This window comes from Phaseolus vulgaris, chromosome 5, assembly GCF_051622355.1.
Source record: "Phaseolus vulgaris cultivar YP4 chromosome 5, ASM5162235v1, whole genome shotgun sequence".
NCBI classification, from domain to species: domain Eukaryota; kingdom Viridiplantae; phylum Streptophyta; class Magnoliopsida; order Fabales; family Fabaceae; genus Phaseolus; species Phaseolus vulgaris.
The window spans coordinates 21,705,956-21,778,044 of NC_143502.1; the positions used below are offsets into that span (position 1 = coordinate 21,705,956).

Genomic DNA, 72,089 nt, shown 5'->3' on the forward strand with positions numbered 1-72,089 from the left:
AGCAAATTCTTGAAGAGGAACCGCAACAAGGACAACAACAAAGATAGGTATGGAAACAAGAAATCGAATGACTTTAATTCAAATAACTATACCTGTTTTGGTTGTGGTGAGCAAGGTCACATAAAGGCAGATTGCCCAAACAAAAGCAAGGAGAAGAAGTCTAGCCACAAAGACAAGAAGGGGAAAACAAAGAGAGCCTACATAGCTTGGGATGAAAATGAGGTATCATCATCAAGTGAAGATGAGAAAGCAAACATCTGCTTGATTGCTGAAGAAGATGATGAATCATGTAGCTCAAGTGAGGTAAGTTCATGTGCATCTTTAAATGAACAAAATTAAAGTGAATTGCTTGAAGCTTTTCAAGAAACTCACGATGAAGCTAATCGATTGGTACTTTCAAACAACCGATTGAAAGAACTTAACAGCTGGCTGGAAAAGAGAGTGAAAGCACTTGAAGATGAGATTGAAAAATCCAAAAATGATTTCAAAATCTAGAAACACATTTCAAAAATTCTTCTTGCAAGTGTGACACTCTCATTTGCGAAAATTGTGAAAATCTTGAGAAAAAGGTGCATTATCTTGTTGATACTGTGGACAAGCTTTCAAAAGGAAAATCTAACTTTGAGAATGTCTTGGCATCTCAAAGCTGTGTTTTTGGAAAGGCTGGTTTAGGCTTTAATCCACAAAACAAACAAGATAAGTTTTCAAAGAATATTTTAAGAAAGTCAGTAAAACCACCAATTGTTAAGTCGAAACAACCGATTGTTACATGCTTTTATTGCATGAAGAAGGGCCATTCGGTTAGATTATACAAAATAAGAAATTTTTTTGTTCCTAGAGGCTACATGAAATGGATTCCTAAAAGATGTGAGGTTCCAAGTGAGAAAAAGAAATCAATTGGACCCACATTTGTGAAGGGACCAAATCTTGTTGCTTAAACTCATGCTTGTGCTTTCTATAAACCAGTATAAACATTTGTGTGCTTTCTATCTCCCTTAACTCTTTAAATTCAGTTTTAATATTTGCAAATTGGTATAAACAACCGATTGTTTTTCTGGTGCTGTTGTTTTTGCTTTGTGTTTTGGCAAACTGAATATCTTATCATTTGTTTCTTGAAGCAATTTCATCCTTGACTTCAATTTTTTTTCGAAATCCCTCTTTAAACCATTTACCCCCCCCCCCCCCCATCTAGTTTAAAGCCATCCATTCTAACACATTTAGCATCTCAATGTCCCAATGAAAGAACTATAATCTTAAGGGACAAAGTAACCAAGAAGAAGAAACTAGTGAGAGTGAAGAAAATGAGAAAAAAAAGAAAGAAATAGAAAAGCCAAGTGAGGGGTTGTTTGAAAAAGAAGAAGAGGAATCTAGAAAGAATGAGAAGTATCTTACAACACCTCCTACAAACATAGTAAAAAAAGAAGAATCCTTAAAGGGGGATTTCATAGGTAAATATGTAGTAGTTTACTTTGATGATATCTTAGTTTATAGCCAAAGCCTAGATTTCCACCTAAGTCGCCTTAGGGAGGTTCTTTTAGTGCTTAGGGACAATAACTTGTTTGCTAATATTGATAAGTGTACCTTTTGTGTTGATAGTGTAATATTTTTAGGCTTTATAGTTAATAAAAATGGCGTACATGTTGACCCCAAGAAAATCAAAATCATCCAAGAGTGGCCAACTGATGGAGATCAAGCTCAAGAGGAAATAGAAGTCGAAGATCAAGGACAAAAGGAGGTAGAGGCCGAAGTTGAAGAAGCTCAAAGAGACACTACTTTACCTGATGAAAATCAAATAAAGGAGGCTTTTATTAATGAAGGAAGAGGTCATTCACCTTCACATTTGAAGTTCTTCCTTCTAGTCTTCTCAAAATTAAAAGAAGACATAAAATAAAGAGAGAATCAAGCCTAACACCAAAGAAGTCTACAAGCTTTCAAGAATGGGCTTCAATTAAATATCTCTCTTTATAGTTTCTTTTAAATTGTAAATAATATAGAATAGTGTTTAGAAAGGTGCTTAGAGGGAAACATTAGACACCTCTTTTGTAAAAGCATCTTTAGGCTTTAGTTTAGAAAATTCTAGAAGCTTGGGGAGTGAGCTTAGTAAGGGGGGTGTGATCTTAGGAGCTTTTTGGGTAGCTTAGGGAATAAGCTATGTAAATGACCAGCCCTTGCTCCTATAAAAGGAGGGCTTAGGTCCTTCACAATTCAGATTGGAAAAATAGAGTAAAGTTACTATGCTCCATTTGTGAGTGATTGTGAGACTAGTTCTCCTTTTCCTTGTCTTATCTTGTGATGCATTGGGAGCATTCAAGTGGCGGCAAATCTGCACTTATCTTGGAACATTCATCATCCAAGTGGCGTGTCCATTCCCAATCCTTGCTTCAATCACATAAGTCATATTCCTTCATCTTGTTCTTCAATTTTATTCGATAGTTTCCATGCTTAAGTGTTTTCCATTCATTTCCACCGATTGAAATTGTGTTTTTTCTAGCTTTGTTTCAATTTTCTGTTACAGTAGCTGTATATTTCAATTCTATCCAGTTTCAATTGTTGTTCTTCCTTCCTTGTTGTTTGATTCCATTTGACAATATATGGACTTCCATATGAGCTTTGGTTTGGTGCTAAGTCTTGGTGAGTTCTTGAATTAGAACATTGATCCAATTCTAAGTAAAGTGCCATTTCATGACCAACTCAAGTTGCTCCTAAGAATGTCAAAGAATCATGTATTCTTGTTATTGCATTCACATCATTACCTCAAAGGCTTACAAGGAGCAAGTTTAAGGAATTAGGAAGTAGTGGTAAATTGTTCTCTCTTTTTATAGTGTCTCTTGTATAAAAAGTAGAATGTTTAATACATAGTCTTTAGGAAGGTGCTTAGAGGGAAACATTAGACACCTCTTTTGTAAAAGCATCTTTAGGCTTTAGCTTAGAAAATTCTAGAAGCTTAGGTGATAGCTTAGGAGGGGCGGTAGCTTAGGAGACTCTTGAGTAGCTTAGGATGCAAGCTTTGTAAAACTAATGACCGGCCCTTGCTCCTATAAAAGGAGGTCACATCATCTTGGGTCTTTCATAATTGAGAATTGATATTTGAAGTAACAAAACTCTCTCAAATTGGTGATTGAGTGTAGTGAGAACTTGCCTTCTCCTATTCCTAGTCTCATCTTGAGAGCCTTGGTTCCCTCAAGTGGCGGCAATTCACACTTATCTTGGAGGATTCACACTTCAAGTGGCGTGTTCATCAACCAAGAACTACAACCACATAAGTCATCTTTCTTCTTCATCTTCTCATTCCATTTCCGTGCCTATTTGAATTCCTAAACATGTTTTAGGTTCCTTTCTTGCTTTCTATTCGGTGTTCTTGTTTAGTTTCATGTTTCAATCGGTTCATTTTCTTCCTTCCTAGCTTTTTTTCGGTGCATTTCATTTGTGAAGCTTTTCAATCGGTTCCTTTCATTTCTTTAGCAATTTAATCGGTTCATTTGCTTTCCTTCATCTTTTAATCAGTTCAATTGACAAGAAATGGAACTTCCATGTGAGTTTGGTGTTTGGTGCAAGTTTTGGTGAGTTCTTGAAACATAGAACATTGATCCATTTCTATAAAAGTGCCCCTTCATTCTCCAACTCAAGTTGATTCCATAAAATGTTAAAGAATCATCTATATATTGCTATTGGAATCATATCACCAACTCTACAAAATGAAGGAGATGTTAGGAGTTTTCATGATCTAACAAGTTTTTATAGAAGATTTGATCCTAACTTCTCAAGTCTAGCTTCACCACTCAATGAGTTAGTGAAGAAAGACACTCCATTTTGTTGGATAAAGAAGCATGAGCAAGCCTTCCAAAGGTTGAAAGCTCAACTCACCAATGTACCCATTCAGCTTTATCAAACTTTGCAAAAACTTTTGAGCTAGAGTGTGATGCATCGCGAGTAGGAATAGGTGTTGTGTTGTTGCAAGGTGGGCACCCAATTGCATATTTTAGTGAAAACTTCATGGTGCAACCCTCAACTACCCCATCTATAACAAAGAGCTCTATGCACTTCTGAGGGCCCTGCATGAGTCCTTAAAATATTTTAAAGGTCAACACAAGTTAAACAAAAGACATGCAAAGTGGATGAGATTTCTTGAGCAATGTCCATATGTTATCAAATACAAGAAGGGTAATACAAATATTTTGGCAGATGCTCTATCAAGGAGACATGCCCTCTTTTCTAAACTTGGAGCCCAAATTCTTGGATTTGAAAACATACCTGAACTTTATAAAGAAGATCAAAATTTTGCACCCACTTTTGCTAAGTACCAACATAGAGCACATGGAGGGTTTTATGTTTATGAGGGGTACTTATTTAAAGAAGAAAAACTTTGCATAGCCCAAATAACACATAGAAAACTCCTTGTAAAAGAATCACATGAAGGAGGATTCATAAGTCATTTTGGAGTTGTTAAAACTCTTGAGCTTTTGAAAGAAAACAAAATTATGAACTCCTCCCTAAAGAAATCTTGTAAAAAGTTGTCAAAAACAATAGAAAAACAAAAAGAATGGCAACTTCATAAAACTGATTTTTATACTGCTGAAACTAACTCATCTGATTTGTTTGATGACTTAAATAAATGGACATTTGATCCTAGAGGATGGGCATAGTTGTCAAAGTAGGAATAAGGCTATTGTTTGAGATCAACCTTGTACATCTCAGGACAGATCCTTTCAAGAAGTTGGGGATGATGGAAACCGTCCAGTCTCACACAACCATATAATAAGGAGGATGAAGGTCTAAAGATTGTTTATTGATTTAATTGCAAATATGGGTCTAATTGGGCTTTTGTTTATTTTTGTAGACCCAATCAAGAGGAAAACTCTAGGGTGAAGGAATGTACAAATATATCCAAGAAGACCTCCAAGTCATCAAAACATAAACTAGAGCTTTGGCTAGAAGAACACAAGAAGACTAGGTTTCAGCTGACTAGTCAACATTATTTGTGGGCCAAACTTTAACTTAAATAAATTGTATAAATTTGTTTAGGATTTCATGGGCCATGTATTGGGCCTAGTAGCATAAAATAATTGGACCAAATATTTGGGCCAAGTAGTATAGGTTTTTGGGCTTGTATTTGGGCCAATAGTAAAATATGACTAGTTAGGGTTAAAAGTGACTAGTTAGGGTAACAATTGGGTTTCTTTGAGCCCAATGAATCCTAAAATGTCTAAGGTATATTGGAGAACGAAAATACATTGGCATGGAGCACATGGACGTCCACATGGCAACATAGGAGTGGAGAGGATTTAGCATGGAAGGTGTGAGCTAAATATGGAAAGCATGACTCCACATGGCACCTTCTCATTGGAGAGTTTTATTTTGAATTTTAAACTTTTGGCTCCAAAATGTTCAATCCTCTCTGCTATAAATTGAGGTGTTTGACTCTCATTTGGTAAGCTTAATCATAGAGTGAAATTGTTGCCAAATTCTTATGCCAATTTGTCACTCTTGTCTACTTCCTCTCTAGGATAAGCAAGCTTAGTCTTCAACCTTCACCTTCCAAGTGAGCCGCCGAACCACTCACCTTCCATACATTACATGCACCTTCAAGGAGTCCACACCTCTTAGAGGATCCTTGGACGCCTCTTTCATAAGCTTCCGCCAATCCACCAAAGAAATCACAACGGATGAAGTCACACTTCCACCACAAATTCCTATTGATGGAAACCGTCCAGCCTCGAAACTTTCGGCCAAGAAGATAGACGAAGATCAAGCTTTAATGAAGAGTTTGTAGAGTCTTTTTCTTCTTCTTAGCCTTGTAAAAATTGTATAGAGTAGTTAGGAAGTTTTGAGCTTTGTATGTTGGGGCAAAGTAGAGAAAGATGTAAATAGAAAACAAAGTAAAGTGTAAAATAGTAAATGAGAGGTGCAAATAGAAATGTAGGCAAGGAAGGCATGAGGCTCCACATGTCTTTTCCTAAATGGAGAAGATTTGAACCAATAAGGTGGTGACACTTGTCACACTCTCGTTTGAGAGTTTTTGAGAGACTTTCTCTTATAAATAGGAGTCTCTTATACATGTAATGTATTTTTTGAACTTTGAATTAGTACTGAAATGCTACCTAGTTTTGGTCATTCTACTTTCTTAAAGTCTCCTTCAAGACTTAACCTATACTCTTTCCTAGTAGGTTGACCTCTCACTCTCACAAATCCCTAACTCCATTTCAATACATGGAAACTCCTATTGAGTTTCTTTAATGCTTCCGCTCCTCAAAACTCCTTCATCATCCATCCAAAGAAGAAATTACAAAGATCGATATTAGAAGAAAAAACATTTTTCCATCATTTGGTATTCAAAGTTATGGTTGTAAGATCTTCTTCTATTTTTTTTCATAATTTCGCATTGTTTTCATATTTTGTTTTTCATGTCTGGCATGTTTCTATCGATTGATTTTGTGTGTTTTGTCTTACTGAAACCTTTTAGATATTCTTGTGTTCTTTTAAATTTTCTTAAATTTTTTTCAAATTTATTTGGTGAAATTTTCTTATATATGAGTCATTTTGATTTTATAATCATAAATGTTTTATCTAGAGTCGTTTTATCTAGAGTCATGTTGACTCCAAATTTTTCATATAAATTGATAGTAGATCATTAGCAATTTTCTTTACAGTTAGGTTTCATTTTCACCTTCTCCAAAATTCTCGAAAATTTCCCGAAAATTTTTCGTGGTTCAAAAAGCATTTCGCGGAATCTTGAAATTTGTGGTGGAACAGTGTTTGCAAAGGAGCGAAAAGCAATCTGACATGTTTTTCAGATTTTCGTGAGACTGTGCCACGTTCATTCTCTCTGCTTGAGTTATTGGGCGATTTTTGAATATCAGAAGCTTTCAAATCCTCTTCCGCTCCATCTAAATCGATTCAAGCCTCGGAGTTTATTCGAAGATGGTGATTCGAATACACGTTGAACCAATTCTTTCGGTGCCAGTGTGGATCGAACGAAATCGGTGTAAGGAGGTTTTGCGGTTTCCAGTGACCTAAATCAACGAGGAGTTTGCGTTTTTCGGCGACCTAAATCATTGAAACGGTGAGTTTCCGGTGCGTTTTCATCCGCGTTTTTCATCTTGTTCTTCATTGTCTGGAACGATTTTTAATTCCTGTGATTGGAGAACATTGAGTGATGATTGCGAAACGGAGGTGTTGTGGTTCCTGGCGACTTAGATCAGAATTTTGAAGTGACATTACTGGTTTACGAAAATTGCGATTTCCGACGAACAGAATCGGTGAAGATGACCGTAACAATTGTCGCGAATCAGTGTTTGTTTCACTGCTAAAGTTGGCGCACGAACCGAATCGTTGTTTGCGGTGGAGAAATTGCTTTCATCCGCTGCAGTAATTCGCATAGGGTTTGGATAATTCCTATCTCTGATAAATCCGCTGCAGTATCTCTGATAATTTGCACAAAAGGTGTTTGATAAAATTACAAAACTAGAAGTTGGATTCAATTGGTTCTAGCTTGACTGTATTGTTGGTGCATACTTTTGATTTGTAATTTGTGCATCTAAACTTGAATGTTGATTCTCTGCATCATTGATTCAATCTTGAAACAGTGCCTCTGAATTTTAAGTCATTTTTTTTCTTTGGTGCTGCTGTTTGAATCAAATTACTGCTAGGTGCAATTTTCTAACTAGCGCAGCGTGAATTTTGAACAGTGGCAATTGGAGTTGTTCTAGAATTGGTGATTTGGAATTGGTGCAGATTTTTATTTTTCACCACACCATCTGTTTGATAATTTGACTTCACTTCTAGAATTGATGCAGTTTGGCTGTTTCGGTGCAGAATTTTCTGGTTCAACAGTTTTAGACAGCTGCTAGAATGTGTTTGATCATTTTAACAAATTAAGAATTTTGCTATAGAAGAATTGGTGCAGCTATTGTGCATTTAAAGCTAGTGCTGATTTGAATGTTTTGGTAAAAAAAAAAAAAATTGATGATTGGAGAAACAACCGTGATTTGAAACGTGAAATTGATAAGAAATTGGAAGTGCAGCCAGTAAGAATTATTGAATTGGAATTGGTTTGGTGCGGGATCTGGTACAGTGCAGAAAATTGATTTGCTTGCAACAATTACTTTTGTAATACATGTGAGCAAAATTTGGGTGCAGCAACAATGTTCACTCAAAGATACATTTGAGAAATTGTGGGACCCACGAAAATAGAATTGAGACAAATAGTGGGTGGTCGTACGTGAACTTGCATCATATGTTCAGATTGAATGGCCAATTGAATTGAGAAGAACAGTGTAGAAGTTGGGATTCGCATGAAATTGGAGTGAAACAACACGATTACTTGGACTGCACAATTCTAATTGAAGAATTTTATTTCAGTAATTTTGGAGGTACGAAAAGCAGGATTACAATTTTTAATTTGGGCCAAGCTACATTGGGCTAGTCACATTTTGGGTTCCATGCTCTATTAAGAAATTTGATCATTCTTTATTTTAATTTTGTAATCCATTCTAGTGCCTATTTTTAAGTGTTTTCTTTGGAGTGACTACTTTCTTGAAAACGTTTAATTTTTTGTTTGTCTTGATTTTATGGATAATCTTTGTGTTTGTCATCTCTGATCTCCTTTGAGTTTTACTCTTCAAATTAAGCTTTTATTGTTTTTATTATGACCTCTTAAAGTGGAATATACCTTGAATTTGTTCTTTGTGAGAATTAAGCTAACTTCTAGGTAGCATCCTAAGAGAAGGCAAAGAATTTTGCAAGGGGTATCACCTTTGGAGGAGAAACAAGTAAAGGCTTGGAGAGAAACACTTGTGAGAGAAGAGAAGAGAACTTTTAAGATTATTTTTTTAAATTTTGTGTGATTTCAATTGTTTTGTAATTTGGCCATTATCTTTACTTTAGGTGTCATGGAGGAGCCTTTGGTGTTCTTAGATGACCGGGAGAATATTGAAGCGAAATTGGAAGATGAGGATAAGACTTTACTTCTTCTTAGTACCTTATCCAAAAAGTATGAACATTTTAAAGACGTTTTCTTTGTTCGGGAAGGAGCATATCATTACCCTAGAGGAGATGTAAACCTTTATAAGGATTAAGGGGCTTCAAAAGTTTAAAGAGTTAAAGGGGGTAAGAAAATGGGTTGAGTTTGAATGTGTCAAAGTCAAAGGGAAAGAAAGATAATGAGTTTAACGGGAAAAAGACAAAGTAATTTTCGTTACATGATTTGGCAGAAGTTGAGTGTTTCAACTGTCACAAGAAAGGTCATTACAGTCAAGTTGTCTAAAAAAGAAGAGGAATGGAAAAGCCAAGAAATCTGATTTCAAGGAGTCTGTTGATGTTGTTGTAGCATTTGATAACCAAGTCTGTAGGGGTGTTGGTGGCGTTTGTGTCTGATACACAAAGGAGTTGGGTCATGGACTCGGGTTGCAAATATCACATGTGCCCAATGAAGGAATTCTTTAAGACCTTGTGATGGTAGAAAGCCTAGCTCACAACCAACCACTAAAGTTATGACAAAGAGGATAAAAGAAGATTGAGACTCTGCTACTAATGACAGAGACACCCTTTTATATATGTTCAAAAATGTCATAACTCAGTGTAACTTTTTATAGAGTAGAATTTATTTTTCTTTCTTAAATTAAAGTAGGAACCTCACTTGAAATTTCCTTAAGTGAATTAGGGTCAGAGTTAGGCATCTACAACCTATCTAGGGTATGATTAGGGCTTCATTGCAACCCACTTTACCCTTGGTCGATCCTTTAGACCTAATTAGGTCACATGGAGCACGCTTGATCATGCTTGCCATGTGACTCTAATTTAGGCGCCTAATTCAAACATTAATTAGTTTGAATTTCCCTCTTTTTTTCTTGTAAGCAATGGTCACACTACTATATAATGGGGTGTTTGGCTCAAGATTTATAAGATCAATTTTATGAGTGTTATACTGCCAAATTGTTAGTCTAATCACTCTCTTGTCTAAACCTCTCTAGGATAAAGACTTTTCATCTTATTCTTCATCTCTTTAAGTGATATGACTCAACCAATCACTCTCCTTACTCTTCATGCACCTAGAAGGAAATTCATAGCTTCATTGGAGCTCTCCTTAATCCATTACCTCCATTAGCTTTCTCCAAGTTCCTCCATATGTAATTTTTAAAACTTTAAAAACTTTTTTAAATATGGAAATTACATATAACACTGGTTTCTCTATCCAATCGGTGATATATGTAGTGCCAAGAGTTAAATATTTCATATTGGTTGTGTCGTCCACTGATAAGATCCATTTGTCGTCGTGGGTCGAAGGAGTGTTCAGGGAGTCAATTCGACCATGAAGTCGGTTAACACTTGACTCTTTATTCGTCCTCTAAGCTCATAACTGATATCAAACTCGATAGCATCCTCTTATCCGATTTGAGATTTTCTTGAAATTTGAAGGAGAATGGCGGAAGCTTAATGGAAGTAGTGTGTCAATGATGGATCCATTGGAGATTCCTTGAAGTTTCCATGAGAAGTATGGAGAGTGATTGATTCGACTATATCACTTGGAGAGGTGAAGAAGGAGAGAAAAGATGTCTATCCTAGAGAGGTTTAGACAAGGGAGTGCTAAGGCTTGCAAATTGGCAGCATAACACTCATATATTTGATCTACTAAAACATGAGCCAAGCAACACAATTTATAGCCACAAGACAAGCATGATCAAATGTGCACCATGTGACCTAACTAGGTCTAATGACTGTCCTAGGGTTTAATGTGTGATGCAATTAAGGCCAATTATACCTTAGGTATGTTTTAGAAGCCTAACACTAACCCTAATTTACTTAAAGCAAAAATACAATCCTACTCTACTTTTAAGCAAGAAAATTAAAATCCTACTCTATAAATTTACACTAGGTTATGACATTTTTGAACATGTATAAAAGAGTGTCTTTACCATCAGTAGCAGAGTCTCAATCTTCTTGTATCTCCTTTATATAACTCAAGTGGTTGGTTCTGAGTTAAGGCCTCTGCTATCATCCCCTCCCTCTTGAAAAAGATTTGTCCTTAAATCAAAAGTCTCTGCCTCGTCATCTGTGCTACCTGCAAAAGGTGTTAGATTTATAACATTAAAAGTAGCATGTACTTTATAGTCCTCTGGCAGACTTGGAAAGGACCATTTCATCGGGGACTAAGCGTAGACTTCCTTTGACTATGAAATCTATCTTTTCTAAGGTGCAGCCAAACCTAGACTCCCTATTAAAAAACTATCTCCCTTTTTCCCTTATTGGTATGTTTTATTTATTTCCCAGTTTGTTTTTGTATTTTATTTTTAATCCTCTCATGTAATTTCTTAACAAAATCAGCTTTTGTTAACCCCTTCCTTATGCATAAATTCATGTCGATTAGGAAAAGGTAATAAATCCAAAGGAGTGTGAGGATTAAAACCATATACAACCTCAAATGAAGAAATATTAGTAGTCTTATGACCACTTTATTGTATGCAAACTCAATATGAGGAAGGTACTCATTCCAAGATTTGTGGTTTCCTTTCATGATTGACCTAAACATAGTTGATAGAGATCTATTCACTTACCTCAGTTTGTCCATCAATTTGAGGATGACAAGAGGTTGAAAATTTCAACTTAGTTCCTAGCCTTTCTCAAAGAGTTCTCCATAAATGGTTAACAAATTAAGTAGACCATGAAGTCTTACCACTTCTTTAAAGAAGAGATTGGAGATATTGTTAGCATCATCCACTTTATGGCAAGGTATGAAATGAGCCATCTTACTAAACCTATCCACTACCATAACTATGGAATCAAAACCTCTTTGTGTACTAGGAAGCCCTAAAATGAAGTTCATGCTAATCTCATCCTATGGAGCACAATTAAGAGGCAAAGGAGTATAAAGTCCATGAGGCATAATCTTAGACTTGGCTTTTAAACATGATATGCATCTATGGTAATGTCTTTGAACTTCTTTTATCATATGGGGCCAAGAGATTTTTCCTTTTACAAGCTCAAGAGTTTTATTAACTCCAAAATGACTCATGAGACCTCTTTCATGTGAGTCTTTATCAAGGAGTTTTCTATGTGTTCCTTGAGGTATACAATGTTTTCATTCTTTAAACAAATATCCCTCAGAAACATAAAATCCTCCTTGTGCTCTAGGTTTGCAACTAGAAAAGGTGGATGCAAAAACCTGATCATTCTCATAAAGCTCAGGTATGTTTTCAAATCCAAAAATTTGGGCTCCAAATTTAGAAAAGAGGGCATGTGTCCGAGATAGAGCATCTGCCACAATATTTGTACTACCCTTCTTGTATTTGATAACATATGAAAAATGTTCAACTTATGTTGACCTTTAAGATATTTCAAAGACTCATGATCACTATGAATAACAAATTATTTTGAAACCAAATAGTGTTGCCAAGTTTGTAGGGCCCTCATAAGTTCATAAAACTCTTTATCATAGGTGAGGTAATTAATGGGCTGCACCATGTAATTTTTCACTAAAATATGCAATTGGGTGTGTTGTGAGTTGATTTTAGGATTGCACACTTTTATAGGTTACTCTTTTGTTTATGATTTCTGGATTAACAATTATAATGAGAAACCCAAAGAATATTCTCACTGGATACGAACTTAACCAGGTGGTTAAGTAAGTGTGAAGGTTCACTTCTAGAGGTCAAAGAGAAAACACAATTATATAGTGTTGATGATGAATAGGTGCGGAATTAAAAAGAATTATATGGGAAAGAAAGAAGATGGAAACTCAATAGAAAAAGAAGATGGAAACTGAATAGAAAAAGAAGAACACAAGAACAAAAAGGAATGGAAAAATAAAAAGATGAAAGGAAAGAAAAGCTTAGGATGATAAAGGTGTGGTCACGCCACTTGGAGGGGAAGGAGACTCCAAGATGAGTGGCGAAGAGCCACCATTTGAAGTGTAGAGGACTCAAGATAAGACCCAAATTCTATGAGACTCAACTCACTAAACACTCTGACAAAGTTTCTTTTGTATTCAAAATTCAATCTGTCAAATACATTAGGCAAGACACTCTATTTATAGAAAGTGTCTTGGAGAACAAGATAGAGGGGTAGGGTTGTCATTTGTGAGAAACCTTCTAGAAGGTAGGTCAAAGAAACCCTAAACCTAGGTGCACATGTCATGAGAGGTGGGCTTGACACAAACCGAAATTACTAAGCACACCCTACTCAAATTATTCTTCTTTTTGGCACCCTTAAAGTGAGCCCAATTTATTTTACATAAACTTGTCTTGTGAAAAGACTAGAAGGAAGAACAATTGATATTTTGGTCCATGTTTGGTTTTTCTTCTACTAAGGCTTTTGGTAGGGCCAACATTATTTTGGTCTTGTATGCTGAGATGACTGACCTAGTTGTGAAGTGTATGTTGTGTCCTTGGTCATCTGCTTGCCAAGTTGGGTTGTATCATGCCCCCCAAGTTGGAAAGAATTCTACCTTGAACTTAGAACTCCTGTAAATAACATAGTTAGTTTGTTCACATGAAAGATAAAAACATTTCTAGCACTGGGTTGTGAATCAAACTTATTTTCATGAAGTTTTGTGAGTTCACTTGAATGAGTTCTATATATAGGCCATGTTTGTGGAGAATGTTTAGGGAGGAAATGTTTTGTTTTTGAAAATCCTCTTAGAAGGTGAAAACCCTTAGAAGGTTTGTGAATATTATCCTTAAACTTATTTATTAAAGATGTCGAGTATATAGAATGATTAGGTAATGAAAAAGATAAGGAAGAAGAATACCTTTGAGGTGCAGTTTGTATTTTTTTACGGATTAACATTATTGTTTTTACTGTGTGAGGTGAGGTGATGATACCTGTTTTATCCTTTCTTTCTTCGTCTTTTTTCATTCTCTTTTGGTTTTCATTTTGACTTGGTCCTCATTAAATTCTTTAGGGGAGAGGGGTTTTAAGATAATCTTATGCCCTTGGAAGTTGAAAGAAATCTTATTGGTATGGCGATCATGTAAAATTTTCCTATCAAATTGCCAAGGCCTTCCCAATAGAATATGTGTTGCTTCAGTTGTCACAACATCACATAAAACCTCATCTTTATACTTTCCTATAGCAAAAGTTATGAGGACTTGTTTATAGGGATTTGTATGAGAGATAGTGGGTAATCCAAGCTTCTCCACTACTCTTGTACTTGCCACATTAGCAAAAATATCCCCATCAATGATCATGGAACATAACTTGTTATTTATAAGGTAGCGGGTGTGAAAATTATTTTCTCTTTAGGATGGTACCCAACATTCGCCTTACCATCAATAAGTCACCTTCACAAGGTAACTCACATTCATTTTCACTCGGGTGTTTGAAAGGGTAGGGGACTTAGACCTAGAAGATTGATTACTATGGTCACTAATGACTATCCCCCCTTTTACCATCATGATTGTTTTGTTAGGGCAATTTCCAGCGATATGACCAAAACCTAAACATTTGAAGCATTTTTTATTTGAGGTTTTATTTGGCGATTTCTTTCTAGAAGGGGAAGGATTGTCTTTAGAAGTTTGTGGAATGGATTCTTTACAGGAATTAGAAGGAATATCTTGATTGTGAAATTTATTTTTATCCTTCAAAGATGAGTTGTAAAAACCATCATTATGTGTATGTTTGAAAGAGGTTTTTGTAAAAGTTGTGATTCAACCTTGATGGTTAGGTTAACCAATTTTTCCAAATATGTATACTTATAAAGTTCTACAACAATGTAACTTCTAAATCTTTGAAATATTCATCCACATTCCTAGGTCCTTGATGAAGTCGTTGGAGCTTCAACAAGAGTCCTATAATGAGGAGGAACAAACTGTGCACGCATGCGTAACTTTAATTCGTGCCAATAGACCACAATTGACCTCTTGTTTAGCCCAATGTCCATTACAATTTGATGCCACCATTGCATTGAATAGTCTAAAAATTCTAGGGAAGTTAACTTAACCCTTTGCTCTTTTTTGACCTCATATACATTAAATATTTATTCTACCTTATCTTCCCATCCTAAATACAAATCGAGATCACTTTCCCCACTAAAACTAGGTAATTTAACAAAAGGAAAAGAAGTCTTTGGTGGTTGGTGTTGATGGCGCCTCTCTTCAAAATTGTGCACTCTTCAATCTTGTTCTTCCTATTGAATCCCATAATGCATATGATGTCTAGTAGCTCTTCTAGGCTCCCATCTCATTTCTCCAAGTGTAGTCCTTGGTCATCTTCTTGTCGAGTTGGGTTGTATCAGGGTGCCCACCCTATAATAACACTGCACATATGCTTACTCCTGACGCATCACACTCTAGCTCAAAAGTTTTTGAAAAGTTTGGCAAAGCTAGAATGGGTGCATGAGTGAGTTGAGCTTTCAACCTTTGAAAGGCTTTTTCATGTTTCTCATTCCAACAGAATCGAGTGGCTTTCTTCACTAACTCTTTCAGTATGAAGCTAGACTTGAGAAGTTGAGAACAAATCTTCTATAAAAACTTGTTAACTCATTAAAGCTCCCAACAACTCCTACATTTTGTAGTGTTGACCACTCTTGGATGACTTTGATTTTCTCGAGGTCAACATGAACCCCATTTTTGTTGACTATAAAACCTAAAACGACTACATTATAAAAAAAAGTGCACTTATCTACATTAGCAAATAAATTGTTATTCCTAAGAACTAACAAGACTTCCCTAAGATGAACTAAATGAGACTCTAGACTCTGACTATAAACTAAGATATCATCAAAGTAATCTATTACATATTTACCTATACAGTCCCTTAGGACATGACTCATAAACCTCATGAAAGTGTGCACCATGTGACCTAATTAGGTCTAATGAACGACCTTGGGTTTAATGTGGGATGCAATGAATCTCAATTATACCCTAGGTAGGTTTTATAAGCCTAACTCTAACCTTAATTTACTTAAAGCAAAAATACATGTAAATTTCTTACTCTACTTTTAAGTAAGAAAATTAAAATTCTACTCTAGAAATTTACACTAGGTTGTGACATTTTTTAACATGTATAAAAAGGTGTCTCTGCCATCAGTAGTAGAGTCTCAATCTTTTTGTATCCTCATTGCCATAACTCTAGTGGTTGGTCTTGAGTTGAGTCCTCTGCCATCAAAACTCAGAGAGCTCGATTGACCACTTGATCATTCTTCCTGCCATGTCCGGCTTCAAGAATTGGGAGGTCAGTTCGGATTATGACAGAGTGTCTCTGAAAGTAGTGGCAAAGGCATCGTGCTAATATCACCACGAGTAATGCTACTTTTTCCAGATTTTGATACCTGGATTTGACAACTTGAAAAACCTTGTTGACGAAGTAAATTGGCTTCTAGTAAGCCCCTTATTCTTAGACAAGGGCCAAACTTACTATCGCCTTCTTAGTTACCTTCATATATAACTGACATCGGATGTTTGTGGGATTTTTAAGTACTTGAGGTTGCTGAAATATTCTTTTAGCCGTTGAAATTCTTGCTGACATTGTTCAGTCAAACTGAATCAATCATTCCGCCACAGACACTGGAAATATGGGAAACCTTTGTCTTCTGCCTTTGAGAGGAAACGAGAAAGGGAGGCCAACCAACCAGTCAGTCTCGTACCATATTGAAATTTGTAGGACTCCCATGTTAATTATGGCTCGACACTTGTCAGGATTGACTTCGGCACCTCTCTCATAAGTAGGAAACCAAGGAATTTGCTCGCTTTGACTCCAAAGCCACATTTTTCTGGGTCAAGTTTCAATTGGTATTTGTTGATGATGGTGAAGAATTCTTGCAGGTCCTTCCCGTGGTCTTTCGGATCTCACGACTTAACTACCGTGTCATCGATGTAGGCAAGAACACTTTTGCCGATCATCGATTGCAGTATCTTTTTCATCAACCGTTGGTATGTTGCCCCTACATTTAGTTCGAAAGGCATAATTCAGTAGTAAGAATTGACATCTTCGATCATGAAGGTCGTCTTCTCCTTATCTCAATATGCATCCAAATTTGGTGTTATCCAGAATAAGCATCTATGAAACCCTGAAGACCGCACCCCGAGGCATTCTCAACCAATGTGTCAATGCTTGACAATGGATAAGAATTCTTAGGATATGTGTTTGTACATATCAGTGAAGCCTATGCACATTCTTCACTTTTCGTTGGATTTTCGGACCATGATTTCACTCTATATAACTATGTGTGGTACTGGAGCTCTTTGATGTGTCCTCTTAGGAGTTTTTATGTCTCCTCTCACACAGTTTTACATTTTGCTTCCGAGTGTCAATGTCTTTTTTGTACCATCGGTTTGGCTTTAGGATTCGGTGTCAACCGAAGGCTAAAAAATCGAGGTTAATTCCTGGCATGTCGTTGCCTACCCCGACAAAAGAGCGGATATTGTTCTGAGGGAACCCTATTAATTTGACTTCAACCAAGGTTTAAGAGTTGCTCCAATTTCCAACGTTTTCCTTGTTCCTACTCCCATTTCTTTAACATCTTTGACCAGCTCAGGTCAGTATTCATACGATTTTCTTAGATTAACCGATTTTGAAACTCGTTCTCCAGACCTCAGCTTGCTCCGTTCCGGGTTGGGGACTTGTGATTTGTTTTTTCTTCTAGTCGTATTTCTCCCCCAACACCCACTGCTAAAGTTAATATTGCCTAGTAGCTTCTCCGATTGTGCAAATTGTTTTCATAGCATCTCCGGGATGTTTTCAGGTTGACTTTCACGGTGACAACTTGTCCCTCAGTAGTAGGGAGTTTCATCTTCAAATGATGAGATGATACAAATGCTCGGAGATGATTGTACCAGAGGTGAGGAGTGAGATTCCTTTTCCCTGGAGAACCTGTCATCTTGATATGGTTAGGCAAGGGCATTGTTGCGACTTCTTTTCTCTCGGCTCTCTTGATTGTTTGTGCAACGCGAAAGGTATATAGTGCCGCTTGGTTTTGCTTTGGTGTCTTTCAAAATCTCGTCGGTTTGTCTGATATCTGTTGTGATCCTTGTATTTAAGGGTCTTGTGTGCTTCTCTACAGAATTGTTTTGCTTCATCACTTCTTTAGCTTCAATATGCGATCCGACTCGAGTTCTTATCTCTTCCAAAGATTCAACCTTTTGACGAATCAGAGATTCACTGAACGGGTTGGCCCTGAATCCTTTGACAAAAGCAGTTACGAACATTTTGAGAAGGTACTGAACAAGTCAATGGTTGTACCTTGTATTCTACTAAACCATTATAGCGCGGCTCCTGTGAAGTTCCTACGAACATCTTGCATCTTACCTATTTTGAGCCACCCAAGATCAACATCTTAGCCTGAAAAGCTTTAAGGTTACTAATCCTAAAAAGAGGCGATCTTTGGGACCATCTTATCTATTTGCACATTTTCCAATCAGATCCGCACTTCTTCCCTTCGGGATGCAGGGTTATTCAGGGTGCATCGAAGTTCGTCGTTGGCTTTCTACAATTCTTCATGAGTCCGCATTACATCTTCCATTAACTGACGAGACTTGTTAGCTTCTTCCCGTAATTGTTCTGGACTCTTTCATGGTAGTCAATATATGTTGCAAAGTGGGGTGAGAGTTGCAATCCGATATGGGTTGATTTAGTGGTCGTGGTAGTGGGTTGTTCATGTTCAATGGTGTGTAAATACTCTATGAGGGGATAGTGAAAGTTTCACCAGGGTGCGCCAATTATTCTGCCTCTTATTCTGGCTAGAGATCTAATCGAGTTATAATCCCTTCCAGACCAATAAAAATGCTTTCTAATTTACCGAACTCTATTTTTTACTCTCATTCAAACCTTATTTATTCACGTATTTTGTGTTGGACTATTTTTTAGGAATAACCATTAATGCACTTGAAATATCCCTTAACTTTTTAGGACAATATCTAAACATTCCAAGATTCTTGGAACCGATTCAAATTTTTAGAGATCGTGTAAAATGGATCATATTTAGATGGGTTGCTTTATTGTTCATTCATTATGACATCATACTTAACAAACAGATTGTCCTTGTACCGACAATAATCATTCGTTATTTCATTGATTTCCTCGATTTCATTGGTCAGATAGAGGAAATGTTTATTCGTTGATTTTTTTTTATGTTTATATACCTTTGAATTTTAAATTATAAGTACGCATTGTGTCACGACGCCACATTATTAAAATAGTATGTTTTAGATTTTATTTATATTTTGAAAGTTATCTTTTAAATGATTATTCAAGTTGAATATTAAATTTCAAAAGTATTTATAGCTAAACATATATTAAATAAATGTATCCACCAATTCAATAGTCATCTCCATTTCAAGATATTGTTATAGAGAATTAGGTTAAGAATATTATAAAATAGTCTCAATTTAAAAACTGTAGTCTTTTTAAACAATTTAAATAGTATCTCTACATATAATTAAGTGTAGTTAATGAATAATTATTTACACTAATAGTATCTCTACATATAATTTGCTCTGTGGGGAGACGTTGATCGACTGCTGCGACGTCCAAAGTTACTTATACGATCTTCAAATTGTTTGAGAAATACCAAATGAATGAGATCAGATGAATGGCTCTTTTTGTTTTGGGGTGAAAAAGGGGAATTATGATTTTTTGTAGAGGTGATTGAGAGACGGAGAATTTTAAAGACAAAATGGAAGGAAGGAGGTTATGAAAGTGTGAATAGCGCACTGACTTTTTCATAGGCGTATCTGTCAACCTCTTTCAGATTCAAACTGCTCCACAGTAACCATTCAACAATAATGACCAAATACACAAAATAAAGTAATAAAATGAAGGTATAATTACCTTATTCGTCCCTACATTTAGGGTCAATATTCAATTTTATACCGTGATTTAAAAAAAAAAAAATTTGGTTTCTCTGTTTAGGATTTGGGGGCATGAGATTGGTTTTGCAAAGATTAATAAATTGTGTTGGTTAGGATTTTTGCTTTGGCATAAACGTTTTTGGATGGTGGCTTCTTCACAGATACGAGGGTGTTGACAGATACAAGGGTCGTTTGTGGTGGAGTCTGGTGTTGTGGATTCGTTGGTGGGGGAGGAGTAAATAGCGTTTGTGATTCGTTTGTGGCTTCATTCGTAGCTTCATTTGTGGTGGGAATATATGCCTATAGGTTTGCATCTGTATCATCATGTAGTTGTTATCGAATGGAAGTGCAACAACACCGATCTAATTCTAGCCATGGTGGTGGGAGCAAGATGGCTTTTGTTGCTCCCATTTGCGATTTTGGGGAATTTTCGGTTTTGTGAACAACAACAACTGTCAATAATGGTGGGAGGTAATTTTGGGGTTGTCCAAAGTAAAAGGTGAGATGTATTGAATTATGGATTATGAAACAAAAATGCATTGGTATTGATTGTTTTGGTTATCGTTTTGGCTAATACAGAGTAGGAGTGACGTAAGCATGGGATGCAATTTCTTCAGATGGTGCATTGAAGACAATGGGCATGACAAAGATGAAACTATTGCTAGACAAAGAAACAAGATTTGTAGTTTGAAAAAACGTTTGAAGATGTCAAGAAAGTGGATTAAGATGTTATTAGTAGGGTTGTGTGTTATTGTTATAATAAACATTGTTATGTTGACTATTTTCTTAAAATTCCCATGAGTGACATATGAATGTATATTTTGGGATTATGATTGAATGAGTTAATGTAATATGTATTATATGTTGAGTTCATTATGTCTAGTATGTAATATGTATCCTGAAATCTGGAGCAATGCAAAAAGAATTTGAATGAACAAAATATTTGATGTTTTGTATAATACTCCAATATGAAATAAAGCAAGATGAAATTTTAAACCGAAATGAAATTTTAAATTCTATTTCAGTATCAAGTAATATGTTATATAATATAAAATTTAACCTTGAAGGAAATGAAATAAGCATAGGCATTTGGAATGAAGCAAACTTAATTATCATAGATTTGGAATGAATCAAACTTAATTATCATAGAACCTGATAACATTAATATACTCCAAAATACATGAACCACATGAACGTAAATGTCATTTCAAAATACATTAATAGGAGCCTAGAATAATTGTTTTTCAAAATACACAACTATAGAAATCAGTGGGTTCCAAAAGCATTCATGGCTTCCAAAAGCGGTCTCTCATGGACTGTAACTTAAGTCTCGTGTTGGGTCTTGAAAATTTTGCGCTTGATCTTATTGTCCTCGAGTTGGCTGAGATGGTTATGAAACTATTGGTTGAGTAGGGGGAGATGGTGGAACGAGTGCGGTTGGAGCTTCCTGACATGGAGCTTCCTGAGATGGCCCTGGTCCACTTGGAGCTTGCTGAGATGGGCCTGCTGCCTGACTTGGAGCTTGCTTAGATGGCCCTGGTGCATATGGCCTTGGGTGAGATGGCCTTGATGCACTTGGACCTTCTTCAGATGATTTTTCAATGCAGGACTTTTTGTTGTGGCCAAGCTTATGACATATCCCACATTTTTTCTTTAATCTACTTTGGCCTAACTGAATTTTTTTCTTCATTACCTCCCATGCTTCCAACCTTCTCTTCTTTTTTGATCTTCCAGACATCTTCTTTGTGGGAGGTGCCACAACATTTGGCATTTCAGTTTTGTCCCATACTTGTTCACCGTTCACTGGATAGATAATTGAGTTGTACACCTCTGCATATGTTTCCTTCTTGAACCAAAATGAAATGAAGTTGACTGGATCGACATTGAAAAATTTCATTCCAGAAAGTGCATGACAATAAGGTATTCCAGTCAACATCCATTTTCGACAGCTGCACTCATGTATGTCCAAGTTAACCACAAACTTTTCTCCAATGGTAGAGATATGTCTCACTTCAATTAGGTGATCTGCGAAAGAGTTGTGATGATGGAATTGGTTAGACATATCTAACAACTAACACAATAACTTTTTAAAATAGTGTATCAATGTTGTCATCTAACCTGGGTATCCAATATCGAGTTTGATTTTCTTCCTTTTGTAACCTGCTTAAAATCTTTGGACATATTGATTCTTCAAATGAGGCAATTTTCAATCTGTTATTTGCTCATCTCTACATTATATAAGATCTGATATCTTCTAGCATGGTAATGATAGGTTTTGCACGTGCAGCTACAAGCACACTATTAAAGCCTTCACAAATATTGTTGACAAGTGAGTCACATTTTGGAGTGAATGTGAACATTGATCTGGACCAGAACCTAGTATAAATGATTTCAGAACCTAGTCAATTGAAAATAAATGACTTCATAAACTGAAAATAAATTACTTGGTAAACTGAAAATAATTGAGTTCACAAGCTGAATTATTGCACAATGTATATGGTAGGTATAAGAAAATATGGTGTAAAAAATTTGCACCCTTTTACTGTTAAATTTTGCATGGCAGTTAAGAAATTGTACAGGAGAGTTAAGAAATTGAAAGGCATGTGTATCATTAATAATCAAAAGTCAACAGCTTAAGCAAACAGTCACCATAAATGTAATGCATAACTGACTAGTAGCAAGAATTATCAACATTTACCATGCACAATCCTGTAAAAAGCACTAAAGTCAATAACAATGATGGGGAAATTACTCATAATACCACAAGGTTCTCTGATAAAGGCACAGAAAGGACAAAACAACCAACAAAGTGTAAACAGAGCAGGAAAGAACAAAGAGGAAAACATAAACCCAAGGGCTTACTTGGGCCAGAAAGCGCATGGCAAACTTAAAGAGTGAAAGAAAACACAAGGGCCAAAGATTGATGAACATGAGCTACTGGGTTTTGTCAAAATTAAAGGTTCTAAAAAGTAGAATGTGAAATCATAATGTAACCCAAAAAAATGATTTTGCCACTTGTTGGTACAGTAGTACTATCTACTTCAATTCTATCACTATTTATGCACGCGATTCTAGATGTTCCCTATAGTGATTGGCAGTTGTATGTGTATGTGCAGAGGAAATTAAACAACAAAGAACAATTGTGCAGAGGAAATCAAACAACATGCATATGTGGTGTCAACGCTACTATAATCACAACAAAATTAAACTTTTAAAAGACTGTTATTTGGGAAGTGCAGAAGCACCAAAATTGGCATATAACAATAACTGAATTACTGCACAAACCTAGTTAGTTATTTAGGTGGAGGGCTGATGCAAACCACACCAACAAGAAGATGACCAAGGATGCGAAAGTACACAAAGAGAAGTCATCTCAAAGTAGAGACCTCACTAGAGGGAGAATTGGACAAAGACCAGAGCATCTAAAGTTCTTCCTACTGGTCTTCTTAATGATTAGAAAATGTAGTAAATAAGTTGGGCTCACTTGAGGGATCCAAATAACAAATATAGGCTAGAATAAGGTACCTTTAGCATAATATGGGGTGTGGGTAGCCTTTTAGCTTGTTCCTAGCCCTTTTGAAAGACATTTTGACCTAGTTTCTAGAAGGACAAACCTAAGATGCGGGATTGACTTAGTCAAACCCTAAGATTGCCCATTTTTCCATTTTCCCATCCTACCCCTTTAACTTGTTCTCCAAGGCTCCTTCACCTATAAATAGGAGGCCTACCTAGTGTATTTTACAAGTTCAATGAAATAAAGAAAGTTACTCTGCACATTTTGTGTGAGATGCTAGTGAGGCTTGTTCCTCTTAGTCATTAGTCTTATCTTATGAGAATTTGAGAGCTCTCAAGTGGCAGCTTCCAACACTTATCTTGGAGTCATTTCATCATCCAAGTGGCGTGCTCATCATCTCAAACTCCATATCTTATAAGCTTCATTTTCCTTCATCTTTTCCTTTATCTTTTCCTTCGATTTTCATTCCATTCAATTCGTAAATATGTTCTTCTTTTGGTTTCTTTTTGTCTATTCGGTCAACGCATTCCATGCTTAAATTCCGCACCTATAATTGTCATCATCTTCACTTTATAATTTCCTTTTCCTTTTGCCTTTGTGAAATGAACCTTCACATCTACTTAACCACTTAGTTAAGTTAATGTGCAATGGGGATTTTCCTTAGGTTTTCACCATTAATTGTCCAACAATCTCAATCATAAATCTAAAGTGTCACCTAAATGAACAATCATAAAATCAACTCACATCAAGGGGAGGGAATAAAAGGGTAATTGTACAGGATAGTGAATAAACAACATACTGATATCACTCTAACTAGGGTAATGGTATCCCTTGGAATTTTCAAATCTGACATCAATAAAAGAACAAGTATGAATGCTTGCCTGGGAGGTAGTGCAATCAGATGTTTGAAAGCCTAATCAATGACTTCCTTTATAGCCCTCATCTCTCTCTCCCATGCTTGGGGATATGTGCCGCTGAATGCCCTTCACATTAAAGTTTTTAATTTTTTTCGTACGAATTTATTTCTGAAGTTCGAGTACAGGTGTCGAACACACAACCGCTGCATTGCCCTAGGTATCACTTCTTGAATGGCAGACAACAAACCCTGTCAAAGTCATATATAAAATAGTTAAATTAAAAGCATACACAGACAAAATCAACAATTGACAACAAAGAATATACTTTTAGTTGGTCAGATATGAAAGTGATGCCTTCACATACATCTACACCCTCAACATCTTCAATTAAAAACTGCAAAAACCAGCTCCAAGAATCTTTGCATTCAACCTCAACCACAACATATGTTAGTGGTAGCATTTGATCATTTGGGTCCCTCCCAACAGTTGTCAATGGTTCACCACCATAAAAGCCTTTCAAGAAGCACCCATCCAAAGCAATTATCAGCCTACAAGATATAAAGCTATCCTTGCAGGCTTTTAAGCAAACATAAAATCTGTTAAAAACTTTGAACCCATTCATGTCTTCAACTTTTACTTTCATTGTGGACCCCGAATTTGCACGCATCAACTCATATGCATAGTTATAAATTCATTTATACTGCTCTTGCAATGAACCATGGACATTCTTCAACGCCATGGCCATTATTTGTTGAGCTTTTTACTTACTTATACTTGTGTTCCACTTTTTAACAACTTTATTCCTTACATCATTACTTCTCATTTTTGGATTCTGACTTAAAGAAGACTCCAACCTCCCACTCAACCATTTAATGTTCAACAAATCAACCTTAAACTTCCTAGCACAGGTATGTACATCATTTAGTTTTCTTAACTGCCAACAACTCGTTGAGGGTAAGAACCCACAATATGCATACCATTCACATTGTCCCTGTGCTCCAATACAACACACACAAACTCTCGTATTATCATTTTGGACTAATTTCAAGTTCTTCTTTGAATGGACAACATAAGTTCTAATGCCATCTTTAAATGCTTCCTTGTCTGTAAAATAGGTACCCAAATCCTAGGAAAAATTTGTCATGTTTTTTGGCATTTCAAAGGATGGAAATTTACCACCAGTACTGATATCCTCCTCACCATCTTCAAATTCGTCCCCGCTGTCTAACTCTTTTGATTCCCACTCTGTATCTGACAATCGTTTATCATGCACAAATGTTCCTTCACTTTCATCATCATCAACACCCAAATTCTACAAATCAACTTTACAATTTGGTTATAAACCTTCTATGGGATTATTGGCCTACCTTTTACTTCTATGCCTAACCTCACCCTCATCTGTAGTACCCTGACTCTCACCTTATCCTTATTTGTAGTACCCTCATGTGTAGTACCCTTACCCTCACCCTCACCCTCACCCTTATCTCTAGTACCCTCACTCTGAACTTCAATTTCACCTTCAATAAATTCAACTTCCCTTAACCAAGAAGAATATTATGACACATGCCCACCATCATCATCCCCACCATCATTATCACATTCCATGTCTTTGTGAATGGGCGCACCAATACCCTGACCACCATGACCTTCGTCTTCCTCCTCATCTTCCTCAACCTCATCACCATCATCCTCAACATGACCCTCAAGACCTTCGGGTTCCATACCAGCACGACCTTCCTCCTCCTCATCATCACCCTCAACCACACCTTCTATACCATGATGCTCACCAATGTCCACACCACCAACATCCTCAACATCAACTTCAACACCTTCGGGTTCCACACTAGCACATCCTTCCTCCTCCTCATCATCACCCTCAACCACACCTTCCATACCATGATCTTCATCAATGTCCACACCACCACCATCCTCAACATCACCTTCAACACCTTCGGGTTCCACAACATCACCTAAAACCAACATCACTTCTGCCTCTGAAACAACATGCACTAAAAATAAATGAACTTCACCATGTGTATTTGAATTTTTCAGCATTTCTATTGCACCACCATCATCAACCAGAAGTTGCAATCTATTTTCCAACTCTTCACAACCTCCACTTGAATACCACATATCCTGTACTGTTAAAAATCCCATCTCCTTTAGAATTCCAACTATTTCAAAGTAACTCCGTCTATTAGAGTCACATGACCATGTTGATGTATCACCACCAACACATCTCCCATCACAAAATGTCCCTCTATGGTGGACCACAAGCTCAAAATAACATTCTGCCATGATATGGACTTTATAAAAGGTATCCCTATAAAATATATTATACATATGACCACAATTAACAAACAAATTATAAAGTAATCCTTCATTTAATTATGTTAGAAACCAAATGTTGGACCACCAAAAAAAATAAAATCTTGCACATTGTGGACCATACATCTTTGATTGAAATTGATGCTCGTATAAATTTTGTTTATATCTCTCGGATATAAAATGATTAAGAATGCCTAAATATCAATCTCTCACATACTTATAAAAACAACTTAGAGTCTCGCTCAGATGATAATAGCAATTAACATTTCAAGTCTATCTCTAGCACTCAAATATGTTAAGTATTGTTATTTAGGTTAGAACTCTAAAAATACCTCTCAGTCAGATTTAAGATTCAAGATTTAGAGTGAGAAACAAAACAACAATACCAATAGTCAATCAAGAATAGAACATTATATCATATTTAAATATCACCTCAATACATAAGAGCTCGAACAAATTACTCTCAATCCCAAAGGGTAGAATTAGCCACGCATACTTCTAGCACCTTCCATTCTCCCAATTGGTTAACAAATCACTCAATGGTGTTTTCCTCTCAATAGGGCACACTAGGGTTGAGCCTCTAGCCCCATATTTAACCTAATTTACTGGGGTTAGGTGACTTCTTGCGTCGCAGTGATGGGTTGGTTCATAAAACATAAAATTAGCCCAATTAATCTGACGCATTCTCACTCAAGTGAGAAAGGCGTTATTTTCCAAAAACTTCACTAGAGTATTCTCGTTCAAGCGAGAATGAGTTATCGATTGAGCGAGATACTCCGCTGCTGAGTTGGACTTTTTTTCTTATTTTGCATTTTTGGGTGGGGCCTTCCAGCTTTCTCCTTTTAGCTTATATCATTCTTCTTTAGTCCAAATCTCCATTCTTTCCTAGAAACCTCATATTAAAACAAAATATGGGAATAAAATTTTCTTATTCAAATAAACATCATAAAAATGTAACAAGGTATAAATTCATAAATTAGGGATTATTTTATATGTATTTTAGTAATTAATACTTATAAGTGCCTATATTTTAATATAAAATATTACTGAAATTAGGCACTTATCACTCTTCCCAACTTAGAATCTTGCTTGTCTTAAAAAAAGTAAATGGATATATTTGAATTTAAATATCAAAACAGCTTAATTTACTAAACAACAGATTAAATTAGAAATTTAAGATACTTCCAAATTCAAATATAGAAAAATATAGACACAATCAACGTCCAGGATCAAATCAAAACAAATAAATAGCAATTCATTAAGGAATTTATTCTCATATGCTCATAGGTAAGTGTTTCTCTCTATTTTCACTTAATCATGACAAATCAAAATTATTTTTCATTTCATCTTCAAATCACAAACATATTAGAAACATAAATTTTGAGGTCTTTTCCAGGGTTGTAATGAGGTTAGACTTCCAAAAAGTACTAATTTTTCAGATAACAAAATGCACATCTTAAAGAAGAAGAACATACCTACAATCCAATTATAGCACATATGTATTATCTAATCACCATTTTCTTTTGACTTCCCACTTTTCCTCATTTTTATTTTTCCTTTTCTCTTTCTTTTTCTCATTAATAGGAATAAATTATTCATATTTTCAACTTTTTTAGCTTTCAATAATTATAACCAACCATTCCCTTTTCTATACATATTGCATCTATGTTCTCCTTCCTTAAACATGCCGAAGGTAGGAAAGTATATCATTGAAGGTTTAGGGTGCAATAACAACAAAAATTCTTGGCCCAAAGGGGATATAAAAGAAAATGGAATTCTAATAAGATAAAGGTTGGCTATTTGGCCATGGGTTCCTAATTTACACAAAACAAATGCCTTAATCATTTTCATACTCTTTTATGATGTAACAAAAAATAAAAATTAAGCAACCACAATTGTCAATTCATTAGTAAAACTCTCAAAACTGTTTAAGGTTCACACACTCACTTGGTTTAATTAGTCTTGTTCCTTTTTGTTTTTTCATTCTTTGACCTAATCAATCATCCTATTAAATTTTCACGTATCACAATTTCAACTACATTCGAATAGGGATTCAATCAAATTTTTTTTTCTAACCTGGGTCTAATTCATCTCACTATTTAATATTTAAACACAATTTTTTTTTCTCCCCAGATTAATATTCCAATTATTTTTTTTATTTGTTAAAAATAAACTAGAAATTAAACTAAAATTAAAAATAACAATAATTCAAGAAAACAATAACAGGAAAATATTCCAACCTGATACAATTAGATAACTAAACCAACCAATGCTAACAAAACAAATAAGAAAAATTGAAAAGAAATAACCATATTAGTCGTCCCTTAAGCTCTGTGTTAAATTCATCATCTACACCAACCGTAGATGGTCTTGCTTCATTAGCTGAATTTGTGCCCCCTCATCCTGAATAATAAAACCTGTCTCCAGGCTAAGCAACATAAGCAGCAAATTGATCTGGAGGCATGTAGGGGTTATGTTGCCCTTAAGGGAAATTTTCATATATGTCTTGTTGAAGCCTCATTATCCCTCTATAATTGGCACTCTCCTGCATTTGTATATGGTCCCAAGTAGCTCTTTGCTCCAGCTACATTTACTGCAACTGTTCCATTAACCTGTCTTCCCTAAATGGTACAAATGATTTTGGTTGGTGAACAGGTGACTAATATATAGGAACTTCACCAACTTGTGGTGCCTATTCTTCTGCAGCAATACAGTTGTTAACAATAAATTTTAAATCAATTGAAGGTCTAATCTTCATAGATGGATTGACCTCCACACCATATTCTGCACATAGAGCAGTAATAAGAGCAGGGAACCCTAAAGTACCCTTTGGCTTTTGATTTTTTGGGCCAATTTCAAATCTAGCAAATTTATAAATTTCATGACAAATAATTTTGGTCACATCAACAGAATAATCATCTTTTAAAAGGCGAATCAGAAGGTGACACCTGGGAATATTCAAGTCAGATACGTGGCCAGTGTGAAGACCATCCAAACTTGAGATAACGTCTTCACATGTTTCCTTAATATCCTCCATGGTCTACCAGTTGCAGTTGTTTGATTAGTGTGGTTGGCTAGACAAATTTGCCTAGCCACTATGTCATCATTAAAGCCACCAAATTGATCCTTCAACCGATGATTTGTGCAATCCTCATTTCTTCTTAACTACAAAGGGTCACCCAAGAATGCACTAATGAAATCCTTGTCAAAAGGTACCCATCGCCCTCGTACTCTTGATGCCAACTTTTGAGCTTCATTTCTCATGCCCAAGCATTTGCATAAAATTCATGGACCACATCAAGATCATATATTTGTAGAGGCTCAGCTAGCCTCATCCAATTTCTTCATTGCAAGCCCCCTAAGAGTGGGTCATATTGCTCAGGCAACAATTGTACTCTTCTCTCTGGAATAAAAGCCCAATTCTTTATTTCTTCATACCTTTTCTACTTTTCTTTTCTTCCAAACCTGCTTCATGTAGGAGGCTCTGGTGACTCCATCCTTACTCTTTTTCCTTTGGCCGTTTGAGTTGTAGTACACTTAGTCCGACCCATAGCTGCAAATTTTAAACGAGACACAACATATTTCTCAAATATCATCCTCAATCCAAATCCCAATTCAAAGTTTAACTAATCTCGTGTAATTTTCATAGAAACATGTATACAAAACCCTTTTCATGCATTGTCAATTAATCATCCATATGCAAACCACAAACCCCAATTAATTTTCACTAGGCATTTTAACAAACACCTTCCGTGCATGCTTCAATTTGGGTGCAAAAGGGTAAGATTTCTAAAACTAACCATCCAAAATGCAATAATCAACAATCAATCATACCAACAAAATCTATAAAGCAAAGAGGTTAACTTCATTTATCATAATCCTTTCAAAACTCAAAACACAAAAACCCCCAAACTTTAAACCCCAAAAAAATAAATCCATGACTAAACAAGGAAATTAGAGAAAAATATAAAGATAAAAGACTTACTTGGCACACAGTAATCAAAGATTTCAAGATTGAAAGAAGAACAATGAAATATTAGAGTACAAATAAGCTATCACAAAGCAAAAATGAAAGCTTCTCTCCAAGGTTTTTAAAGTGAATAGTACCACCGAACCCTAAATCCGCGTTTTTAAAAACGTTGCCAGGTCTTCTCGCTTGAGTGAGAGCACACAAAATTTTGTGCCATTCTCGCTTGAGCGAGGAAATTCTCGCTTGAGCGATATGGCTCCAAAGGTACCAGCATTTTTCGTACCTTCTTGCTTGAGCGAGAATGCCATAATGAGCTTGCCCAATTCTTCTTGTTTACGGGACAACAATTAATATAAAACATCTAAACCTATTTTAACAAAAATAAACAATCAATTTACTGCTTTGCCTCCCAACAAGTGCTTTATTTAATGTCATATAGCTTGAGAAAAGTTTTCATCAAGGGGGGTAATTGTTCTGTTTGGCCAGTACTCTAGTTATCACTTTTGTTTTTCTTGACTACAGCGATTCAACTTCGATTGTTCCATCCATCTTTAACTTCTTGACAACCCACAATTTCTTAATCTTCTTCATTTCTTTCCCTCTACCTGCGTTGAGCATGATAGGTTGTCCTGGCCGATATTCATCTTCTTCCACTACCTTCCCTTGATTGTTTTAGTCTCGTTTTGTCTCTAACTTTTCATGATGTGTAGCTTCCTTCTTTGGATTTGAGCCATCCATCTGCTTTTCAGTTATAGGGATGACCTCTTCTTGTCTCCCATTCTTATCTGCAATACATTCAGTCACATCATTAAAAAGATTAAATCTTACCTCGTCCTCTTGAGACTGTACTCTAAGTTCTCCTTTATCCATATCCACTATGACTCTAGCGTTTTCATAAAAGGTCTGCCGAGAATCAAAGGACCCCCTCGTTTTCCTTCATGTCCAAGATCACAAAATCTACCGAAAATAGGAACTTGTCTACCTTCATAAGAACATCTTCTACCACACCATAGGGATGTTTCACAGTTTTGTCAGCCAATTGTAATTGCATCATTGTGGGTTTAACCTCCAAGTCACTTATCTGTCTTAACATGGTTAATGACATTAAATTTATACTTGACCCTAAATCCAATAAGGCATTACCCACAAATAAATCACCAATTGACACAGAAATAGTAAAACTCCCTGGATCCTTGAATTTCTTTGGCAAGTCTTTAGGCTTAAATATTGCTTCCAATTCCAACTATATATTTCTGCCTTCAAAACAACATATATTCCTTCTAATTCCTTCGAAGAATGTTTTTTTCTCCGACCATCCTACAAAATAATTTTTTGAAAGCAATTTATTAGAAAAAAATTCTTTCTTTTCTTTCTTTTACAGGCATAAGAGAATGGGATAATTCTTTTGAAATTCTACTATCTACAACTTCATGTTTTTCTCCTTCTTTTCTATATTCTCCTTTTTCTTCCTCGATCATCGCCATCTTACCATCTCACTCTCTTATTTTTTTTTTTATCACTCTCAATAGTGATTTTATTACAATGCTCCTTAGGGTTGGTTGTGTTGTTGGCTGAGAATTGGCGAATTTGTCCCTCTGTGCAATTTGTTTGGCCATCTGTCCCATTTGGATATCCATACTCCTAATCATGGCAATGCTATTTTCCTGCGCACTCACAATCTTTGTTAGAGCGTCTTCAACTTTACTCATTCTCTCAGGTATGGACGGATAATTAAATTGATGTTGTTGTTGGAAAGGTCCTTGCTTGTTGGATGTACTATAATCTTGCTTCCACCCAAAATTTTGATTTTGATTATTTTTCCAATCTTGAGAATAATTGTTGGAAAACCACCTTGCCTTCCTTGATTGCCCATATAATTTACCTCAGCTTCAGGTGAGTTGATCCGATACAAACAATGACCATTAAGATGATCGCTTCCACAAAAATCACACCTGATTGGTATATTCTAACTTTTAGATGAGTGAACCACATGCAACTTTTCGGGTAGTTTGGCCATCTGTGCAGTCAGTTGCTCAATCTGCTGTGTCAGAATCTTATTTTAAGCCAGCAATGCATTTGCAGTGTTCAATTGCAATAATCCTCTCTTTTGATGACCATTGTCATGCTGAGCTTGATAATCAGTTGTGGACAAAGCATCAATAATTCTCCTTGCTTGTTCTTCGTCAACAACCATCATTGTGCCACCAACTTCGGCATCTAGGAGCATCTTCGTATCATCCCTAAGGCCATTAAGGAATGTGCTCAGTTGAGCAATCTCTTAAAACCCATGATTTGGCCATTTCCTCAGCATCATCTTGAATCTCTCCCATGTCTCACAGAAAGATTCATGTACTCCTTGTTTGAACATAGAGATTTCAGACTTAGCTTCAATGTAACGAGAAATTGGAAAAAATCTCTGTAGAAAATTTTCCTCTACATCCTTCCATTTGGTTAGGCTCTGATTAGGATGGGATTTAAGTCACTCCTTCATTTTTCTTGCCAAAGAAAATGGAAACAAACGCATATACACACTCTCAAGATCACTTGACTAAAAATCCATAGTTCCCACCAATTCATAAAACGTAGCCAAGTGTGTATGGGGATCCTCATGATCCATCGTTGTCAATGATTGGTACTAATGAGGGTGTGGAACGCAGGCTTCATCTCCAAGGTCATGTTAGTAGCAGGTATTGCAATGCTAGAAAAGTGTGTAGGCCCTTGGTTATGACGTAATCTCCAAGAGTCTTCTTAGGAGGTGGTGTTTTCTCCTCCACCATGTTGTTATCCTCCTAAAAAATATGAATGGAAAAAGAAGAATTTGTTGAAGAGTTCTCTCTATTGATCAAGAGCTTTGAAGAATCCAAATCCAAGGTGTTTGATGGAAGACTGGAGTTGTTGTTGTGTCTTTATGTGGGGTTTAGGGTAGAATCATTTGTAATCGACTCCTTGTTTGAATCCATAACTAATTTGATTTGAAAACCTTTTCAAAATAGAATGTTTCTCAACTAAGGGAAAAACAACTTGTTGTTTTTTCGAATCAACCAGTTGTTTTGTTCTTAGGAGGTTTTAAAAAAGTTGAAAATTGTTTGACTTGATTGACTTAACTGTCAAACTAAATCAATCGGTTGTTTCGTGTTTTCAACCGATTGTTTCCTTGAAAATCCTAACAGAATTTTGTTTTGATTTATGAATCTCTCTTAAATGATTTCTAATTGAATGCGCTCTTGTTTTAAATGTTTTTAAATATTCTTTGGAGTATAAAAAGTTTGTTACACGCTCCTGGAATGATAGAGAAATAGTTTTGAGAAATCATAGTGCAAATTTAATTTCAAGTTTTCAAGATTCACATAAAGCTTTGGATTTTCAAGTGTGTGGGATAGGATTGGGGTGTAGTTCTGAACTTTAAGCTTTGTAATACCCAGGTGTATTCTATTCTCTTCTTTCTTGATTACTTTATTTCAATAATTGAGTGTAAGTACAAAATCAGAGGGTGTTCTAATTTATGTGGATTGTTGTGCCAAAAGGAGTGTGTTTCTTGAAGAGTTCAAGGTCACTCTTTTGGTGGTTTGTGTTGTAATATAGTTTTGATTGCTTAGTAAAAACCTAGAAGTTTCTAGGGACTGGATGTAGCTCTTGGCTTAAGAGTGAACCAGTATAAACTACTTTTGTGTTTTTCTCTTACTCTGATCTCTTTTAAATTTTGTTTTTAAGTTGTTTTAAATTCTGCTAGTATAAACAACCGATTGAATCAAAGAAACAACCGGTTTTTTTTTCTGTGTTTCACTTTAAAACAGATTGTATTCTTAGTTAACTTGGTTCCTTTTCTATATTTCTTCACTGAGTTTCATTAAACCTTCAAAATTTTTCGAAAATCTCTTTCAAACAATTCACCCCCCTCTTGTTTAAAAGGCTATATATTCTAACAATTGGCATCAAAAGCTAAGTTCTTGTAGTTACTCAAGTTTTCGATCCTAAAAATCTTTTTTCTATGGCTGAAAAACTACCTTTTGGGGGGGGGGGGGGGGTGCCTCAAGGTCACCTTGAAAGCTGCCAAGAACAAAAATAAGCAAGACTCAAGTGATGAAAGTGAGGGAGAAACTCTTAGTTTGTTGTCCAAAAAGTTCAACAAATTCTTGAAGAGAAACCGCAGCAAGGAATCCAACAAAGAAAGGTATGGAAACAAGAAAACTAGTGATTTTAATCCTAATTATACTTGTTTTGGTTGTGGAGAACAGAGACATATAAAATTTGAATGCCCAAATAAAGAAGGCAAGGAAAAGAAGTCAAGCAAGAAGAAAAAGAAAGGGAAATCAAAAAAGGCCTACATTGCTTGGGATGAAAATGAAGTCTCCTCATCAAGTGAAGATGAAGAAGCCAATTTGTGTTTGATGGCAAAGGGAGAAGATGATTCAAATACTTTAAGTTCTTGTGCCTCTTTAAATGCTGAAAACTATAGTCAATTGCTTCAAGCTTTTAAAGAAACTCATGGGGAAGCTAACCGATTGGCTCTCTTGAATAACCGGTTGAAAGGGTTGAACAACTGGCTTGAAAATAGAGTCAAGACACTTGAAGAAGAATTGGAAAATTCAAAAACTGATCTTGAAAATCTTGAATTGCATTACAAGAATTCTTCTTGCTTGTGTCACTCAAAAGCTTGTCAAAATTGTAAAATTCTTGAAAATGAAGTTCATTATCTTATTAAAATTATGGATAAATTTTCAAAGGGTAAATCTAACTTTGAAACTGTCTTGGCATCCCAAAAATGTGTTTTTGGAAAATCTGGTTTTGGGTTTAATCCAAAAAGCAAGAAAAATGGGATTTCAAAGCCTTTTTCAAAAGTGTCAAAAAAACAACCGATTGAAAAATCGAAACAACTGGTTGTTACATGTTTTTATTGCAGGAAGAGAGGCCACTCTGTTAGATTCTGTAAACTTAGGAAATATTATGGTCCTAAAGGTATAATGAGATGGATTTCCAAAGGTTCTGAAGTTCCCAATGATAAATGTAATACAAAAGGACCCACTTTTGTAAGGGGATCAAATCTTGTTGCTTGAATTTGTTGTGTTGTAGGAATACTAAGAGAAGCATGGACTCTTGAGTCATCAGATCAAGCATTTCGAAGAAGAAGATTTTGTCTGGAATTGAACTGAGAATTTTGTACCAGCTTAAGTCTTCTTAAAAGCCAAAAGAAGTTTTCTTGATCATGGACAGTGACTCATTGAAGGGACTCTATGACAAAAGGATAAGACTTTCTTTGTTTTTGTTTTTTATTTTTTTAATTTGTGTTAAATCTTCATCTATTTGTGATACATGTGGAGCAATTACAATTTTATTCTTCTCTGCTTTTAAAAAATCTAATTAGTTGTTGTTACAGAAAAACAACCGATTGTCTTCTCCTTTGACAACACTACATAAAATTGATTTAATTTCTTTATGCATTCTAGCTTTTGCAGATTTCTATTTTAAAGAGTTATGAGTCAAAAAACAGCCATTATGAGTTTGAATTGGTTCAGAAGTGGGTTACTTCTTGTCATAAAAGGAATATATTCCATATCTTGGAAATTCAAGTGTCTTTATGACTAGTCAAATCCACATGTGTTGACCATGTGTTTTTCTGGTGTGGGCTGACATTTTTCCTATGCAAGCTTGGACCAGATTCCTCTTCTTGAAGACCGAAACCCACTGCAACCAAAGGATCAAAGATGGTTTTTGTGTTGCTATAAAACCCTATGCATTTGTTTTTCTACACAAAAACAACTCATTGGCACATCTGTTGTTACATCTCATATTTGTCTATCTTTTCTCTCTATTTTTTTATTCTTGATCACTACCACCATGAATTCCACTCCTCCATCATAAAAAAGAATCAAAACCAAGGTTGTAAGAACAGGAAGGCGTCTTGAAGGCTGATTTTCAGGAGACAATGAGCTGATTGAAAAATACCGCTTTGAAACAAGTGGAAAAGTGATAAAAAATTCAAAAGTTATCTCTTTCAGCTGGCTGAAAATTCAAAAGTTGGATGATGTGCGAAATCTTCACAAGGAACAACTGCTGAAGAGGTTCTTAGAGATGAAAGGGAACATTTATCCTGATCTCATTAGAGTTTTCTACACCAACTTGAAGTTTGTTGACAACAACCTTGTTTCCCATGTTAAAGGTGTGGATATGGAGATTACTCATGAAGTATGGACTGCAGTAACTGGATTGAAATATGTTGGGCTGTGAATCAACAAAGGAATCATTGATGTGGTGGAAGATTTCTACAAAATTCAATATTATAGAAGTTGTTTGAAGAATCTGCAAGCACAAGTGAGAACTTGTTCAGTTGGAGGGTTGAAGCTGAATGAAAGGCTAATGGCTTTCATTGTAACTTGGATTCTAACACCAAGAGGGAGCAATAACTTTGTTCTTATTGGGGAAGATCTTGTCTACATATACTGTATTATAAACAAAGTCAAGGAACACATGCAGAAATCAATGACATTAAGTGATTACCATTATCCTTATGCTATCTTGATTTCAAAATTCTTAAACTATTTTGAAGTAGATCTTGAGGAAGAAACATCTGAATTGGTGAAATCAACTCATGAAGTGAACAATGGTTCACTAAGTAAGATGGGTTTTACCAAAATTGGTGGAAAATGGGTAAGCAAGGATGGAGAACAAGGTGGTTCCTCAAGTGGTGCACATGCTGAACATGATGAAGAAGAACGAGATGCTGCTAAAGGTGTTAATGTTAATGCTCAAGATGAAGATCAAACTGTTGTTGACACAGGTACTAGAACAAGTGTTGGAAACCAAGGAAATAGAATTCTCTCAATGTTCCCTTTTGAGAGATTTATGGTCAATAGGTTAGACAACTTTGCTAAAAATCAAAGGAATCTTCATGATTTTTGTGCTACAAATTTTCAAAACATTGATGACAGATTCCAAAGCATGGATACACGTTTTTATAACCTTGATGAATAGATTGAAGCTGTTCAAACCAACTTTTTGAGCTGCAATATGGGAAAGAAGATTGAAGCCAATTTTTTTTTTAATTTATATGCTAGTATTGCTTTATTTTGAACTATTCTGTTTTTATCTCTTCCTAATTCTATTTGTGAAAATAAATAGGGGAGAATATGGTTTATGTGTTGTCTTATCTGCTATAACTCTGATTTAAGTTTGTTTTAATTTTTGTTGCTATTTGGTTAATCTTGTCATTGATTGTGGCTGGATTTCCTGGTTTTTCTACTCTTGTGGTTATGTAGAAAACTTGTTAGTATGTCATCATAACCTGATATTAGAGATGCTCTGGGATTGCATAGTTTCTGTTTTGCAGGTGCTGTTTCAACTTTAAACAAGATCAACAAAAGCAACCAGGGATTTGCTTCATCAAATAGGGGGAGATTGTTGATCAAGAGTGATCAAGAGCTTTGAAGAATCCCAATTCAAAGTGTTTGATGGAAGGCTGGAGTTGCTGTCGTGTGTTTGTGTGGGGTCTGGAGTAGAATCATTTTTAATCCACTCCTTGTTTGAATCCAGAACTAATTTCATTTGAAAACCTTTTTAAAATGGAATGTTTTTCAATTAAGGGAAAAACAATTTGTTGTTTTTTCGAATCAACCGGTTGTTTTGTTCTTAGGAGGTTTTGAAAAAGTTGAAAATTGTTTGACTTGATTGACTTAACTGTCAAACTAAATCAATCGATTGTTTCGTGTTTTCAACCGATTGTTTCTTTGAAAATCCTAACAAAATTCCTTTTTGATTTCTGAATCTCTCTTAAATGATTTCTAACTGAATGCGCTCCTGTTTTAAATGTTTTTAAATATTCTTAGGAGTATAAAAAGTTTGTTACACACTCCTGGAATGATAGAGAAATAGTTTTGAGAAATCATAGTGCAAATTGAATTTCAAGTTTTCAAGATTCACATCAAGCTTTGGATTTTCAAGTGTGTGGAATAGGATTGGGGTGTACTTCTAAACTTTAAGTTTTGTAATACCAAGGGGTATTCTATTCTCTTCTTTCTTGATTACTGTATTTCTATAATTGAGTGTAAGTACAAAATCAGAGGGTGTTCTGATTTCTGTGGATTGTTGTGTCAAAAGGAGTGTGTTTCTTGAAGAGTTCAAGGTCGCTCTTTTGGTGTTTTGTGTTGTAATCTAGTATTGATTGCTCAGTAGAAATCCAGAAGTCTCTGGGGACTGGATGTAGCTTTTGGCTTAAGAGTGAACCAGTATAAACTGCTTGTGTATTTTTCTCTTACTCTGATCTCTTTTAAATTCTGTTTTTAAGTTGTTCTAAATTCTGCTGGTATAAACAATCGATTGAATCGAAGAAACAACTGGTTGTTCTTTTGTGCTTCACTTTAAAACAGATTGTATTCTTGGCTAACTTGGTTCCTTTTCTGGATTACTTCACTGAGTTTGATTAAACCTTCAAAAGTTTTCGAAAATCTCTTTCAAACAATTCATCCCCCTTCTTATTTAAAAGGTCATATATTCTAACACTCTCTAGTATCTTCTTGCTTCTCTTTTGCCTTTAATTTCCGGTTTCTTCTAACTAACCTTTCAATTTCCGCTTCAAATAACAATTGATCTTTTGGAATCCGATCTCTCAATATCATATAAAAATAGGTAATTTAAAGGTTAGAAGAAAAATTCACAAGCAATAACCAAATATTTGTCTTTTATATTTCTTATTTTTTTGACAATTGAAAAATAAACAAAAAATTAAATTATAATTGAATAAAACAAATAAAAGAAAATTCAAATTAAATAAGAAAATAAATAAGTAAATAAAAAAATAAAATAAGAATTAAAACAATAAAAAAAATATCAAATTTGAAAAAAAAAATCAAAACAATTTAAATATTCACAATATTTAGGAAACTATACTCAACAAATCAAACTTATTCCCCGACAACGACGCCAAAAACTTGATAACTTTTTACGGCAAGTGCACCGCGTTTTCAAAAGTAATAATTTGTCCCTAAGGAATGATATCGATCTCACAAGGGACAATTGAATTATCAAGTACAATACTCTCTAAATATAAAACAGAACAATAAAAAGTGTGTTGACAGTGGTTGTGTTGGCGATGATCAATAAGAAAACAAACAAAGAATTTGTTGCTTCAAGTTGAAAAAATACGGATTAGGTTTCATCTCTTTCACTCTCAGTTATTTTGATTAGGATGTTAATATTAAGTTCTTTTATTGAAATTGATGCCCTTATGAAATTCATTTATATCGATCTCTCGCATATAAAATTATTAAGAATGTTTCCTAAATATCGATCTCTCACATACTTATAAAAATAACTTAGAGTCTCGCTCAGACATTAATAGCAATTAACATTTCAAGTCTATCTCTAGCACTCAAATATGTTAAGTATTGTTGTTTAGGTCAAAATCCTAAAAATATCTCTCAGTCAGATATAAGATTCTAGATCAAGAGTGAGAAATAAAACAACAATACCAATACTTAATCAAGAACACAACATTATATCATATTTAAGGTATAATTACCTTATTCGTCTCTACATTTAGGGTCAATATTCAATTTAGTCCAGTGGTTTTTTAAAAAAAATCAATTTGGTCCCTATATTTTTTAAAACGTACACAAAATGGTCCTTTTTGTTAAGTCGCACCAAACAACGTCAAGTGCTGCTTATGTGGTAGAGAGAAGTGGGATTGGCTATTGTGTGAGGTGTGAGGTATCAAATGACATGGATTGAGAGATTAGTTTAGTGAAAATGATTTGGGGGTTAGGGTTTTTTTAATTGCAATTGGGGGTTAGGAATTTTTAATTTAAAGTAGTGAGTTTTTGAGGTGTGATATTAAGAGGTGCGATGTCGTGGTGCGATTGTGAGGTGCGATGTCGTAGTGCGATTGTGAGGTGTGATCCCGTAGTGCGATCCCTAACCCATTCTGAGGTGCGATCCCGAGCCCGTGAAGTGCGATTGTGTGGGGCAACGATTGTGGGAGGTGCAACCATTGTTGAGCGTGGTGCAGTTTCGTGCTTGGTGATAAGTGCCTAATTTCAGTAATATTTTATATTAAAATATAGGCACTTATGAGTATTAATTTCTAAAATACATATAAACTAATTCCTAATTTATGATTTTATACCTTGTTACATTTTTATGATCTTTATTTGAATAAGAGCATTTTATACCCAAATTTGATGTTAATTTCAGGTTTCTAGGGAAGAATAGGGATTTGGACTAAAGAAGAATGATATAAGCTAAAAGGAGAAAGCTGGAAGGCCCAGAAACGCACAAAAACAGAAAAAGTCCAACTCAGCAGCGGAGTATCTCGCTCAATACTCCAGTGAAGTTTTCAGAAAATAACGCCTTTCTCGCTCAAGCGAGAATGCATCAGATTAATTGGGTTAATTTTATGTTTTATGAACCAACCCATCAACGCGATGTAGGAAGTCACCTAACCCTAGTAAATTAGGTTAAATAGGGGGTTAGAGACTCAACCCTAGTGTGCCAGATTGAGAGGAAAAAATCATTGACTGATTTGTAAACAATTGGAAGAATGGAAGGTAGTAAAGTATGTGTGGCTAATTCTACCATTTGGGATTTAGAGTAATCTGTTCGAGCTCTTATGTAGTGAGGTGATATTTAAATATAGGTATAATTACCTTATTCGTCCTTACATTATACATTATTTAAATATACAATATATTAAAAATATTTTTATTTTTATTTTCAATAGAGTAAATATTGCCTACCCATTTTTTAATTAAATAAATTGTAATATAATTTTTTTACATTAAATAAAATATTCATTTAAAATCAGATTAATTATTAAAAAAAATTATATATAGGATTAAATTTTTCAACACATAAGAAATACCTAAAACAACGTAATACTAGATGATCTGAAGTCCTCTGCAACCCTTATGCGACTCCATTAAATAGACATAGGTTAATTTTTAAGACCATGATTTCTCCCATGGATATTGTTAATTTTGTTCTTACCGAATTTCCTCGATCTAAAAGCCTGTTTGATCTTTGTCACTATCTTTTTGAAGACTCTATTGCTTTTTTTTTGGATTCTTGGCTCTCCATCTCCAATTGTTCTCCCAAACCCTCCAAAGAAGCACCATTCCGACGAAAAGCTTCGAGAAGCCGAGCGTAAAGCACCACCATCCGCTCTATGAAACTCCTCGAAACTTGGACCATCGGAAAACGCAAGTTGCAACCGTAATATCCAACTCCGGTCTATGTTGGGCATGTCAGAGGCAGACCAAGCGAAAACCTCAAGGTGCCTTGCTATGACCTCAACAACCTAATCCTGCGACTCTTGGCTCAAGGACCGTCCAAGTTTGAACGTCTTCCCACCGATCTCTCTTTCCACTACGTCTCCGGCGGGTTCGGGTCGTTTCTCCCGAGCGATCTCTGCATGAATGATCCCTTCTTCCCTTGGAGACTGGGTTGTAACAGCGAATACCCCTCTCTTTGTCTTGAGGTTGTTTTCGTAGCACTTCTTAGCCTCTTTCTGGTCAGATTTAATGGTGATCACCGCACCCGCAAGGGAAGGCAATTTCATCTTCATATGCTTTGTGGAGGCAACTGCTTTGATTCTGTTTAAAGCTGGCCTACCTAACAGTATATTGTAGACCAATGGGGCATTAACAACGAGATACCTGATGTTGGTAGTGCGCGAGGTCGTGCCATCCGTGAATGTCGTTCTCAATTCTATATGCCCACGAACCTCCACCTGGTCCCCTGCAAAACCATACAAACATCAGTGTAGGGCCTTAACTGGTCCGTGGACAGTTGTAACTTGTTGAAGGTCGTCCAGAACATCACATCGGCTGAACTTCCTTGGTCCACGAGGATGCGGTGCACCTTCCTTCCTGCTGTGACTAGCGAAATCACTACCGGGTCATTGTCATGAGGTATGACATCCTGGAGGTCGGCCTTGGTGAAGACGAGGTCGACATCGGGGGTCTGGTCTACATGTTATACCTCCACTGCCATCACATCTCGTGCGTACTTCTTTCGCTGGGAGGCAGTGCATACTCCCCCTGAGAATCCTCCTTAGATTGTGTTTACCTCACCGTGAATAGGCACCTTGTGCCCCTGCAGTTACCAACGCCTGGTCGTCCTGCGGCTCTTGAAGATAATCCTTTAAGAAACCGCTTTTCACCAACTCATCTAGTTGGTGTGCCAAGGCCAAGCAATTGCGTATGTAGTGGGCATTTGCCTGGTGAAACTCACACCAAGAGTTCTTGTTGGGCCCCATCTTCCTATCGGTCTTTGCTGGTATCTTCAGTCTTGCCACTATGTTCGGGATAGCGATCAACTCCTTGAGTTCCACTTAAAAATTATGCTTCGGGGGTGGGTCCCTTCGCGCTCGCGCCCCCACTTGGGCTCGTTCGTTGGGTTTTCCCGCCCCCTTTTTCTCTGTGGTTGCCTCGTGCACCCTCAGAGGTTGAGGTCGTGCCGCCGCACGAGGTCAGACAGGACTGACAAGACCTTGTTTCTGCGTTACTCGATCATCTACGGCGATGTGTGTTAACGTTCGACGTCTAATCTTAGTGAACGTCTTCGGGTAGAACCTTAACAATGATTCACAGAAAGGTCCAGGCAACATTCCCTTGACAAAGGCGTGCACCGTCATGGCCTCATCAATGGGTTTCAATCTCACTACTTGGACCCCAAAGTTGTTCAGGTAGTCCTTCATGGACACCCCTGGTACTGTTTGATGTCAAAAACATCGTAAGAAAGTCGGGTGGGGGCCTTGTTAACAAGGTACTGCTCCCTGAACAATGTTGCGAACTGGTCAAAGGTGGTGATGTGTCCGGCGGGAAGGCTAACGAACCATTCCAACGCCGCGCCTGCCAACGTTCTCATAAGCAACTTGTAGTACACAGCGTCAAATCCTCCTGTAAGCATCATATGGGTGTGGAACGCCGTGAGATGGACCTCTGGGTCCTCTACTCCATGAAGGAGACCTTTGGGCCCAAAGACGTTGTTGGTAACGCCATATCCATGATCGCTTGTGAGAACGGCATGGGACATGCCCTAAGTGGGGGCACGTTCGTCCGTCGCGCGTTCCCCTACTTGTTGCAAATCCCTGCGTAGTTCTTCATTGACTCTGCGCAGTTCTGCGTTATCTGCTCGTGACGCATCAATTTCAACCCTTGAAGTCGCCACTTCCACTTCGAGGGCACGCATTATGTCCAAGATTTGTTGTGTGGTAACATTGTCCCCTCCGGGAGGCACAACTCCTGCAGATCCAGCAGTTCCTTGCCTCGTACTCCTCATATTTCTAGTAAAGACTCCTTTTGTGATTGCGAGTTTAATGGGCCCCACGGTGGGCGCCAAATGTTCCTGCCCGTTGACTCCCTTCGCCGGTTGACTCCAACAGCTACTTTGGCCCTTCTATCTCCGCCTGTGAATCATACCTTCTTGATCAAGAAAGCTCTTACCTGCAAAGACAAAGGGGCGCCCTAGCGGTCGTTTTCACTCTGACGTTCAAGTCAGTATTAGGGCAAAGAAACACCAAGAGTTTATTATATTAGCTTCAGACTTAGAAACTGTGTACCGTGCTAGGGTTCTTGGCACCCTTTATATAGGCTGAAACTAGGGTTTACCTTTGTGTTGTTACCCTTATCTAGGGTTCCTTGTAGAATGTCCCTACGCCGCTATTTAGGTAATCTTAGCGTATCTGGCACATAGAACTTCCCTTAACTGGAGTGCAACGAATAACAGAGTGGTTGCTTGGGTATCAACTTGTGCACCTAATCTCTAGCGACATCTGCTTTGTAAGTGTCCTAAGTATTCACGTGTCATGCATGCAGCCTTTCCTGAAAACCCTAACCCTAATGCGCCTGAGCGCCTATCGGGATTATTCACTCATGTCGCGCCTTCATGCACTATACACACCACATGCATGGATCCCTCATGACTTAGGCTTCCCACATGTCCCATGTCTTAACTGTTAACTTAGCATAACTCTAGGGCACACCTTACGTGGCCCTCTACAACGTTCAGACCACCGATGTTCGATCTTCTCCCTCTGTTGGCGAGGTCCGATGTCGATCTCCAACATCGGGGTCTATGATACTATTGTCCGAAATCTAACCAATCCCCTAGTAGGTGCGTTCGGGGCCCACCTTATGTGACCCCCTTCCATTACCAAGTATCGGTGCGCGATGTCTGAGGTCAGTTCATAAATCGATGACTGAGAACTGGTCAGGACAATTATAAATATTATCACACATCATGTCCTCACTATTCATAACTATAATAAGGTTTTCCACAACTAGAAAGCACGAACTTTTCAAATAACCAAAAAGATCTTTTAAAGTTTTCACCATCCCTAAACACAATCATGTATTATTCTTCTTATACCCCTTTTAAAGCATTTTAGAATAGAATATACAAAATGACATTTTTGGATTTTAATGGAAACATGACAAGTATTTTTACTCTCAAACTAACAATATTTCTTCCAACTCTAACTTTAATTGAAATATAAATATAGTCAAAGTATTACCTATTCAGTAGTAAAGAAAATAGATTTTTTAAGAATGGCAAAGTGAATCTCGAGCACAATCAAAATTTGGCGAGATAGATTGGTGTTTTCAAACTGTTAGCCTGTCATGCCTAACTCGACAAATTTATGAGGTAGGACAGGCTAGCCCACTAACTTGCTTTCTTTTTTAAAATAAAATAAAAAATATTTTAAAAAATTAACTTTTTATATTATATTATTTGAAAGATACAAATATGCAATATACAGTATTGTAACATAAATCATTAACAAATACTTGTAAAGTTTCAGTATTAACTATAATATATAATTTAACATGTAAAAGGTAATAATTATTTTTAATTTATCTGATCATAGTTATTTATTAATCAATTAAAAACTTAAAAGACATTTATATAATTAAATATGTTTTTAATATATATACATTTAAAATAAATTTTAAAATACAAAATTTAAAAACAAAAATTAAAAAAAGTTGATAGGTTGATTCACCATACCAAAACAGGTTGGATGGCTCCATTTTACTACCTTTAATTTTTTTTATCAGAGTGGTGAAATTTTAATTTGAATTTATCAAAATAGATAAATTTTTAAAAAATTGCACGAACAAAATAAGTCTTTGGAAATAGACCTTTAAATGTTAACTTCCCTAACCTGATTTTGTTGATTCCTTTTCTTACCCAAACTTTAGCTCTCTCTTTATCTCATAATTCTAGATAACATTACCCCCATAATCCATAAATCCTTCACATAAAAACTCCTTAGAAATACTACATTTAGACTTATTCATTCACAAATTTTATTAGATAGAGTTTCTCCTTCCTTTATCAGTTTTTCTCTTACTTCTTCCAGATCTAAAAACTGGCAATTTCAATTTATGTCTTAGAGAGAACTTCGAGAAAATAGTGGTAGAGAGATAAAAAAAATTGTTAAAATAAGCTATCTAATTATCCTATTTATAGATTTTAAGAAACTGACTATTACTACATTATTTTGATAACGTTACACTATACACCACTTCTTTCTTATCTAATTTTTTAATTGTTCATATTTTAAAATTTCATGTAAAATATTTTTTATTTAGAAATGCTTTTTAATAATTTGATTAATAATTTTTTTATACTTCTTAAATATTTTATTTTGAGATATTTTTTTCTTGGATAATTTAATTATTAAAATTATACACGTGAATTTTATTAATATATATATATATATTGAGAAAGAATAAAATAATATTTAAATTTTAATTCATTAATCAAGTTATAAAAAATTATTCTAAAAAGAAAATAATGTGTTTGTCTCAATTAAAAGAACAAATTTTTAAAAAATAGTCGTACATGTAAGTACACCTTCACTAAAAACAAAATAAGAAAAAAGTCAAATATCTAAAACAATACTTCCACAACAAAGAATTAAATGCAGAAATCATGCTCGACTTTATCCTTAGAGTCGTATTTCCAATTCTTACCTCGAACTAAAAGATAAATTACCGTTATTCTTTTGAGTCATCCATTCGGCTGTGTCGGGAAGAAGTCGGGTGCCTAAAAGACCAGCAGACAAATATAATTATCATCAAGACACATGATTATTAATCTCGCCAAAAGTCAACCCACCATCTATGGTCTAGCTTAGTCGCCTCTTTTTTCATGTACAAGTTTCAAAAATGACATGTTTGAGGGAGTGAATCCCATCTCGACAAGGGTCATACAAGTATAATTATTGGAAGACAAGTTTGAACATAACTTGCTTACTCAAAATTTATCAACAATTACATTATGTAATGTTTACAAGAATGTTGATGTTACCTAACATTCACGAATTTCTGAGGGATGCACATTTACACGTATACAATTAGCTTTTTCACGTTCCGCGTTATATATCTATATGTCCATATCAAGGACAAAATCTGACTGCGCAAGGCCATTTTTCTACCACTGCTTCTGATCATGTCTATGCTCTTTACTCCTGATAAAACATAAGAAAATATTATAAAAATGACCAAGAGCCATATAAATATAGACTCTTTCACTAAACTTATTAAATAAGCTCACATAATAATAACTATTAATTATCATGTACCTCAGGAGGTTGAACAGATGTGGTGGATATCACTTCTGTAGGCATCATAGACTCGGAGCTTTTTGCTTCTGATTTTTCATTTGAAAATCTATTGATCACAAGCTTATGTTAGAAGAAATGCAGAATTTTCACATGAAATGTAAGAAAAAATGGAAACTTTTTTAGTTTTAGACTGCTAAAATCAATCAGCCTAGGCAAACATTGACAGAACGAGGCGAAATTGCTAATTCACATTCATACAAAATCTCCCACCTTCCTCCGGAAAGAAACTAAAATAAAATATTCTATAACAATTAGTTAGAGCCATCTTATGTATTATCTAGGAGAATAATGTGCAGCAGGCATATAATATACTTTCACCTCCACCAGTTCTGCTTGCCATTTATACAAGGGAAACTTCTATATAGAATTCATCATTCAAAACTCTAAGAGCATACGGAAATAAAAACTCAGATGTAAAGGCCAATCTTATCGCAAACAGCATCAGATGGAAATTCATAGTATAGCATGAAGTTATTAATGTTCAAATTCTGATAAGAAGTAATACAAAACAAATCCAGATTAACATACGTTGAAAGTATGGTCACCCATACAAGCTCTACGGTATCCACCCAGAGAAGTCTTTGCTCAACTGGTATCACACCATAAGTTATGAGATGTGCAAATGGCCACAGCTTCCAACCTGCCTGTGTAAGAAAATATAAGAAAGTCTTAAAGTTTCAAATAGCAACATCCATTTCAGGTATAATAAGCCAAATAAATAGATTTCAATGAAACAAATATGAAAAGCCAGATGCTCTCTCACCGTCAACATGGGAAAAAACGTAGCCTTCAATTCATTTAAAATACTGATAGGAGGATCAAGACGTAGTAACGCAACAACTGTATAATATATGCTGTTCCAAATTGCTGACCAAGCAGTTTGATCAAAGGCAACTTTGGCAGGAACCACCCACCATTCTTTGTAAGGAAATAGGTCCTGTTTAAATGAAAAGCTGCTCTGTACATTATGCAGGAAAAAGAACCAAACCGAACCGAAAAAGAACAGTATCATTATGCAATACCTCGCAAAAATAGTAATAGTAATGAGAAAGAGAACCATGAAGAGTAAAACCAACAATTCCCGATCTGAACATCCGCGCTCGGTCAAACTCAAACAGAGGTTTTCCTTCAAAGCACTGCAAAACCAGGAATTGTAAGATCACAATGAACTATCTTTCCATTTTTATTTTCTGGTTTACGCCGTGAACTTTTCATTTTACAGAAAATTGTAGTCAAGAGTACAAATAAAGCAGAAACTCACCTGTGCAATCCAGTCCCCTACGGAGTAAACAATCCCACTAATCATCATCTTGGCAAGAACAGGATTTGTCTTAAGAGCTTCCTCATAAGCAGACCAGTTGTGCTGAGGTGCATATCTTAGTATCTCATATAGCGTCCATCCCTATATGATATCAAAAATCACAAGCCATAGCAAATCATGAAAACCTCAATCCCAAAATGCATACACATTATATGTAAAAGTTTTTTATACTATCATCTAAATACAGACCATGAGGTAAGGTAAGTAAATTAGTTCATTTTTAAAATAACTATAAAGTTATCCATAGTAAAAGCCAACAAATCTTAGATACAGTTTTTTGGTGCTTTTGATAGGGTTCCCCAGTCAAAGTTACAGTTTCTGATTCATGATCTCCAAAATAAAGGTTTCAATTAAAGGTCATTAACGAGGTCAAACTTCTAAGTTTTATCTGATGCAGTAAAAACACCTAAGAAACTACTGTAAGTAAGTTTTATCAGTCTATTAAACTCAAAAACAAATTCATCAAAATTCAACGAGTACCGAATACATCGAAAATTGTCAAACTAATTATGCGTGTTCATGATAAAGAATAAATAACTACTTCATTTTCTGACAACTAACTTGGAAGTAAAGTGCAAAATAATAAACAACCAATCCTTATTTCTTAAAATAATACAAATTGAATTGAAGATAAGCACTTATCTTCGTTCCACGTTTTCACTTACATGCCAGTAATCACTATCAATGGTAAGAAGTTTGGTGATGGCGAAAGCACCAGCGGCGAGCACAATCGTAGCGTTGATAGTCCTATCAATCAGCTTCTCCACGTCCTCCTCGCTCTCACTCCCAACCAACGCTGAAGAAGACGTCGAAGAGGAAGAAGAAAACCCTTCCAACGACAACAAACCTTCTTTCGCTCCGAATCCGTTTATCCGAGTCGCCAATTCGCTGTCTACGCCATCAATCTCGACGCGACTCACCAACACGCCCTCCTGCTGGTCCGTAATATCGTCGCTCTTCACCGATATCACGTTTAAATCCTCCCCCGCCGCGTTCGCCGCCACCGCACGATTGTTTCCCGAGAAAATGCAGCTCCGAGAAAATCTCGGAAAGTCGTGCACCACGCCGCCGGCGAAGGATTTCGTGTGAGGAGCCCTCGGCTTGGGCTTGGAAATCGAAGGCAGGAAGGCACGGGGAGCGACGGTGCTATGGACAGAGGTCATCGCCGCACCTGATCGAGTTGCGGGAGAAAACGACGCTGAATTTACTTCTCCAAGTTCGGGAGGCGCTAAACGCGAGCAGTTGTCGTCGTTTAGTGGTGCGCTTCGGAAAACACTGCGAGAAAGGGATGATGTTGGAGTATTAAGCAGAATGTAAGGTACGTAAGTTTGATTGGTCTAGTGATTCGGGGAAGCTGTGGAATAATAGTGTCCACAGAAAGTCGTTGATCCATTCGATTTAACCAAAAAAAACAATTAAATAAATTAGTTTTGTATTTTCTATAAAAAAATTCAACTCAAATAAAAAAATATGTAGAGACATTATTCCTATACAATATCAATTTTAACCTCCACCATATCAATTTTTAAAATTTTCAAAACTACTTTTATTCCAAATTAAAAAATCCAAAATAATAATTATACTTGAGAAATAAAAAAAATACATGTTGGAAAAAAATTCTGAACACAAAAATAAAAATACATTTGGATAAAAATTTCAGAATTTAAAAATATGTTCCGAAAATTGAAATCCAAAATATTTCAGATAAAAATTTTAAAAATAATTTTTCCATTTTTGTGTAAGATTATTTTCGTCATTTAAGAGGGGTATTTTTGTCATTTTCTAGAGCTGATTGGATGCATGCTAGAATTGATATTAGAATTGATATGGTGGAGGGAGAAATTGCCCATTAAATGCTTTCGATGATAATAGAAATACAGAGCATTTAAATATTTTTTCTGGATAAAAAAATGTATAAACTTTTATCCGGAGAATCTCGAGAATCAGAATCTCTCTAGTCCGGTAGGACTTAATTATGTAGGCCACTTGGAAACTTAAAAAGAAGACAAATTCTCCTTCTACTACCTTATATATTCCTACTTCTCTATATTAATTATGAAAAACAATTTTAATTTTTTTACAAAATTTAAATAACTTTAAATAAAATATAATTGTACTACTGGGAGGCCGAAAGGTCGAATAATCGGTAAGATCGAACAAACGTGGAAGCTGATGATAAAATCTGATTAACTATAATTAAGCCAGTTTAATCATAAACCATGCTTAAAGCACAAATGGACCTTCGCCTGAGTTCAAAAGAAGGCCCATAACCGCTGAAGCCCAACACAAGACTATAAATATCAGAAGGAACCTTGTGTCAGAGATAATCTTCTAATCTCTAGCATACCTACATATTATATCCGGACTGACTTGAGTGTCGGAGCACCTTCGCAGATACCCCACTCTGCCGTTCTTGGAGGACTTGCCAGACGGAGACGTCGAATACAGGAATTGCAAGGACGAGAAGACGGAAGTTACAGGAGTCATTCTGAGAGGTACCCGACCTTATAAGAACATTTCTAGCGCCCACTGTGGGGCCGGGAAGAAACCCCTTTAGAGTGACCACATGGTAACGACAAGAAACATGATGGCAAATGAAAGGAATGTGCACGTGGGAGAGAGCAGCCAACTAGATCCCATGGCAATGATTTTGCAAATGAGGAAGGAGATGGATGTTTTGAAGAAGAAGAATAAAGAAGAGGTTCAGGCTATGAGGAGAGAGAACGAAGAAGAGCTAGCGGCATTAAGAAGAGAGAATACACGGATGAAACAGAAACTCAACAAACCAACAGTTCAAGACACTATAGAAGGGGAACGTCCTCTGACTAAGAGCACTCATCTTAGAACTGAGGAGGCCGGCAGTTCCCATCAAGAGAATACCTGGTTAATTTTGTTGGGTTTAATAGTGTCAAAGTTCAAGAGGGAGGGGGGGGGGGGGGTGAATTGACCTTTTAAAGTTTATCGCAAAATCAGTGTTTATCACAGTTTACAGAAAATAAATCGATTTATTTGGAAATGAACAGATTTATTTTGGCACTTTGTGTTTGAAAAACGTTTATACAGCCAGGTTAATCACGAGATTATGTAGATAGATTTTCCAAATACACACACTGATATTAGAAAGAAAGACAGTGAATCACAAAACAGCAAGCGTCAATTTTAAGCAAGTGATTAAGGTTCAATTGATAGCTTAACAATTAATTGAGTAACCTATCACAATCAATCTGGTCCAGTGGCTTTTAACAGATTATATATGTTCTTTTCAGAATCAACCAGTTTTTCCAGAAATTAAGAACAGTATGAAACAAGCCCAGAAAGAACATATTTATTATTAATTGAACAAATTTATTACTTGGCAGTTTAACAAATATGCAGAAATTAAGAGCAGAGATTAAGGAAGAATGAACACAAGGCAATTATACTGGTTCACTCGACTGAGCTACATCCAGTCTTCACCTAAACCAAGGTGAAATTCACTAAATCACAATCCAAACAAACACAAACACCATTGTTCTTGAACCCTACAAGAACTTAGGTACACTTGCTGAAAAACCCTATTTCAGCATACCCACTCTTCCAGAAACCCTATCAAGAAGAGTTTACAACCACACTTTTACAGAAAATGAAATGTGAAACGAATACACCTGATAGAGGATGCAGAAATCTGCCTTAAACTAGTAGAACAGATCGCTTGAACAGTAGCAACACCTCTCACCAAGCTTTGGAACCAAACAAGAACAAGCACACTTTTGATTTTCGAAATCTTTTAAGAACAAATGCTAATTCTTTGTAAAACCTTAATTCTCTGATGCAAAACTTGTTTTCTCAATTGTATAATCAATTTTTAAACTCAGAAACAAGTTTTCTTTTTATAAAAAACCAACTTATAACAGATTTTTGAAAAACAGTTAAAGCTGTTATAAAAAAAACAGATTGAAAATAAAATGAACAGATTTATTTTCAAAAGCAGTTAGAGAATTTGTTATGTGAGGATACTTAGTCAGCCATTCTGGTGCAGGGACAAAACTGAAAACCGTTTAAGATAGACATGGCACCAGAGTAAAAAAGAATTTATTCATTTACAGCTGAACAGATTTATTTTTCAAAACTATAACAGAAAAAACTTAACTGTTAGAACATAGTCATTTTGAAAGGTAGAAGACTTAGTCAAAATACTTGATGCACAAAATCTAATTTTCACAAGACTTAGCCAAGGCATCAGTTTAAAAATGAATATGTTTATTTAGAAAAGAACAAATTTATTTTTATGCAGTAAACGTGTTTTTTGTAAAACATGTGAAAAACAGTTTAAGAAAATTTGTGTTTGCTCTTATCACATGGTCAGTGGTTAAGAGGTGAGTTAGCACCTTGGGAGCAGTCTCGCGACGAAATCCTTTTGTGGAGTCCATTATGGAAGTGCCCTTGCCAAATACCTAGAAGAATCCAGCTCTTGACAAGTATGATGGAACAACTGATCCTGATGAGCATGTAGATGCGTATGTAACACAAGTCAACTTATACACCTAATGGAAACCAATTAGAGGATGCTCAAGCCCATGAAGCCCAAGCCCAACAAAGGGCCCAAGCCCAACGAATCACTAGGAGCATGGCAAGAGCTTTGGGACAAGAGTATCAAAAGATGGCTCTTCTTATTTCTTTTATAGAGTAGGGGTGCGGATGTAATAAATAGGTGTGTAAGTAGTAAGGGATGCTAGGGGGAGTGTAGATAGGAGTTAGGAGGTGCCAAACTAGGAAGGAAAGTCACACTTCCTTCATGCACTAGTTGGCGCCGAATTTGAGTGTCATTAGGGCCACATTTGGCTTTGCATTTCAGCACCTTATAGGCTATAAATAAAGGTGCTGCCCTTGTACAAATCAGATTTGGAAATTAGAAGTAGAGAGACTATACTCAAATTTAGAGAGAAATTGTGAGTCTTGTTGTCTTCTTCTTCCTTTGCCTTATCTTGTGTGCCAATGGTGAGCTTCAAGTGGCGGCAACCTTTCACTTATCTTGGAACAAGGCTCCAAGTGGCGTGACTGCATTTTCCAAGTCTCAAATCCAGCAAGCTTCACTCCATAAGTGTTCTTTCTTTCATTTCTTTCAAATTCATTCGGTAGTTTCCATTGTTTAGTGTTCTTCATCCTTTTGCACCGTTTAAGTTTGTTTTTCCTAGCTTTGTTTTCAATTTTTGTTCGGTACAGTAGCTTTATCTTTCAATTCTGTTCGGTTCTCATTCGTTATTCTTCATTCCTTGTTGTTTGATTCCATTTGACAATATATGGACATCCATATGAGCTTTGGTTTGGTGCGAAGTCTTGGTGAGTTTTTGAATTAGAACATTGATCCAATTCTAAGTAAAGTGTCATTTCATGACCAACTCAAGTTGCTCCTAAGAATGTCAAAGAATCATGTATTCTTGTTATTGCATTCACATCATGTGGTATCTAGAGTCTAGGCTTGTTTTTGCTTACTTTTTGAGTTGTATTGCACTTTACTTTCAAGAGCTCTTTAATTCAAGTTGTTTACCATTCTGTTTTAGGATTTATTTTGAGTTTCCTTGCTGTTTTTTCTTTTGTTACACCAAGTGTTTGTGAAAATGATTATGACACTCATTGTTCATAGGAGTATGGCTGCTCTTTTGGAATGGCATTCTCCTTCCTAGAGCTGACCTTAAGCTTCCTTTCACTTGTTGTTATATCTTGTGATATGTCTTTTAATTTTGTAATCATGTCAAGTTTTGTCTTAGTCATGTTATTCCATAATTGTCATTACTTCTTGTAGTACTTTTATTGCTTTGATTGTTTCTTGCTTTGGTTTACTTTCTGTTTTTGAGTTTATTGCTTGATCCTTTGTGCATTTTCATTTTTAGATTTGAGTTCATGCTTGTATTCTCATTCTATACAAGTTTCTTTACATAATTTTCATTATGTCTTCGCTAGTTCATCATACTGTTTTTCATTCCTAAATAGGCTCCTCTGTTTTCTTACAAACGTGCTACTGTTTTCAATTTACTGCAATTAATTGGCTCACTGGAAATTTGTGAAAATTTGGATTTACATTCTTCAAAGTGTTACAAAAGCATAGCAAAAAGAAGTGTTCAAAAATTCCAAGTACACAAAAAATGATAAATAAAATACGAAAAGTGTACAATACTGCCAAAAAGAATACGGTAATTGGGCAGCAATTTTGAAAAATTTATTTCTCTCAATTGGCTTACTGTTTTTACCTCATTCCAGTGCAATTATTGAGTTAAGACATTGAAGTTTCTGTGGTTAATTTTTCACATTCCAGTTCGCTTTCAATCATTCCAGTTAAATCTGTAAACATAGCACAGTTTGCATAATTTTTTTTTTCCAGTAGCTTGTTTTCTGTTTTCTTCAATCTACTCTAACACTTTTCTTTAGGACTCTTTTGGTGTGCCTTCTTTATTCATTGAGTTCCTTATTTTCTTGCTTATCTTTCATTCATATTCTTTTCCAGTTTGTCATATATTGCTTTCTGTTTTGGTTTAGCTTTTCTTGTTTATACCTTTTCTTGCTTGTCTTTTTGTTCTTCTAAAGTTTTGTGGCAACTTGTTCTTAAGTGGGTGTGGTTTGCTTTGACATTTTTCATTTGAAGCTCCTCCATTCCACAAGAAAGGCTTGGTTGAGGACAAAATACTTTCTTGGAGTGGTTTGAGTATTTTCTTTTGACATTTTCCAGCAACCTATATCTCACTTTATTTTGCTAACAAGTTTCTTTCATTGTTTGTTTCTGTTTTTTTTTTGTATTTTTTGATCATGGCTCATTTTTCTAGTGGAGAATCCTCCAAACCTTGCTCACCTCAAAAGGCAGCCCTCTTTGAAGACTTAAAGAATGCTAAGCAATCAAATGCTCACTATCTTGATGTGATAAGACAAATGGAGGCAAGGCTCCAAAGCTTGGAGTTAAGCCGTGAGGAAGTCCATCAAAACCGGGAGAGAAGACATCATCCTCCTCTTCGGCATTCTTCAAGGCATTCTCATTCTTCTCATGGATATTATGAAGACAATGCACGACCAAGGCACCATCCCCATGAAGAGAGGCGCCAACATGTGGCTGGCCCTTATTCACCCAATGTAAAACTTCCTAGCTTTAGTGGTGAAAGTGATCCTAATGTGTACTTAGGATGGGAGGCTAAGGTTGAGCAAATTTTTGATGTAAATGGGGTTAGAGATGAGCATAGGGTTAGATTAGCATCTTTAGAATTTTTAGACTATGCCATGCAATGGTGGCATCAATATCTCATGGACATTGACCTACACAAGAGGCCGCCCGTGGTCTCTTGGAACGATTTGAAAGCTTGTTTACGCTCTAGATTCGAACCCCCACACTTTAGGAAAGACCTATTGTTGAAACTCCAACGGTTTCATCAAGGCACGCTAAGTGTGGATGATTACTTTAAACAACTAGACACGCTTTTAATTCGAGTTAATATGGATGAGAGTGAGGAAGCTAAGATAGCTAGGTTTGTGAGTGGCCTTCGAAGGGACATTCAAGACGTGGTAGAGTTGCAAGAATATTCTTCTTTGGAAAATGTGGTTCACCTTGCTAGTAAAGTTGAAAATCAACTTGCAAGGAAAAATGCTTTCAAAAATTCTTCTAAGGATAACTACTACCACTCTTCTGGAAAAATAAAAATAGCTCTTTCTCAACTATCCCTTCTAAGGACTCTACTTTCAAACCTAGAGATTCCAAGCCTTCCACTTCCACTTCTAGGCCTAAATCACCACCTAAATCGTCTAGTAAGAAGTGTTTTAAATGCTTAAGCTATGGACATATTGCTTCTAATTGCCCTTCTAAGCGAACTATGTATATGCATGATGGGGTAGATGGTAGTGAGCATGAATCCGAATCTTCTAGACATTCCTCACCTTCTAGATCCCCAAGTGAGAGTGAGAGTCCACATGAGGGTGACCTATTAGTAATAAGACGCATGCTTGGACAAGTTTTAAAACCTTTTGATGAAACTCAAAGAGAAAATATTTTTCATTCAAGGTGTCTTATTAATGATAGGGTCTGTTCTTTGATTGTGGATGGGGGGAGTTGTGCTAATGTGGCAAGCACAAGAGTGGTAGACAAACTTGGATTGCCTACCATCTCTCATGCCAAGCCCTACAAGTTATAATGGTTAAGTGAGGTGGGTGAGTTAGTGGTGAACAAGCAAGTCCTCATTACATTTTCCATTGGTAAATATAAAGATGAGGTCTTGTGTGATGTTGTTCCAATGGAAGCTACTCATATTCTTTTAGGTAGGCCATGGCAATTTGATAGAAAAGTTTTTCATGATGGCTTTACCAACAAAATTTCTTTTAACTTCCATGGGAACAAAGTCATTCTTAAGTCTCTCTCTCCAAAGGAAGTGCATGAGGACCAAGTCAAAATGAGAGAAAAGAGAGAGAAAGAAAATGATAAAAAAAGTTCCAAGAGAAGTCTTCTCATATCTACCCAACAAGTTAAAAAGGTAATAGTTACTCAAAAGCCTATTTTTTTAGCTATTCCTAGACCTATTGAATGTGAGTCGGCTAAGGATAGTCCCACATGTTTGGACAATTTGGTAAAGGAATATGAAGATGTGTTTCAAGATCCTCCTAAAGGCTTACCACCTCTAAGAGGGATTGAACACCAAATAGACTTCATGCCCGGGGTTTCTTTACCAAATCGCCCTGCATATAGGACCAATCCCCAAGAGGCCAATGAAATTCAACAAGTTGAGGAATTATTAGCTAAGGGGTGGGTACAAGATAGCATGAGTCGATGTGCTATGGCTGTCATACTTGTTCCCAAAAAAGATGGGAAATGGAGGATGTGTTCGGATTGTCGCGCTATAAATAACATTACCATCAAATATAGGCATCCCATTCCTAGGTTAGATGACTTGTTGGATGAATTACATGGGTCTAAAATATTTTCCAAAATTGATCTTAAGAGTGGTTACAATCAAATTCGAATTAAACATGGTGATGAATGGAAAACATCTTTTAAGACCAAATTTGGTCTATATGAGTGGTTGGTCATGCCTTTTGGCTTGACTAACGCTCCTAGTACCTTCATGTGACTCATGCATCATGTATTAAGAGCATTCATTGGCAAGTTTGTTGTGGTTTACTTTGATGATATTCTTATATATAGCTTGTCTTTAGAAGATCATGAGTCACATGTTAGACAAGTATTAGAAACTCTTAGGAAGGAGAAATTATATGCTAATCATGCTAAATGTTTCTTTGCATTAGATCATATAGACTTCCTAGGGTTTTTGGTAAGTCATAAAGGGGTGCATGTAGATCAAACAAAAGTGGCAGCAATTCAACATTGGCCTACACCCACCAATGTCAATGAAGTACGAAGTTTTCATGGACTTGCTAGTTTTTATAGGCAGTTTGTGAAAGACTTTAGTACAATTGCCGCACCTTTAAATGCCATAGTAAAGAAGGATGTGGTTTTTAAGTGGGGTCAAAAGTGGGGTCAAGAGCAAGAAAACGCTTTTCAAGCTTTGAAAGATAAATTGACTAAAGCCCCCATTCTAGCCCTTCCTAACTTTGCTAAGACATTTGAAATAGAATGCGATGCCTCTAATATAGGCATTGGGGCCGTTCTCCTTCAAGAAGGACACCCCATCGCTTATTTTAGTGAGAAACTCAAAGGGAGTCATCTCAATTACTCCACTTATGATAAAGAACTTTATGCTCTTGTTAGAGCTTTGCAAAATTGGCAACACTATCTTTTTCCAAAGGAATTTGTGATCCATAGTGATCATGAGTCCCTTAAATATTTGAAAAGCCAAAGCAAGCTTAATAAGAGACATGCTAAGTGGGTGGAGTTTATTGAGCAATTTCCTTATGCGATCAAGCATAAACAAGGTAAAATTAATGTGGTTGTCGATGCTCTTTTACGAAGATATACCTTGTTAAATGTTTTGAATGTTCAATATTTAGGATTTGATCACATAAAGGAACTTTATAATGATGACTTAGATTTCTCTCTAATCTATCAAGAGTGTTCCAAGGGAGGTCACAAAGACTTTTTCTTACATAATGGTTTTCTTTTCAAAGGAAAAAGACTTTGTGTTCCCCAATGATCCATAAGACAATCTCTTGTTAGAGAGGCTCATGAGGGTGGGCTTATGGGACATTTTGGGGTAGCTAAGACTTTAGAAACATTGCATAAACATTTCCTTTGGCCTCACATGCACAAATCCGTACATAACTTCTGTGATAAATGTATAGCATGTAGGAAGGCTAAATCTAAGGTCGAACCCCATGGTTTATATACCCCTCTTCCTATCCCTACAATGCCTTGGGTTGATATTTCTATGGATTTTATCTTAGGACTTCCCAAGACATCGAAGGGTAAGGATTCCATCTTTGTGGTAGTGGATCGTTTTTCTAAAATGGCCCATTTTATTCCATGCCACAAAGTGGATGATGCATGTCATATTACAAATCTCTTCTTCAAGGAAGTTGTTCGTTTACATGGACTTCCTAGAAGTATAGTATCCGATAGGGATTCCAAGTTCTTAAGTCACTTTTGGAGGACCTTATGGGGGAAACTTGGCACAAAACTTCTTTTTTCTACTACTTGCCACCCTCAAACTGATGGTCAAACTGAAGTGGTTAATAGAACTTTGGGTCAATTATTGCGATGCTTTATTTCCAGGAATCCAAGGGCCTGGGAGGATTTACTACCTCATGTTGAGTTTGCTTATAATAGGGTAGTAAATTCCACCACTAACCATTCTCCTTTTGAGGTTGTTTATGGGTTTAATCCCCTCACACCTCTAGATCTTCTTCCCATTCCTGTCCTTGATGAGGTTCTATGCAAGGACGGTTTTGAAAAGGATTCTTTTATTAAGGATTTGCATAACCGCATCAAGTTACAAATTGAGAAGAAAGTTGGTAAGTATGCTCACACTGCCAACCAAAGGAGAAAGGCATTAATCTTTGAGCCCGGCGATTGGGTTTGGCTTCATTTGAGAAAGGATAGATTTCCTTCTCTAAGGAAGTCCAAACTTATGCCTCGTGGTGATGGACCTTTCCAAGTCATCAAGAGGATTAATGATAATGCCTATGAGTTAGATATGCCTACTACTTATCTCTTGCCATGCATCCTCTACTTGTTTTCCATCATACTCCCCAGGTTGGAGAGAATTCTTCCCATGAAGCCCAAGCCCAACAAGGGGCCCAAGCCCAACGAATCACTAGGAGCATGGCAAGAGCTTTGGGACAAGAGTATCAAAAGATGGCTCTTCTTATTTCTTTTATAGAGTTGGGTTGCGGATGTAATAAATAGGTGTGTAAGTAGTAAGGGATGCTAGGGGGAGTGTAGATAGGAGTTAGGAGGTGCCAACCTAGGAAGGAAAGTCACACTTCCTTCATGCACTAGTTGGCGCCGAATTTGAGTGTCATTAGGGCCACATTTGGCTTTGCATTTCAGCACCTTATAGGCTATAAATAAAGGCTGCCCTTGTACAAATCAGATTTGGAAATTAGAAGTAGAGAGACTATACTCAAATTTAGAGAGAAATTGTGAGTCTTGTTGTCTTCTTCTTCCTTTGCCTTATCTTGTGTGCCAATGGTGAGCTTCAAGTGGCGACAACCTTTCACTTATCTTGGAACAAGGCTCCAAGTGGCGTGACTGCATTTTCCAAGTCTCAAATCCAGAAAGCTTCACTCCATAAGTGTTCTTTCTTTCATTTCTTTCAAATTCATTCGGTAGTTTCAATTGTTTAGTGTTCTTCATCCTTTTGCACCGTTTAAGTTTGTTTTTCCTAGCTTTGTTTTCAATTTCTGTTCGGTACAGTAGGTTTATCTTTCAATTCTGTTTGGTTCTCATTCGTTATTCTTCATTCCTTGTTGTTTGATTCCATTTGACAATATATGGACGTCCATATGAGCTTTGGTTTGGTGCAAAGTCTTGGTGAGTTTTTGAATTAGAACATTGATCCAATTCTAAGTAAAGTGCCATTTCATGACCAACTCAAGTTGCTCCTAAGAATGTCAAAGAATCATGTATTCTTGTTATTGCATTCTCATCAACACCGCCGAAGATGCACTTATGCCGAATATTTCCAACCTCCCTCTAGGGAACTGCTTTGAGTTGGTTTACTCGATTACCAACGCACTCCATTGACTATTTTGACACTTTGGTCAAGAAGTTTTGGTGCACAGTTTCCTACAAGTCGCCCCTCTCCACCTCACGTCCATCGCCTTAGTTAATATTCAGCAAGAAAAGACAGAGTCATTGCGAACTTTTATGGAAAGGTTTGGCAAGATAGTGTTGAACATACGCAATCTAAGTCCTGAGGTAGCCATGCATCACATGGTAATCGCTCTCAAACCTGGTTCGTTCTCGAATAGCTTGTGTAAGAAACCAGTTATGAATCTGGATGAGTTACGGCAGAGAGCAGCCAAATTTATGCAGCTAGAAGAATTGAGAGAATTATGCGCCAAGACTTGACTGCGTGAAGAAGCCGAAAGAAGAGTTGATAAGAACCGACCCATGACATCCGCAAGGCCGAGAGAATTCCCTAAGCCGACACGATTTACTCATTATACTCCCTTGACCACCGACAAGTCGAGGATCTTATAGGAAGCTCTCAGTGTTGACCTCTTGACAACGTTGAAAAGAACTAACACGCCTCCGAATGCAGATAAAACTAAGCATTGTCGTTATCACCGAAATTTCGGTCATACTACGGAGGATTGTTGGGCCTTGAAAGATAAGATCGAAGAGCTTGTACAAGCAGGTCATCTTCGTCGCTTTGTGCAGGGTAATCAAGAGGACAGAAGACCAAGGGTTGATGAAAGGAGGACAAATCGCTGAGAGAACAGAAGAAGGGATGGCTGAGAAGACAGGGAACCACACGGTTGCCGAGAAGGTAGACCTATGCGTGGCGTAATCAACACCATCGTTGGAGACTTTGTTAGAGGAGGGAGGACTTACTCATCCCGAAAGAGACAGACACCTTAGAGCCATTAGCACCGTGTACTCCATCCATAGGTGGCCGAGAAGAAGCATGTCGCCTATTCTTTTCACTAATGATGACTTTAAAACTATTGATACAAGACATGATGATCCTATGGTGGTGACCATTGAAGTAGCCAATTTTGTAATCATGAAAACGTTGATAGACCAAGGGAGCTCTATGGACATCCTTTACTGGAAAACCTTTAAGAAAATGGGTTTACCCTTAGATACGGTGGTGTATTTCAATGAGCAAATAGTCGGATTCTCGAGGGAGAGAGTAGACACTCGAGGATACATTGATCTAGACACAAAATTTGGTGAAGGCAATGAATGCTGCAAAACTATAAGAGTCAGATATCTACTGGTGGATGCAGAATCCTCGTATAACATTCTTCCAGGAAGGCCATCCCTCAACAAGTTAGGGGCAATAGTGTCGACTCCACATCTCGCAATGATATTGATGGAAGAGGCCCCATCACCAATCCATTGAAAGGCTACCAAAATGTCAAATTGACGCAACCACTAGAGTTATGGTCAAAGAGGGGTCAAGAGGACGCATTCTACATGTCATAAACTCTAGTGTAGAATAGTTTTTTACATTTTTGTCAAAAGTAGCATAGTTTAATTCTTTTGTATTTTTGTTGAAACATGCAAAGTGGTACCTAAAATGCTAACCTAAGTTTAATTAGAGTTTCCTACTCCTAATTAAACTTAGGTCCAACCCACATTTAGCCTAAGTGGAGCGTAAGGTTCTAAAACTCCTAACACATGGAAGAATTCTAGAACCTATGATATGAATCCAAATAGAAATGACAATAAAATTGGGAATTTAGGGTTACAAAACGGAATAAATTCAAAACAGTAACAATAGAAACCTAGATAAAGGAAGGCGCCACAAACAAAGTTTGATAAGCCTAAGGATGATCGCCACAAGAATTGGTGGATTCTTGATAAGATCGCAAGATGCAGGGAAAAACCCTAGCAGAGAAACACTCTCTAAAATTATCAAAAAATATTCGTCCCTATTCTGTGTTTCAACAATGTATAAATTACAAAGGTCTTTTCTTGTTTGCAAGAAAATAAGACGATACTACAATCCTTATATTTCAAGAATGATCATTTGTCTCAGTGGTTTGGTTGATACTCTGTACTTGGTCCTAAGTTCAAATCCTAACTCCAAATAAAATAATATTATTATTTTATTTTAATATTCCAATCTTGTTGTGCGTGGCCCTTGGGCTTGGATGTCCGCATCATTCCCTCCCTCTTGAGAAAGACCTTGGAGGATGTCCATCCCGTCAGGATCAAAGATTACTTTCTTTCTTCCTTTGTTAACTTGTTTAAAATAACCTTCACCTTTTTCTTCAACTTGTGCTTCAACCTTTTTATGTTACTTTCTCACATAGTCAACCTTAGCCTGTGTATCTTTATGCTTTAAAACATAAATGTTAGGCATAGTTAACAAATCTATTGGAGTTAAAGGATTTAATCCATACAAAATTTCAAATGGATCACAATTCGATGTGCTGTCAACAACCATATTGTAAGCAAACTCAATCTGATGTAAACATAATTCTTGGATAGCCATCACCTTTTCATAATTGACATGAACTCCTTTGGTACTTACCACAAAACACAAGAATGCAATTTGTTCAGTACAAAATGTGCATTTCTCAAGATTAGCATACAACTTTTCTGTTCCAAGAACATTTAAAACAGCACACAAATGTTCCTCATGTAATTCCAAACTAGTGCTATAGATCAAGATGTCATCAAAATACACCACAAAAAATTTGCCCAAAAGTTCTCTCAAAACATAGTTTATTAATCTCGTAAAAGTGCTTGAGGCATTTGTTAGTCATACAATCCATATTTTGTTGCAAAGACAGTTTTCCATTCATTCTCATTCCTAATCCTAATTTGTTGGCAACCACTTCTTAAGTCAATTTTTGAAAATATACAACCACCATACAATTCATCCATTAAATCATCTAACCTGGGAATATGGTGTTTATACTTAATGGTAATGTTATTGAGTGCTCTGCAATCTGTGCACATCCTCCAATAACCATCATTTTTAGGCACCAAAATTACTGGAACAACACATGGGCTCATGGGCTCTTGTACCCATCCTTTGTTCATCAATTCTTCAACTTGAGTTTGGATTTCCTGCAAAACAGAATCAACACTAGGAAGAAAATTAATTTGGTTAGAATGGTTAGCAACCAAAGTGTTATTTTTGCAATAAGGTAAATAAAGAGGTTTGCTAGAAAGTAGCAACTTCTTCACTTCATTCACTTTCAGTAATCCACTCATTTTTCTCTCATGTGTTTCTCTCTTTTTAAGTGTTTCACTCTTGCTTTGTTTAGGTGTTTCACTCATCTCTCTTTTCTCTTGGACTCTCTTTTCTCTCAATTTGATTTGATCCTCACACACCTCTCTGGGAGATAAGGGTTTGAGAATGATCTTCTTATTATTCTGCATGAAAGAGATTTTATTGGTGAAACCATCATGAATAGCCTTGGTGTCAAACTGCCACGGCCTCCCTAACAAAATGTGAGTTGCCTCCATTGGAACCACATCACACAAGACATTATCATTATATTGTCCTATGGTTAGGTGCACCTCCACTTGCTTACTCACTGTCATCTCTCCATCTTTACTAAGCCATTGAAGCTTGTATGGCCTTGGGTGCGGTTTTGTCTCCAAATTCAATTTGGTAACTAGTCTTGAGCTAGCTACATTGGTGCAACTTTCTCCATCAACTATGAGTGAACATATTTTCCCTTGAATGGAACATCTAGTATGGAAAATATTTTCCCTTTGGGTTTGGTCCAAAGCTTGCATTTTGCTTCCCATAAGCCTTCGAATCATCAACAAATCACCCTCCAATGTATCCAACTCCACCTCTACCTCTTCCTTCTCTTCTTCACTTGAAGGTTCACTGACTATTTGTGTCTTTGATAAACTGATCATATTCTTTTTTATTGGACATTCAGAAGCATAATGTCCTCTTCCCAAGCATTTGAAACATTTTACCTCACTTGTTTTCCTTTTAGGTGGTGAGTTACTATATCTATGAGGTGACTTCCCACTTGAAGATGTGAATGAACTTGAGGGAACTCCTTTATCCTTCATCGCCTTATCCTTCCAATTGAAATTTTTATTATTGTTAGAACTCCTCATGATTCCCTTCCTCTTGAGTTGTTGTTCTACTTGGTTAGCCTTGTGTAACAACTCTTTCATGTCAACGTACTCTTGCAGCTCCACAACATCCCTAATATCATGATTCAATCCATTCAAAAATCTTGCCATGATTGCTTCGTTTTCTTCATTTTTTCCAGCTATAATCATGGTCACCTCCATCTCTTTAAAATACTCCTCCACACTTCTATTCCCTTGAGTCATTCTTTGAAGTTTGAGTTGCAAATCCCTATTGTAGCTTGCTGGAATATATCTCTTCCTCATAATCCTTTTCATTTCTGTCCAAGTGTTCACCATGGGTTCCTCATATCTAATTCTCTCCCTTTGGTATTTATTCCACCAAGTTAAGGCATAATGTGAAAATTCAGTTGCTGCCAACTTCATCTTATGCTCTTCATTATACTCATTGCAAGCAAACACATGCTCTACTTTAATTTCCCACTCCAAGTAAGCATTAGGATCACTTTTCCCATTGAATGTGGGAATATTTAATTTTATTTCATCAATTCTCAAAGTTCTTTGTTCTCCATCATTTTCTCTTCTCCTCCTCCTATCTCCCCCTCTATTTTCTGGATTTACTTGTTGTGCTTGCTCCATTTGATCCAACCTCTTATGGAGTCCATCACTTTGTTGTTTCATTATCCTTTCCAAGAGTTGTGTTAAGGCTTGCATCTATAGTTCAGACAGTCCACTATCTGACGGTTCCCCTGCCATGCTCAAGTAAACAAATTACAAATAACAATAATTTTGGGCCTCACACCACTTTCTCACGTATTTACACTCAACACTCGTGTTTCACACAATAAGGCTTTTCTTTTCTAATGATCACAATGCCTTTTACCACTCTTTCTCTACTTAAGGTTCTTACAAGAATCAAGTAATTAATAATCCAAAATCACTTTCAAAAGTAGCAATCAGAATCAATTAAAAATAATAGTAAAGAAAAAAATAGTGAAGAACAATTTCACTATCAACAAACAAGCAAGACAATTAAAAACTAACAAGCAAAAACAATATATAGAGAAAATAAAATATGTAGACAAGACACTTTTAGAACTTTTAACAAACACCAAGTATGCACTGAATAAGAACTATTTTTTTTTCTGTTTTCCTCTTGTTCTTTTATTTTTCTATTTTGTTTTCCTCTTCTTCTTCCTTTTTTTCTTTTCTTTTCTTTTTTCTATTTTTTTGTTTCTTTTTTTTGTTTCTGCTTTTTAAAAAAAAATGAACAGTACTGTGAACAGTGTTATGAACAGTACCCCCGTGAACAGTACCGTGAACAATAATGAGGGAAAAAAAATATAGGGTGCACAATTATATTATGACTCAAAGCTTTGCTTTGAATACCAACTAATATGAATCCAAATAGAAATGACAATAAAATTGGGAATTTAGGGTTACGGAACGGAATAAATTCAAAACAGTAACAATAGAAACCTGGATAAAGGAAGGCGCCACAAACAAAGTTTGATAAGCCTAAGGATGATCGCCACAAGAATTGGTGGATTCTTGATAAGATCGCAAGATGCAGGGAAAAACCCTAGCAGAGAAACACTCTCTAAAATTATCAAAAAAATATTCGTCCCTATTCTGAGTTTCAACAATGTATAAATTAGAAAGGTCTTTTCTTGTTTGTAAGAAAATAAGACGATACTACAATCCTTATATTTCAAGAATGATCATTTGTGGTTGATACTCTGTACTTGGTCTTGAGTTCAAATCCTAACTCCAAATAAAATAATAATATTATTTTATTTTAATATTCCAATCTTGTTGTGTGTGGCCCTTGGGCATGGATGTCCGCATCATTCCCTCCCTCTTGAGAAAGACCTTGGAGGATGTCGGCATCAACCTACCTCACATGTGCTGAATTTAGGAGCCACCTGCCTATGTGCCAACATTTGAATTTCCCTCCAATTCTCTTTTCATATTCAGCCCACTCTTGCTATATATAGAGGAGCTTGGGTCATGTAAATTGAAGATTAATTCATTAGTGAAATGCTGCCAATTTTGTGTCATTCTCACTCTTTGCCTAAAACCTCTTAGGAATAGGCTCTTAATCTTCCAACCGTCACCTTCCAAGTGAGATGGCCTCACCACTCACTCTTCATACTTAGCATGCACCTTCAAGGAGTCCAGCTCTCTACGTGAGATCCTTGTTCCACCATCAATCCATGGAGCTTACGCAAATTCACTCAAAAATCGCAAATAAGAAGACACAAATCCATCATTTGGTATCATGAGCTATGGTTCTACAAGAGCTAAGTGTCTTCTTTCATTTTAATTTGTGTTTTCTTCTTATTTCCGTGTTGTTCTTCACTTCTTCATGTTATCTTGTTATTTTTTGCATTTTAATTTGATTTAGGTGTTGTTTGAAGAAATTCAATCGGTGCATTGTGTTCAAATTGTTCTTGAGCTTCTAATTTTCACATTTGTGTAGGAATCTATATAGAATTGTGTTGTTGTTTTGTTTTTAGTTTGTTTGAGTCTTGTTTGCAATTCTATTCGGTTCATTATATGTGTCTTGAGTCACCAAAGTGAATCCCTGCCGAGAGCAAGATAAAAGAAATCCTCTCGGCCAAGGTCGATTCACTCAAGTGAATCCCTCCCAAGAGCAAGGTAAAAGAAAACCTCTCGCCTCTCGGCCAAGGTCGATTCACCCAAGTGAATCCCTGCCAAGAGCAAGATAAAAGAAAATCTCTCGGCCTCTTGGCCAAGGTCGATTCACTCAAGTGAATCCATGCCATGAGCAAGGTAAAAGAAAACCTCTCGGCCTCTCGGCCAAGGTCGATTCACCCAAAGTGAATCCCTGCCAAGAGCAAGATAAAAGAAAATCTCTCGGCCTCTCGGCCAAGGTCGATTCACCCAAAGTGAATCCCTGCCACGAGAAAGGTAAAAGAAAATCTCTCGGCCTCTCGGCCAAGGTCGATTAACCTAAGTGAATCCCTGCCAAGAGCAAGATAAAAGAAAACCTCTCGGCCTCTCGGTCAAGGTCGATTCACCCAAGTGAAGGCCAAGAGCAAGGTAAAAGAAAACCTCTCAGCCAAGGTCGATTCACTCAAGTGAATCCCTGCCAAAAGCAAGGTAAAAGGAAACCTCTTGACCTCTCGGCCAAGGTCGATTCACCCAAGTGAATCCCTGCCGAGAGCAAGATAAAATAAATCCTCTCGGCCAAGGTCGATTCACTCAAGTGAATCCCTGCCAAGAGCAAGGTAAAAGAAAACCTCTCGACCTCTCGTCGAAGGTCGATTCACCCAAGTGAATCCCTACCAAGAGCAAGATAAAAGAAAACCTCTCGGCCAAGGTCGATTCACTCAAGTGAATCCCTGCCATGAGCAAGGTAAAGGAAAACCTCTCGGCCTCTCGGCCAAGGTTGATTCACCCAAAGTGAATCCCTGCCACGAGCAAGGTAAAAGAAAACCTCTCGACCTCTCGGCCAAGGTCGATTCACCCAAAGTGATTCCCTGCCACGAGCAAGGTAAAGGAAAACCTCTCGGCCTCTCGGCCAAGCTCGATTCACCCAAGTGAATCCCTACCATGAGCAAGGTAAAAGAAAACCTCTCGGTCTCTTGGCCAAGGTTGATTCACCCAAGTGAATCCCTGCCAAGAGCAAGATAAAAGAAAACCTTTCGGTCTCTCGGCCAAGGTCGATTCACTCAAGTTTGAATCATCTAAGTGAAATATTGACCAAGAGTATCATCACACCGACAACATGAAAAGAAGTATTCGAACAAGAAAAATGAAGTTGAAAAAAGATAAGGTCAATAGTTATATTCATAAGAGGCCTGATGGCCGTCAATTTACAAAAAAAGAGCACACGATTACAAAAGTAAAAAATACGTTTGCTCAACTAAAAACAAAGATACACCTAAGCATCTAAGTCTATCCTCAAGGCCTCTAGAGCTTCTGAAGGAGCCGACACGACCTCTCGGGTATTCGGAATCTCATCAAAGGGTAAGAGCTTACCCTCATGAAAGTCCTTGTCGACATCGAATTTCCCTTCGTCCAAAGGGATGTTGTAAAAATAGGCAGCCTGGTTGAGAGACTTTTGTTAGCCTAGTTCATGTTGATCTATGACGTTATTCTCAACAATCTTCAGGTCCTTCAAAAGCATTTTGATCTTTTCCTCAGACTGATAGTTTGTGAGAGCCATGTCCGAAAGGCTTTCTTTGAGCCCTCAGATCTCTTCATCAGCCTTCTCGGCCACTTCCCTCCCAGTCCTCTCGGCCTCGGCACAAAGACTTTTCCAATGATTAATGTTGGCTTCAAGGTCTTTGTTCTTGGCCGACAGGCTGTTGTTCTCTTCAAGGGCCAATTGAAGTTTAACAGCAGACTCTTCTAACTGAGAGTGCAAACGTGCAGGCGTGGAATGAGGACGAGAGGTATCTGGTTCCGACACCACGGTTATTTGAATGGCCGCCTCTACGGCAGGCGTGGAGCTCCCGGCACCCGCCTCAACATTTTGAGCCCTTTGTTGCCGCTTCAAGTGCAACTCCTTGAAGTAGTCCTTGTTCCCACTTGCTAGTGTCAGGCTTGCCATGATATCTGCGAATAACCAGGCTTAAGTCAAATGTCAAAGTAAAAAAGAGCCGAGACAAGTAAAAGACACATACCATCAACATCAACAATTTTATCAGAAGACAAGTAGGCACGGACAAGAGCCTGAGTTGGGATCTGGCGGGGAAGCCCATCTAGAACAGATAGTACCTCCAGGTCGTCCTCGGTCATCAGGCTTCTCGGCCACATATAGAAACGTGTCGGATCCTTTGTACAATAAAAGGGGAACCTGGGAGTCTCACCATCAAAGAAAAATGGTCGACCTTCCTCCTCAATCACAACCTTGAAGAAACCTTCTTTAAATCTCTTATAGGAAGTGGTAAAATGATGTAGGAAGCTATTATTTGATTGGCTGACTAAAGATACCCAACTTATTCGGTCTCCTGGCCTTGTACCAAAAAAATGCAAAAAAGACCTAGGAGTGGGCTGAAGGTCAAGCACCTCACAGAGCAACCGAAAAACCTGGAGCGCAACCCAACTATTCAGATGCAACTGCGTGGGAGCTACGTTTAAGACACGCAAAACCTCCATGGTAAACTCATCAAAAGGAAAGCAGACATGAATGTCCAAAATCAAACAAGAATAAAAATAGAAAAAATCTTTGGCTTCTTTCCCTCTACCCAGACAAACGGTTTCAAATTCGTGACACTTACGCAATGCAAACGCACCATTCGGCACACCCTCTAAAACAATATCAAAACTCTCTACAAAATCATGAAGCATAGAAACATTAGTATACTTAGAAAAAAACTCACGAACTCTATTGTCCACCCACACATATTCGACCTCTCGAGTTTCCTCTCCATGATATGCACTCAAGGAGGATGACATGGCAGGTTCAGGGTTATCTTGGCTTGAAGGGTTGATAGCCTGAGAAGAACCCTCAGTACTCTCGGCATCACTAGGCATAACATCAATAGCCAGAGGCCTTTCCCTACTCAAACTCCCAAAATCCGAAGAAAATAAAGTGGTTACAGAAAGAGAAGACATGGTTACCTCAGAGAAACTCTTCAAAAGTATTCGGTTCTCGGATTCTTGAAGCTAATTCACGGTTAACACGTGAGAAATGGAACCCACCACCACCACTATTTATAGGGGAAGGAAAAAGAGAATACGAACTGTCACACTCGATCCCCATCGTTGGATCAACTCAATATCAACGAACCAGATCACGCGAACTCACTTCACCTAACATCACGTCACATCCACATACCTTGAGTAAACACAATTTTTCCATTCGGCCTCCAGGACATAAACAGACTATACAAACCACGAATATGAAGAACACATTCAAAACTAGCTCACAACCTCTCGGCTTCTTGGCTATCTGTGACTACATTACATTCACAATTTTACTTGAGCCTAGGGGGCATATGACTAAGGATAAACATACATCCAAAGATAAAGTAAATTTTCTTTCTTAGACTCTACGTTGCATTTCCACAAATGTACTACCGGGAGGTCGAAAGGCCGAATAGTCGGTAAGACCGGACGAACGTGGAAGCTGATGATAAACTGGGATTAACCATAATTAAGCCAGTTAATCATAAACCATGATTAAAGCACAAATAGACCTTTGCGTGAACTCAAAAGAAGGCCCATAACTGCCGAAGCCGAACACAAGGCTATAAATATCAGAAGGAACCCTGTGCCATAGGTAATCTTCTAATCTCTAGCATACCTACATATTATACCCAGACTGACTTGAGCGTCAGAGCACCTTCGCAGGTACCCCACCCCGTCGTTCTTGGAGGACTTGCCAGACGGAGACGCCAAATACATGAGCTGCAAGGACGAGAAAACGGAAACTACATGAGTCATTCTGAGAGGTATCCGACCTTGTAAGAACAATAATCTCATATTCTTAAATAATTTATATGCACTTTTGCATATTTATACATCTTTTCAGTAATATACATTTCGTTATAATATTCTCTTCTTTCTTTTCATAATATGAGAAAATAATCTATTTCGTTATAATATTCTCTTCTTTCTTTTCATAATATATGAGAAAATAATCTATTATTTAAGCAAGTATAAGAAAATTGTCAAGAAAATTCGATGTGTTAAACTTTCTTACCACAGTGAAAAATAATTTTTTTTTAATTTTATACTATATTTAAAAGTGACCAAATCAAAATTAATTTCTAGTAAAAATTAAATTTAATATAAACTAAAATTATGATTCATATTAGTTATCACATAAAAAAATTATTAATATTATAAAATATTTTAAAAAAACATCACATTCTCCACCATAATCAAGAAAAGATTATTATTAGAATATCAAAAGATTATTTTTGGAATTGTTTTTATTGAAACTAAAAACAAAAAATAGGAAGAAGGTATTGAGGAATAGGGAGAATTTGAAACAAAGTCTAGGCACACATTACTAATGGGCCACAACTGCGAGTCCGCAATTTATCGGATCCACACGACCTCGAGGCTATTGGGTTCACGTCAACAACAACGCAGAAGCAAACAAATTATGATGTTTCTATCATGGATAGCTGGTTTTAGGTTTCAACACCTTTTGTTGAACAATTTTAATACAAGCCATTCAAAATGCAAGGTTCTAGCCAAATATGCAACAGATATTTTTGTTCTGTATTAAAAAATGCTTTATTCTTTTTTTATAACAGAATTAAGCAAATAAATAATTTGAAGTTGATGTTTTCGTTGGCCAAGAGGGAGAGAAAGAGAGGAGTACTGGAAAGTTGTACTGATATAGCATGTACTGATCAAAACTTGTACTGAAAAGCGATAAACTCCATTTTTAGTTATTCATTCTTATAAAATAAATTGTTCATAAAAATGTGTTTAAATTGAATGAAAAATGCAATTTTTGCATGAGAATTTTACAAGCAAACTAGGTTTACTGTAACACGTGCTAGAAATAGATGACAAAAACGTGTTTAAAAGTAAGAATGGAAACGATTTTTTTTTTCATTTTG

General features: G+C 36.6%; 2 protein-coding genes and 1 pseudogene across 8 annotated transcripts; 1 reads left to right on the forward strand and 2 right to left on the reverse strand.

The window, feature by feature from the left end:
• Positions 1–32,729: 32,729 nt before the first annotated feature.
• LOC137836261 (small nucleolar RNA R71) lies at positions 32,730–32,835 on the forward strand (annotated as a pseudogene).
• Positions 32,836–46,223: 13,388 nt separating this feature from the next.
• Positions 46,224–49,784, reverse strand: LOC137835306 (Peroxisomal membrane 22 kDa (Mpv17/PMP22) family protein). Of its 7 annotated transcripts, none has more exons than XR_011085067.2 (8): positions 49,055–49,784; positions 48,330–48,470; positions 48,091–48,204; positions 47,832–48,005; positions 47,597–47,712; positions 47,027–47,114; positions 46,753–46,912; positions 46,224–46,488 (listed from the first exon to the last, which is right to left on the reverse strand). XR_011085067.2 is itself a non-coding variant. In XM_068643753.2 (7 exons), exons 1-7 carry the CDS (start codon positions 49,550–49,552, stop codon positions 46,907–46,909), a joined length of 1,137 nt encoding a protein of 378 aa, XP_068499854.1. In that variant the 5' UTR covers positions 49,553–49,784; the 3' UTR covers positions 46,679–46,906. The 7 variants fall into 7 exon arrangements, 1 of the variants encoding a protein (XP_068499854.1); XR_011085069.2 differs by having other exon boundaries at positions 47,597–47,708; positions 49,055–49,780; XR_016520755.1 differs by having other exon boundaries at positions 47,597–47,708; positions 47,832–48,021; positions 49,055–49,762.
• Positions 49,785–63,228: 13,444 nt separating this feature from the next.
• LOC137834133 (uncharacterized) lies at positions 63,229–64,869 on the reverse strand. Its single transcript, XM_068642197.2, has one exon. It carries the CDS (start codon positions 64,852–64,854, stop codon positions 63,229–63,231), a length of 1,626 nt encoding a protein of 541 aa, XP_068498298.2. The 5' UTR covers positions 64,855–64,869.
• Positions 64,870–72,089: the final 7,220 nt, after the last annotated feature.

Bases quoted from the DNA above. Each gene is read 5' to 3' on its own strand.
- LOC137835306 (XM_068643753.2), bottom strand. From the start codon at position 49,552: ATGACCTCTGTCCATAGCACCGTCGCTCCCCGTGCCTTCCTGCCTTCG. The intron at 47,713-47,831 runs GTGAGAGAGCAT...TTTCTTACACAG, and splicing joins CGTTTTTTCCCATGTTGACG to GCAGGTTGGAAGCTGTGGCC. The intron at 47,115-47,596 runs GTATGTTAATCT...TGTGATCAATAG, and splicing joins TGGGTGACCATACTTTCAAC to ATTTTCAAATGAAAAATCAG.
- LOC137834133 (XM_068642197.2), bottom strand. From the start codon at position 64,854: ATGAAAAGGATTATGAGGAAGAGATATATTCCAGCAAGCTACAATAGG.